Below are 72,089 nucleotides of genomic sequence, written 5' to 3'. Positions count from 1 at the left end.
TTTAAAATGTTTATAAATCGGCTGACTCGGTTTCATGCCTTGAGAAAGCATAGCGAAACGCGTGTCGCTGTGTGTTGGATGTGTTGTTGAAAAACCTCACAATGTTTACACAACGAAAAAGAAAATGTGCTAGAGCTAGATTAATGTCATATGAAAGGGGACTAGCAGACCCACCACATACCACGGGGGTATGTGTACCAAATATTGAGACTAGGGGGTATATTTACTAAAGTGCATGCATTTAGTGGAAGTGTTGCCCATGGCAACATGCCCGGCATGCCCGTGACACACCCATTTTTGCAAGTGACACTGCATGCCATATCGGCCTCTGGGCCTGATTCAGAGTTAGGAATAGAGTAAGAAAGAGCAAGTAACTGTGCACCTTGGTAAAACCATGCTGCACTGCAGCTTGGGAAGATTTAAAATATGCATAGAGATTTAGATTTGGGAGGGGCGTTTCCAAACTGACATATAAATGGCAGTGTAAAAATAAAACTGTCCAACATTTGTGGGCTACATGCAAAAGCAGCCAGTATTTACCCCGCATGCAACATTTTTTTTTATGTATTTGCACCCCTTGTATTGCAACATGGTTTTTCCAGGTGCAGTTACTTGCTATTTCTTACTCTATTCCCAATGTGAATCAGGCCCTCTGCGCAAACTGAGTGGTACACATGCGCCGTAGGGATTTTCTGGTGTTTTCACGCATGCACAGTAGCAAAATAAGTCACTCAACTGCGCAAACACCGGTACTGTGTCCATCTCTGAACCAGGCCCACATTGTTTTATTACAACTTCTGAAAGGACGAGTTCTCCAATCATATTACTACTGTAACTACACACCCTGTTGTCGAAGCTGGATTATTGGCTGAGACAAGATCAGTTTAAAATTGAATCGCAGCGACACCATCTTGCGACTGGCCGCAAGACGCCATTTTGCGAATGACCGCCTAAGCGCCATTTTAGATAAATTCACAATTTAGTACATGTGGCGATAATACTATTAGCATCATGCGATTGCATCTGTGACCATCGCCATAAGTTACGGCGATTCACCAAAAGCCCATTTCATGACTTTATGTAGTTTGGGTGCTCTGGATAAAGTGTATATTATTATAATTCCCCTAAAGGATATATTGCATTAGCTAAACAGAGCAAATGGCCACGTGATAACTAGCCTGTGTAGACAAGCTTCCTGGATAACGTCTGCTCTCACTCCAGGTTGCCCGGCTAGAATACACACCTTACATTAGCAGACTTCCTGAAATAAAATACATTCAAAGCCAAGAGTGTTATCTTAGGTTTGGGTCTTGTAGCTGGGCTAATTTGCATTCACACAAGAGTCTGGGAGAACAAAGGACTTTTTCTTTTGAGCCTGGGAAAGGTGGGGGCTGCTGAGAGAGGGGGGCGTGTGGAACTATAAGGCTCAGCATTCCACAATGCTAGGTGTTCACTTAGTAAATGAGATTTAAGTGCACCCTTTCTCATACACACATTAATACGCACAATTGTGCTGGTAACTAATCGCATATTAGCGAATGCATAAGATCCTGTATGAAACGCTGGTTGTTAGCTTCATGCGCATGCATCTGCCCCAAGTTAACTAGCGTCTTTATATCAAATCCTGCATACTCACACATTACATATCCACATAAAAGGTTTAATAAGCTTTAAGGAATAAGATTTAAGTTTGTTCAGTTAGTATAAATGCTGTGAAATAAAGATTTGGTAACTAAGGTTTTATACATGCTAAGTAAGCCGTGTTTGGTTTTGTACTGATGCGTACTCTTTCAACAGAATTCCGGTATTATCGGTGTGGAGATCGCATCATGCATTCTCAACTTATGGACCGCAGAGACTTCGAGCAACAAAATGTATATTATATGAACAACTGTTAGGATGTTGCATGGGGCGGGAGGGCAGAGACCCCCAGTTGTTGGAGGCTGGGTTGAGTCTATTTGAACCAGCCTGTTAAATGCTCTGTAACAGATGCTTCCCCCTTGGGAACCAATGGCATAAGCAACAAACTTCTCTATTGTTCTGTCTATTCCGGGGGGGTATAAATATGTGTGCTCCAACACAGGGTTTTTAGTCTTCTTGCTGAATGCTGACTGAGGGGTTTCTTGCTGATGCCTAACATCTGGACCAGAGAGCGCTGCGTATGTATACTGTACTTGGGTCTGTATAATTCCTTTGCGCCGAATTGTGTATGGATCAATAGCGTGTAACTGACTGTACTTTTACTTGAATAATACTTTGTGCTTTGGAACCACACGTTCAAAGTCTGGAGTCTTTATTTACTGTATGACCGCATACGCAAAATAGCGTCATCCTTAGAGGTTTATAGGTAGGATAGTAGAAGATATAGGCAGGGGTATATAGAGGTTCAAATATAGATTCCTTACTGTATTCTCAATGTATATGTATATTACCATTAATGTATTTAAGGAAATACATTGATTAATGGGAATTTATTACCCCAAATTCCTATAGAAGATCTAATGGTTGCAGATCTTTTGGGACTTTAACTACCACAACAGCTACTGATACTTTGTGATTTGCAATTTCATACAGGAAGAACAAGCCACAATAGTTGATATAATGTATGTTAATCATGGACATTTTTCACTTTAAAGGATTCACAGTTCACTTGCAGATACTCTCCATGGGAATGAATGGGGCTGTGCTGATTGGTCAGAGTGTGGGAATTGAGGCATGATTCTCCTAGTGTGATCATGCCATGGCAGCCTTGCTGGGGCCAGAAGTCCACCTGTAAAGAACAATATAATTATTATTATTATTATTATTATTATTATTAATAATAATAATGTTTAATTATTTCTGTAGCCACTGTACCAGGTGTATGGAGAAGAGCCCTGGGGAAAGATTTACTAAGCAGCAGATTGCAAGGGGCTTTGAAATGAAAGGAACTTGCCGCAGATTGACGGTGGGTTCTAAGGCTAAAATACATAATTTACTATAATTTGGTTTGACCTTTCAAACAGGACCTGCTATCAGTCTCCATTGGATTGAAAGCCTCTCTCCTGCCACAAAACTGTCTAAAAACTGATGCAAGCCTGCTGTGTTTTAAAACCCTGGCTTGTGTTATATCAAAAAAAAAAAATTACCAAAACGCTAAAATGAAATGGCATAGGGGTCCTCCCCTAATTGATGACCATCTGTAGGCCTTTAAGCATAGGCTGGTAGTGAAAAACGGGAAATAACTGGGGTGGAGTTGACATCAAGGGACCACGGGCACCTGTAGTCCACCTTCAATTAAAAACAGTGCACATACACACATACTGTACACACACAAAACAGTGCACATACACTAGAGATGTGCACAGACCTGTGTGTTTTGGTTCTAAGTTATCATCGTTTTTGGCAAAACCACCCTCAAGTGTTTTTGAATTTGGTTTTGGTCTTCTGGCTCCTGCTTTTTCAGCCTTATTGGTTCTATTTGTCAGTTTGTTTCCACTCTGAATCCAGTGCCTCACAACTAACTGTGTTAACCATTATTTAGAAACATTCCTCCAAATCTACATCTCCTTCTATAGGATAACTGGGTTGAGCATCTTCCGTGAGCCTAATTCGTCCCTAAACAACCACTTTCACTAGTCCTCATGCTCCACTCCAACTTATACAGCCTATGGTTTTCATTTGCGAGTTCCTTATTTGCCCTCTCTGCCAATGCCCATGGTCTCTACCGCTTAAACACATCTCTGAGATTTTACCAAGATTTGGCAAAGAAGATAAAAAAATTTTGTGAAAACTTGTAATCGGTGCAAATTTCAGGCAGTTAAGAAGCGGAGAACAATTCCAAATCAAAGACCTGGGGACAAGGAATGTCTCTCCACTCGGAACCTTTGGCTTAGTGTCCCACCTATAAAATTTTCTCCACCTTAAATCAGGCCATTTAGCATTCTACAAGGTAACAACCCAATCTCAAATAACACCTCCTTACTTACAAATTCCTAATTAGTTTCCTGTATCTTTTCTCAAAACCATGTACCATTAATTCTATACACAAAATCAAGGTGCTACAGAGATTCAAACCCAGCATGGTGAGGAGTTTGAAATTAAGCTTATTTTTGATTTGCGACATGTGCAAGAGAGACTCCAGTATCTAATTGTTTGGAAAGCCTAAGGTCCTGAGGAGAGACCCTGGATTAATGCTTCTAATGTTCATGCTCCTACTTTAGTAAAAAAAATTCCATCATTAATTTCCTGGGAAACTTCAAGAAGCAGTAATGTCATGTGTCAGATCACCAGTGTGGGTTACCAGGTCCGGTGCAACAGACTCACCTTTACAGTCTCCTGGCTGGGACACTTTTTAACTGCAGGGCGTTAGTGTCCCTAGTTGGTTCGGGCAAGTCATGACTCCCGAGTCCATTGGCCACCCGGAATCATTCACAAACTACTAAATCTTGGTCATGTGACCAGGCTTGCACTGATCCCAGTGACTCTGGGATTTAGGTGCCCTATTTACATTCCTCCTTTTATGGCAAACCATTGCCAGAACTTTGACTTTCCTTTGTTGATGGTCATCTTCTGGCTCCTAGTGTTTAAGCTTCATTGGTTCCAGTCCTCAGTTTATTTTTACTATTAGAAGTGAATGTTGATATACTATATATATCCTGATTGAGATATGAAATTAACCTGCTTTGAGCCTTGATGCAAGTTTGTTATCAGTATGCAAAATACCAAAGGGACAGGGTCCCATTTATTTATATCTATAATTTTACTATTTGTACATGAACAGAACCGGTTATGTGTAATTGAGAAAATTTGCATGAAGTAAGCACAATTCTTAAAGGGACAATGGGCCTGATTCAGACCCGGTCGCAAGCACTGAGCGCTTGCAACCGGGTCGATGGTGGCCCAGAGCGCATGTGCACGACGGAGCCGGCTTTGGTGGGCGGGCCGGGGGGGTGGCTGCCCAGACGGAAGCGTTCCCATGAGAACGCCTACCGTCTGGGGGCGGCCTCACTGACATCACAAGTTAGAGCTGAAAGCTCTCTGGGGCTTGCGGCCACGAGACCCTACCACAAGGGTCTCATCGCAAGCCCGATGGTCGCGATGGTCTTGACCATCGCGACCATCATCATGGCCGCTTGCATTAGCTGTGGGTGGCAACCCACAGCAATGCGAGCGGCCGGGAGGCCGCTCCATAAATAAAAAAAAGACGCCCTGATTCAGAGCGAGCGCTCTGTCAGAGCGTCCGGCTCTGAATCAGGGCCTCTGTCCCTATTACTACTAACTACACATCTTCTCTCTGGGATCGTCATCATCCTATTTTCAGTGCACTTAAGAATCATTCTTGTTTCAAACCAATATACACTATGTTGTTGTTTTTCTCTTTTATATTTACATGAACATCATCATCTTATTACTATCATTGAATACATATGGAGATTGATCCCATCCCATTTGATCCACATCAGCGGATTTGGACATAATGGGCCTGATTCAGAGTTGTACGCAAACCCAATGGTTGGCGCAGAACTCAGATTATTAGAGATCTGCACATGTGCAGGTCTCTTTCTGTAACTACCGTCACAGCGCTCCTTAACCGCAACATGATTGACATGCTGCAGCGGTTTAGAGGTGGGGAATGGTCAGCAATGGGCAACATTCCTGAAAGGGATGTGTTGCACCCTGTTCCTTGGAATGGCAAGGCCAGTGTGCGCGTCCTCTGATGCAGATTAACTGGCTTTGGCTATGCAGCTGCAATGGCCATTCTGAGTAGCCTTCGGAAGCAGCACTCAGATCCTCAGTGACATCAGGGGGCATCATTTGTTCTCAGACACCTTCTATGGTATTATCATATGTTGTAGCTTTGGACGCAAGAACAATGCTAATAGCGTACAACTGTGAATCAGGTCCATTATTGGGACAATCAGAGTAAAACCTATATCCTTGGAACTTCACTTAGCTCCTTTTTTTGTATTTGATTTGTATATTTGCATCTGTTTGAGATGCCCACCAGCGATTCTGTCACTGCACGTACAAAGACGCCGTATCTGTGCACCATCGGCTGGACCATTGGGCATTGTACCTGCCACGACTGACTATGGCCGCCAGTGTCACTGCAACTGCATTTTTAGATGCAGTCACTGACACTGACACAAGCAAAATTGTTAGCCACCCCCCATTACCACCCATCGAGATTGCATGGCTCTCCATGCAATTTTGATCTGTGCCTCTGTACGGTAACCATCATGGTGCATACGCAGTGCGGCCCAGAAGCATTCCCAGAGGGCAGCCATCAGACACTTGCGCCCGTTGGTTTCCCTCTGTCCACCTCTGAATCACCCCCTTAGTTTGATACTGTTTGGTGATCAATATTGGGAATGGTGAAAATATACAAATCTAACCATTCCTTCATAGGATTCCCTTACTTTAGTTTCGTATTGTCCCTCATCTTCTATTTCATGTTCTGAAAAAATGTTTTCCATGTGAGGATGTTTCTGAGGGCCTGATTCGGTGATGCTCGCAGTGCTGATATTTACGGAGTTGAATAATGATTTGCTAAGCATGCAAGAAAAGTCCAGAGGTAAGTCCCTTACAGTACACGCATGATCTTATGTGTCCTATGCAATTGCGTACGGTATCGCTTACACTTGAGAAGGGGATAGCGATCCCTGAGAGTATCGGGGTGGAGACTGGGAGGTGACAAAGTGGTCACAAAAAGGCACAGTTTCATGGGCGCATTATGGCAGTGTCACAGGCATGTCTGGGAATGCTGCTGTGCTCCTTATCGTAAATCCATTGTTTCAGAGGCCATGTTTAGTTGGATTTGTGGAGAGCAGCTAGAGTAGACCCTAGGCTAGCGTCAATGGTGCGACCGATGCTGCGTCGATGATGGAGTGTTTACAATCTATATCGCAAATGCACAGACCACACAGTCTGAAAGTGGGCGTCTCAGTGCTCTTACACTCAATTGCACCATGGAGCACAAAATGAAGGGTGAGATTACCATTTGCATATTCCCGCAACCGCTATTGTGAGAGTGGCTGGGATAGCGGCTGCATCACCAACCATCTCTGGATCAGGCGCTGAGTTAGTAGTCTCAGGGGTATATTTACTAAAGTACAGGTTTTTAGAAGTGGAGATGTTGCCCAATGGCACCCAATCAGATTCTACTTAACATTTATCTAGCACCTTCTAGAAGATAATCGCTACAATCTGATTGGTTGCTATGGGCAACATCTCCACTTCTACAAACCTGCACTTTAGTGAATCTACCCCTCAGTCTGAACTTGTATGTACATTTTTGTTAATATTCTTCTGATATAATTTGGTCATGAACTGTTGATATGTGAGTCTGCTGAATACTGGAGACAAAACGAGGCTACTGAATACTGGAGGCAAAACGAGGCTACTAAAAGAATTGCCCTTTTAAATTTCGGGCATAAGCGCTTAGTAAATAAACCCCCTAGTTTTTGCTTAATGAAGTTTGCTAAACTCATATACTCTGATATGATTAGGTTCATCAGGTTAAATTAACAAAGCTCTCCAGCTGTTATAGGAATGTTCCTTAGCTGGTAGGTGTTGGCTGTAGCTTCATGATTGTGGAAGTATAGAAGCCATTTTGTTTTCAAGTATGCCACGTATTCATTGAAAGTAAATGTACAGGACAGGAGATGGTTAATTCATTGCACAGCAAATCATATGTACATATATGGGAATGTTATTCAAATCTTAGGAAGTCTTGAGACTGCCAGCTCATCAGTTTCACTGCAGTTAATGAACAACAGATGTGTTACTTGGAGCTTATAAATATGAGTCTGTCTGTTAAATAAAGCAGAGAGGAGGAGATGCTTGTGGTTACATACACACTCGTGTCCAGTGTCTCTTTCCTTCACATGATCATATGTAGGTTATAGCAGACAAAGCCTTGAGGGTGACCAAGAAAGAACTCAATTCATTAGCTATAGCTAGTGATCAGATTCGACATGATATAAAATTTCACTGTGGTCAGAAGTACTGTATGATGAATTTACTATTACTAAATCTTTCACTTACACTAAAGAGTTAGACAGGCACCACTAAAATATTAGGAAAAGTGGCACCAAGATGCAGAACCCAAGAATATCCACTTCATAACAGGCAGCACTAAATCATCAACAATAATGAATAAACACTGGCATGTACTAAATAAAGATGGTACCCTAACAATCATTCTAGTAAATGTCCAAGCATAGTTTAGAGAAGGATTGCAGATTTAAAACAAGAACAACTGGTCAAGATCCATTTTAAAAAAAAATGCAAACAAAAAGATATATCAGATCTCAATATTGGTGCATCTGTTTGTGTGTACACGCGACCTGCCCACCACCCATACACTGGCTGCAGTGACCGCCGACACAGATTTCTCAACTGGGCGTGCAAATTTAAATGTCCACCCAATTCTGATGTCAGCCCAGACACATTGAACAGCTGATTGGTAAGCTATACACACTTCCACCACAACCAATCAAAATTTCAAAATAATAAACTTCCTCACCTGCAACACCAACAATGTACCTAGAACACCCATGTAATCAGCAATATATAGGATGAACAATTAAACTAAGGGCCCGGTTCAGACCCGTTTGCTAGGCTGCGTTCGCACGCTGCTGGACGATTTTCACTATCTGCGCATGCGTAAAAGATGCAGTGCGCGTGCATGAACAAGTCATTGTGATCGGGAAGCGCTCGCTGCGAGTACACAGACGGCCCGCAAGTTTGAGAGACAGAATGTGCCGTTTGTGGGTGGTGACAGGGGAAGGTCGAAGGAAACGGGGGTGTGGTGGTGCGAACGCAGGCGTACTTGAGCGTTAAAACAGCGTTTCTAGGGAGTGCATAATTAAGATGCAGCATCATAGTACACGTCACATGGCTGTTTAAAACACTGCAGCACTCGGAGTGCTTGCAGTAGGAGTAGGGTCAACCACAAGCGCTGCATATGGTTCCGATGGTACTCGATGTTACCGATTGTTGCATACACTTCCTGGAGATGACCTGTGTTATGAAGGGAAAGTGGGTGTCTTAAGACAGGTTGGTGGGCATCTAAAAACATACCGCGATCGCACGCCGAGACATAGTGGGCGTACTAATGTCTTGCCGTGCGATCGCGGGATTTGCATACTTGGGTAGCTGACGGCTGCTTGCGAATACAGCCTAGCGAACGGGTCTGAATCGGGCCCTAAGAACCAAAGTGGCCAAACATAGAACCACATCCTCTCCACCATTTCAAAGATCACCACTATTGCAAACCCACAAACTTGAGGATCATAGTAATAGAAAAAATACTACAAAATTGGAGTGTAGGAGATTTCAACAGCGGGTACATGGATACAAGATATCAAATAAAATTCTAAAATTAAATAAAAAATGTAAAAAAAAGAAAAAAAAAATCAAATGAAATGAGATTTGTATATTAAATGAAAACGCTAACACTAAGAGGGCTGAATGAGTTTGACCTCAATGGGTGGGATGTACTAAGCATCGCATCCGCGATGCAGTACATCTCGCCTCTCATCAGGTACATAACGCTGTTGACTACCGCGGTGACCCTGCCGGAGAGAGGGACTTCCGGTTTAACACCCAGAATTCCCTCTCTCATCCTTTTGCGTATGCGCAGAAGGGCATGGGCGACAGGGGGTGATGGGAGAGATCCGATTGGATCCCTCCCAGGGAGAGCATCCCGAAAAGAAGCCCGGGTGAAAGCACTGGAATGCATCACATTCTGGTGCTTAGTACATAAGGGTGATGCGGTAAAACCCCCCAAAAATGAATTTTTGGGGGGTTTACCGCATTTTTGCGTTTAGTACATCCCGCCCAATACCTGTTAGTTAACATATCATATATACCCCATTTTTCTATGCCAGGGTTCTTCAACCTGTGGCCCGCCAATCGGGGCACCCGTGGAGCTGTTCCCCATGGCCCACCGACCTGGGCACAGGTTGGGGGGGAGTATGGTGGCGGGGATGGTGGCGCTGAAGGGTTGGGGGGGAGAGATTGGTGATGAGGATGCAGGCCTGAAGGGGTTAACCAAAGTCTCTGCTGCCAGGAAGTGAGAGGATGTGCTGCCAGGAAGTGAGAGGATGTGCTGCCAGGAAGGAGGTGGGAGATGCTCTGATGTGGCCTCTGTGTCAGCAGTACATGGGTCTACACCAGTGCAGAGTGCAGCCATCTAGAAAGCTCCATTGTTTTCAATGACTATTACTGTCAATGCCTTTTACTGTCAATGACTTTTACTGAAAAGCAGGCTCAGTACAGCTGGAGCTGCTTGATCTCCAAAATAACTCATCTTTGTGAGAAAAACTCTTCAATGTGCCCTTGTTTACATTTAACAAAGACTACATTTCTCAGGGCGCATTCTCCAATCTCTGGTGGCACAATTTGAAGATGTGTGCTTTGTTAGGAAGCACATACTTATGTGAGCAATTCTTCTCCATGTCAAGTCCAAGACGAGAACTCAGATTACAGACCAACATCTTCAGAATACTCTGCGCATAGCGACTTCCAACATTGATGCCAACATCGACGAGCTGGCCAAACAAAAGCTATGCCAAGTTTCGTATTGACATGAACATATTATTGTAAAAAAGGTAAACAGACATTTTTCGGTTATTAATATAATAAAATTATCTTTTGAAGTCTTCATTATTATGAGACTGGAAAAGGTCTTAAAATTCTCTAAAATTTTGTCTAAATACAGCAGTATAGATTAGTGGCCCTCGGATTTCGTTGAATATTTTAATTTTGCCCACGCTGTCTTAAAGGTTGAAGACCCCTGTTATATGCTAAATGGGTCAAATACTATGCACAACTCCAAACACAATACAATACAAATGGAGTAAACCCCCAGATCACAACATTGTTTGGTTACAGACACACTTATCTAACATTACCACTATATGGCTACCTGATCACCACAATATGGCTATCTAATCTTACATTACCACTATATAGCTACCTGATCACCACTATATGGCTATCTGATCTTACATTAGCACTATATAGCTACCTGATCACCACTATATGGCTATCTGATCTTACATTACCACTATATAGCTACCTGATCACCACTATATAGCTATCTGATCTTACATTACCACTATATAGCTACCTGATCACCACTATATGGCTATCTGATCTTACAGTACATTACCACTATATAGCTACCTGATCACTACTATATGGCTATCTGATCTTAGATTACCACTATATAGCTACCTGATCACCACTTTATGGCTATCTGATCTTAGATTACCACTATATAGCTACCTGATCACCACTATATGGCTATCTGATCTTACATTACCACAATATGGCTACCTGATCACCACTATATGGCTATCTGATCTTACATTACCAATATATAGCTACCTGATCACCACTATATGCTACCTGATCTTACTTTACCACAATATGGCTACCTGATCACCACTATATGGCAACCTGATCTTACATTACCACTATATGGCTACTAGAGATGAGCGGGTTCAGATTTCAGAGATCCAAACCCACCCAAACTTAGGGGATCCGAGTCGGCTCAGGTTTTCCCCCCTGACTGGGATCTGAAAATGAGGCAAAACGTCATCATCCCGCTGTCGGATTCTCATGGGTTTTGGATTCTATAAAGGTCCCGCAATCGCTGCCATTCTTCATTCCGGCTGTGGAGAGTGAAGAGGGAGGGAGCTGTGCTGCTGTGCATAGGGCTGGCTACAGTTGTGTTGATTAATTTCTATAGGGGCTGGCTGTTGTCCGTATAGTGGCTGGCTGGCTATTGTTGTGACTGAGCTTGTCCTGTCCATCCATAGGGGCTGGCTGTCTGTTGTCCATATACAGGGGCTGGCTGGCTGTTGTCCTATCCTTAGGGGCTGGCTGGCTGTTGTCCATAGGGACTGGCTGTTCTGCTTTGTTGTCCAGGGGGTGCTCTGTAAATAAGGGGTGCTCTTCACCCCCAGTGTAATAAAAATAAATAAATTGTGTGCTTGTTAGCCACACCTGTCATCAACGTAGGTGCGCAGGGGTGCTGTGCTGCTGTCTGTCAAGGGGCTGCTGCCTCTTTCAGGGGTGCTCTTCACCCACCCCCAGTGCGAAAAGAAAAAAAAAAATTTGTGTGCGTGTTAGCCTGCCACGTACTACCAGTGTTCAAATAATAAAAAAAAATTTGTGTGTGCGTGTTAGCCTACCACACACTACCAGTGTTCAAATAAAAACATTTTTTTTTTGTGTGCATGTTAACCTGCCACACACTACCAGTGTTCAAATAATAACAATTTTGCGTGTGCGCGTGAGCCCTCCACACACTACCAGTGTTCAAAAATAAAAACAATTTTTTTGTGTGTGCGTGTCACCCACACTTATCAGCAACGTAGGTGCGCAGGGGCGCTGTGCTGACGATGACGACATCTAATATAATGTATTGTAAAGCCAGTTTGGTTGGGATCATTGCTACCAAAGTCCATTGCGCATTGGCAGCTTGTTTTGTGGGGGGTCCAAACAAACCAATAATTTCAGCCGAGAGTGGCAGTTCCTGTCGCTGAAGTGATTGGTTTGTTAAACTGTGAATGTCCTGTTTCATATATACAACATAAGGGTGGGTTGGAGGGCCCAAGGACAATTCCATCTTGCACCTTTTTCCTTTCCATTATGTGATGTTTGGGGCATTGCTGCCTGATATTTTTAATGTTATGGTTTATGACTGTCCAGAAATTGTAATGGCCACAGACAGCATCTCCTGCATGCCCCTTTCATTTTTTTTAAAAGCAAATTCTGAATCAACTGCTGCTTGTTGTGTCAACTCAGCGGCACAAGTCACACAACAGTGACATTCAACCAAGGGGTCTCAGCCCTCAAGGCTGCTACACAGCCCAAAGGCCGCATCCTGCTTCATGGCCCAAAGGCCACCTGTCGTCACTCCTCACCAGCCCTCAAGGCTGTAATGGCCGCAACTTGCCAAGAGTTCCAGCCCTCAAGGTTGTTGCAGGACTAGTTCCTTCTTAATCATAGGAAGAAACTAGTAGTGGAATCACTGTATTCCACTACTTCTCAGCCCGGAGGCTGCATCAACAATTAACTATCAACTATCAATTCTTCAGCCAGTGACTGCACCAGTATCAAGTATCAACTCTTTTTACTTCAGCCAGTGGCTGCGCCAACTACCAATTCTTCAGCCAGTGGCATCACCAATTATCAAGTATCAACTCTTCTTACTTCAGCCAGTGGCTGTGCCAACTATCAATTATCAATTCTTAATTCAGCCAGTGGCTGCACCAATTATCAAGTAAAAACTCTTCTTACTTCAGCCAGTGTCTGCACAAACTATCAATTCTTCAGCCAGTGGCTGCACCAATTATCAAGTATCAACTCTTCCTTCAGTCAGTGACTGTATCAATTATCAACTACAGTATCAATTTTTCAATCCTCAAGGGGTACCCCAACCATCATCTTTGCACAGTCCTCAACTCTATTTATCACTCAGTTTTGATCCAGCTATCCGGATGCAACCTTTTGGCCCTTAACTAGATGAAAAAATCAATGTAGGTTAATAATACTGTAGGAACAAAAACAGGCCCATTTTATGTGATTTTAGCTGTTTTTTATGATTTTTTAAGAAAACAATCCAGATACAAAACCAAAACAGAAAAACAAAACACGGAGGTGAGGTTTTGCAAAACCAATCCAGATCCAAAACCATGGGAGATCCAGATCCAAAACAAAAACACAGGGGTCGGTGCACATGGCTACCTGATCTTACATTACTACTACATGGTAACCTGATCACCACTATATGGCTACCTTATCTTACATTACCACTATATGGCAGAATGGGATTGAAATACTGGCGGTCTAACCCTAAGTCCAACCCGAGGGTGCCTAAACCTAACCCCCAGCCTCCCACATCCTAAACCTAACCCTCCCCAGGGGGGTGCCTAAGCCTAAGTCCCCCCGGGGTTACTAAGTGCTAAGGACGGCCAGACTTACCTCAATCGGTCCGGTGTCCTTCACCTTCCGGCATTGGGATTAAGATGGGTGTCGGTATTTCGATGCCTATCTTAAGTCCATTGCCGGGTTTCTGGTGTCTGGATATTTGGATCAGGGCCCTCCTCCATGAAAATGGAGCGTCCTCCTGGACGCTCGTATAGCTGTGGGTGACCACCCACAGCTATAGCGAGCGTCCATGATGATGGTCGCGATGGTCAAGACCATCGTGACCATCGGGCTTGTGACAGAGCCCCTGCGTTAGGGTCTTGCTGCCGCAAGCCCTGGAGTGATTTTGGCTCTATCAGAGCCAAAATCACTCCCACTGACATCACTAGTGATGTCAGTGGGGCCGGCTTCAGACGGTAGGCGTTCCCATGGGAACCCTTCCGTCTGGCCGCCACGTCCACCAACGGGGCGTGCTGTCAGTCACCAACGACAGCATGCCCCCTTTGGTGCGAGACCCGGAGCGACGGCTTGGCTGTCGCATTCCGGGTCTCGCGCATGCGCACGACGGAGCTCCCTCCGTCGTGCGCATGCGCAGTGGGGCAACATCGACCCGTTTGCGAGCGTCCTTTGCTCGCGAACGGGTCTGAATGACCCCCATAGACCGGTGGCATTTAATCCACCGGTCTATTAACTACATCCCCTATATGGCTGCCTGATGACAGCTATATACTGTACATTAATGTTTATTATCAATATGCTTAACATTGTCCACGTAAACATATAGGGCCTGATTCAGACCCACTCGCGAGCGGCTGTCCGCTCGCAAGTGGGTCGATGGTCTGCACTGAGCATGCGCACGACGGAGGGAGCTCCGTCGTGCGCATGCGCCAGACGCGACGAGCGAAGGACTTTCCTTTGCTCGTTGTGTCTGATCAAAGGGGGCGTGCTGTCGATGTTGATTGACAGCACGCCCCCTTTGGTGGGCGTGCCTCCCTGACGGGGCGTTCCCAAGGGAACGCCTACCGTCAGAAGCCGGCCCACTGACATCACTAGTGATGTCAGTGGGAGTGATTTTGGCTCTATCAGAAAACCTCAACCGCAGGCTCCGGCTCGCAGTGGCGATGGTCGCGATGGTCAAGACCATCGCGGCCATCAAACTGCACGCTCGTATAGGCTGTGGGTGGTGACCCACAGCTATACGAGCGTCCAGGAGGACGCTCCATAATTATGGAGGGAGGCCCTCATTCAGAGCGTGCGATCTGCTCAGAGCGTACGGCTCTGAATGAGGGCCATAGTCTGTACATGGTAAATTAAGGTTTATCTATACACACATCCATATACTGACCTTATATTATACTATAAACTAATCACTGTAAATTATGATTGTATATTATGTTGTATTATTTAGGGCCTGACTCAAAGATGGCTGCTAATGCAATCACAGCTGCGATTTCACACAGGACGCAGCTGCGAAAATATGCTAATAGCTCCAAAGCTTATCCGAGCAATCACGTTGCTTACTTGTGTAAATATGGTAACATTGACGCACATTGAGCGGCCATCTTGTCCTTGCGCAGGTCTGATCAGATGCAGACTCGGCATCTCTCCTGACATGCAGAGGGCTCTTGTGCTGTGTAGGATATTGCAAGAGCTAAGTTATGCACGTCCATGTAATGGCGTTTAAACGGTCAGACACACCTGCATTTTTCTGACCACCCACTGATACCTCCCCCAAATGCTGACTACCTGCCACTCATTTGTGAATAGATCCTCTGTGTATGCGGAATTGCAAGACAATCGCAGCGAGTGCGCAGTGCGGCTTGTCCGCATAGGCAATGGCAAACAATCGCTCAATCTGTATAAAAATTGCATTAGCATCCATCCCAGAATCAGGAGTCATTCGCACGGAGGAAATGTATGTGTACACACACATACCTTTCCTCCTGTCCAGCTTGGTTTGGTTTGTTTTTTTAACCCCCTGGATGCCTACTTGGAACAAAGAGGATCTGAACTACGCATAGGAGAGGTGAGTATGGATGTTTTATTATAGGTACCCCTATGGATTATCTACTAGACAAGTAGGCCCGTAATGCACCGCATGCTGGTACTTGTGTTTCTCCAATTACCAGCATGCGGGGGAGGCTTGCTGGGACGTGTAGTACCACAGCAAAAAACAATATTTAAACATCTATTTTACACTACACAATAACACTATCAACCTGGCACCCACCGCCCAGGGGTGCCAGGGACTCAGACGAGGCCTAGGGTACTCTGGAGAGGGGGACCCCTATCCCCAGGGATCCCCGGCCTGGGCTGACTAGCGGTCGGGGTAATGCTTTGGCCGGGGAAACTGGTGAAAGGTTTCCCCTGGCTGTGGCATTACCCCCCCGCTAGAAAGAGTCCGGTGCTGGTTATGGAGATACAGGGGACCCCTACTCGTTTTTGTCCCGTTTTTCCACAATCAGAGCCAGATCAGCAAAGCCCTATGCTGGTTCTTAATAACCAGGGGACCCCTACGCATTTTGTCCCCTGTATTTTTAGAACCAGGACAGGCTTTAAATCTGTTTGTACTTTATATGCTCTTGTGACAACCCTTATGTATTGATTTTTTGCCTTTCAGAAATTGTGTTCTTTGATATAAAATGCTGTAATAATTTACATATTGCACCCACTTACCGCTCTGTTCTGTGTACAGAACCCTCTATGTATATTGGCCATTGTCCCATTCCCATGCTTGTAAAAATGGAAAAATAAGAATACACCTACAAATTTGTCACATAATATGCATCTTATTTGCATCACTAATGTGACAAAAGTACAATGCAGGGGTACCCTGACTACTGGCGCTGGCATATCATGTATGGCTGTTTGCAACGAAGTCGCACCGCACGAGAAGCGTCCCTATAGTTTGTACAATGTTGCAGTTGTGTTTTCAGATGCACGCAAGGGGAAGTACATTAAAAATGTATTGGGCAGTCCTGGGAGGTGGCTATTCAGATGCACAGAGGTGATCCATCTCATGTGTGTGTTATGGAAGTGTTGCTGAAGTGTTTGTTTACACAGACACATAATCGCTCACATATGGGGCCATATTCATATAGATAATCTACATCTGTCATAGAGCTGGTGCAAGTTTCTATGGCATCTATAGACACTGACAGTGGGTGTCTCAGACCTTGCACATTCGGACGCACGGATGTACACCAGCGAAGGGCTTTGTATCAGCACTTGCATAAAGTCACAGATGTGTGACTGTCAAAAAACACAAACACGAATATGTATGTGGCTACAATGCATAGAAAATGCAAAATTCAGGAAATATGAAATGAAGGGTATAGCTACGCGTGGCGGAGATTCTAAGTCACGCCATGCATCACACGCCATATGGCACAAAAACTAAGGGCAAATGAGAACATTCGGAAGGCCGACAATGAAAAGATCAACAACCAGAAAGTCGACATGGAAGAAGGTAGACATGACAAAAGGTTGACAGTACAGAAGGTGGACAGGTACAAAAGGTCTACATTTTCAAAAGGTCAACAAGGAAATGGTCGACACATCTATTTTTTCTTTTTTTGTTAGGGCTAGACATTTACCGGAGGGTTAGGGTTAGGCTGCAGAAGGGATGGTTAGGTTTAGGTACTTACTGAATGGTTAGGTTTAGGCACCAAGGGGAGGGTTGGGTTTAGAGTGAAGATTAGGGTTAGAAAAACAAACAAAAAAAATGTGTAGACCATATCTATGTCGATCTTATGTATCAGTCGACCTTTTGTACCTGTCGACCTTCTGTACGGCCATCCTTTTGTCATGTCTACCTTCTTCTATGTCGATATTCTGGTGTCGACCGAATGATTGTCGACATTTTCAGTGTTGACCTTTTGCATCACACCCTATGAAGACACATCTGCAATGGAACTACTAGTATGGTTGACATAACCATCGGATTCAATAAAAAGAGTTTGAAACAAAGTAGTTGATGCCCATGACCATGTCATACTTGAACAAATTATACACAGGCTTAGTATGGAAAAACACACACAGCTTTATTTAAAAATATTTAATATGTCAGGAAAACTGGGGTGTGTTCTGTCCCCCATGTTACTCTCCAGTTTACCCCGTTGGTGTTGATTTCTTGTAACCCAAATGTTGAAGCTGCAATCAAGCGTGCACAATTTCTCTCAGGGTACAAGTCTGTGTACTGTTCTCCTAGACGTGCCAGTTTATAAAATGTTTGCACCTGGCTGTATCCCAATTCTAGGTAGAGAATACAAAGGAGTTAAACACATAAACATATAACCAAACAATGACCTAACCTTGTCTCTTTCACTTGTGAATTTCATGAGTTTGGGCCAATCCTAATTCTCTGCATGTCTTGCTAGCATGCTGTGCTTGGCTATTTAATTGGCCAGGCCATGCATCCCCTTTCTCCAGCTCTGCCCTTTGATCACTGTACAGCAGGTGGATCACTGGCCGGGAGCTCCACAGTGCCACTGTGAATTGTGAATGCTGCTTTAAATAGTTTTGCCAGCCCTTCACAGCTCTACATTGGCATGGCAAGAACCACTATTACCTCTAACCTTTTTAATATTACTGTCTGGGTCTGGTTACTTTTCTTCAACTTGACCATTAGCATGTGGCGTGCACTATGAAACCTGTGTGATGTCCCCATCACCCTGAACTTTTGAGAAAAATGTCATGCCTGCCAAGGTGGTGCTGACACTGGCTTTGGATGATCATGTTCTGTAGGATTTCTTCACCAGCTCGTTTCATGGACGTGCATAAATTAGCCACTGCGAGTGCATACGTAGCATGAGAGCTCTCTGCGTGCGAGGATACTTGCAGTGTCTGCAGCTGGTCAGACGTGTTGTAAGTGCCTTGTGACTGGCCATTGTATGTCGATGGTACCGATGTTTACGCAGAAGAGTGACATTGGACAGATATGAGAAAGCAGCAGGGGGCGGGCTTTATGTCGGCTGTGCGCTGGCTGGCATTAGCATATTTTAGCAACTGCGATCGGTAGGCGATTGCAGTTGCGATTGCATTTGCTGCTGAATCGGGTCCCATGTACTTACTTGCCTCTTGCTATATTTTTCATAAGATGTCTACCTGTGTGCATTGGTAATGAGCCCAGCTCACATTCAAGCTAGTCCCCCTTCCCAGCACTGTGAAATCTGTGTTGACAGGACATCTCTATCAGCTACCCTTTTTCTATACTTTTAAACACGGTATTCCCTTCGGAATCTGTTGAACTATCGACATATATCTGCGTTATACTATACACATTAGTTACAGTGGCATGCCCACCTTTCCTGGCGGTGTTCATCTTCTAGCTGGTGGCTGCTACAGAGTTGAGGGGCAGATGTGGATAGTTCCGGTTGGTTGTTTGCCGGTCCTTGGCTCCCATTTCCCAATCTCGCATTTTGGACTTGATCTGTGCGTTGAGCATGTGAACGTGGTACACTATTCCTCTACAAAGACATGTATTGGGATAGCAAAATGGCTACTGACAGCCATTTCTATTTATGGTTCTTATGTGTGTATCAGACATGAAGTGGTGTATCAGGCATGAAATGGTACAGGAATGTGGAAAGCAGACAGGCCATAAATCCACAAGGCGTTGTCTACTGCGATGTACGCTTGCATTAAATTTTAAGAAGGCCTTATCAGTAGTTAACCAATAAAGTAGTTTGAAGTAGGTTTATGCCCATATTAGTAAGAGCTAGATGGGTATGCAAGTAGGATACTATATAAATGAAGAACAAAGAAGCTTCCAGTGGCCTGCCGTAAGCCTGGACCAAGACTGCAATTGGTGGCCAGGATATTGTTCATTCCAGCTCTCCATTCTGAGAGACAAGGCTCCTGGATCATGTTACCATTTATATTCCGAAGCTAAGTAACTATTATTCTTCCATATCTTGTTATTTGTTGTAATAAATTATATCTTTTTTCAAGATACTGGTTTGTGTGGCTTAATTAACCTTCTGTATCCAAGAACCTTATCTCGTTCCGCCGGGAACATTAAAGTGGTGTCAGAAGTGGGATGCAGAGAGTTAATAGTCATAAATCTGCTTGGAATGTGCAGTCGATTGTTTTAGCATTGCTGTGCAAACGTAGTGTTGTGCAAATGCAGGGTTGTGCAAACCCATGTAAAAAATCCTCTGTCTCATAAGTGAATGAGGGAGGTGTGACCTGATCAGTCACAGAGTGTATACTGTACGTCACAGTATATCTGTATGTTGTCTGTTTACTGTCTTTGTGTTTGTGTTGTTGAAACAAACAAGAATAATGCATTTTAAGATTTTTAAGAAATTTGCAAATATGTTGAAAAATGAATTGGGAATTCAGCTGGCTTATTTCCAGAAAAAGCATAATGTTGGTTTTTCACTGCCTGGTATTGTTAAGAGTAAAAGTAGTGAAATTTTGCGTAGACCAATTTATCTTGAAAGAAGTGTAAAATCTGTTGAGAAGAATGCAGTGATAAGAAAGCCTCTCTCACAGACAGAGAGAGTAAGACTGAATTCACATTGTCCCAGAAATTCCATTGGGAGGTGGAGTGAATCCTCGAAAGTAAGAGCTGAGATGTCAGCTAGCGCAGAAATAAGTGCTGATTTATTACACACAGAAAGTGTAGAAATTAGTGAGTTTGAAATACAAAGAGAAGTGTGTGAAGTTACGCAGAAAGAACTTGAAACAGAAATTAAACAATGTATTCACACTACAGAAAATATATTTGATCAGAGCAGTGATTGTGTGATTAAAATTTCTGATGATTTGACAACATGTGAACAAAATGTTGAAATCCATGAATGCAAAGAATATGTCCAAAAATCAGAATCAAAATTGAATGCAGATGAGGTTTCTGATAACATGCCATTGGTTAGTGATACAGTTGAGGTGAATGATGGTATGTCTGACTTGCCCTTGACTGTCCCGTTTGCAATGCATTTTGAAATGATTGAAAAAGAGGATATGTCTGCATGGCCATTCGAAGGGGTGTCGCTGAGTGAAGGGGTGGTGATAATGCCTTTTGCCTTGCCCAATGAGACAAAATGCAAGGGGTGGAAGATAGAAGGGATTTCAGTAAATGTCCATGCCCCTGAGACTGAAGACTTCCCCCATGATAACATTAAATTTACATGGCATGATCAACGTGTCATTGTTGAATTTAATAATGCAAAAAGTGAACAAGATGTTTTCTGATGAAACATCCATTGCAAATGATGTTCATGGTTCACTTGCTCATTGTGAAGGAGGGGTTGGTGGGTACACACTGACCAACCACAAGGGGCATACATGCAGTACAGACACACTGACTAACCACAAGGGGCATACATGCAGTACAGACACACTGACTGTGGGTTTGTGTAGTGACAAAGGTGCAGATTTTGTGTTTGGTAATGAAATTCGCATCCCAGTGTATTTCCTTACAAAGCCTTACCAGCCAAAGGTTTTGAAGCAACTGAAAGACACACAGTTGCTAACGACAACGGCAGAAACTCTCATGCTAATTGAGGAGATCAAAGCACTACTTGCTGGCCGAGTGAAATTTAAACCAATGTTTGAACTGTCCATACTGGATTTCTTTATGATCGCAGCTCCACGGTGGTGGGAAGATTTCCAAGACAGAGAGAATTATTGGTTCATGTACTATGGTGCTACCTGCACCCACACAGGATTGTTGTGGATTTTTGCTGAAGCAAAGCAGCTATCTTTACAAGCTGACAGCAGACAGCCAGAAGAAGGGGCTAGCGAACTTGTTGCATTTATGACTGTTTTTCAAGTCACTGACAAGACTGGATGCCCTGTAAGTCTTCACACTGAGAAATGGACATTTGACACAAAGTCTATATGTGCTGCTGTCCAAAGCTGGAAGATCGATATGGGACATGCTGATACACACACCTACAGCTTCAATGGTGTGTGCACAAGTGATCTGAGCAGAGAACATGGTGTGCAATTCATCGTAAAGACAGCACTGAATATGCTAGGAGAACTGTTAAGCCATGACGGAGCTGAAGCTGCATTCGAGCAAGCTCAAATCAAAGGGATTCCTTATATCCAAACCATAGTCAGAGACTTTGCAAAAACCTGTTACATTTGCCAACAGCTGGACATGTGGCCTACCTTGCTTGCTACTGATAAAGGCCTCATATACTGTGAAATAATGACTGTACAAGTCTGGCAATTTGAATTCATCGTTTGCCACCAAGAAGATGGAGAACGAGTGTTGTACTGAACAGCTACAAAACACTGTCATTCAGGAGTGAAGTTGTCTTAAGCAGAGCGATACAAGATAAGAGAATTTCCTGAAGATGTGACACAGACTGATTTGTTGATATTATGGGATGTCCAAGAAGATTCAAGCAGACAAAGACACCCATTTTACAGAAACAACATGGAGTATATTGGGTTTTCTATGCTTCATACCATTCACAAAACTGACATCAGTATGATTGAATGAGTGAATGTGTTGCTTAGGAAACAGAAATGTTCACATATATATACAATGTTGGGGTTTTTAGAGCAGGATGTATATGTATACATATGTATTTTGATAACCGGAGGGTGGTAAAAGGTTGAACTTTTAAAAGTAAGATATCTGGTGCACAGACACAAACACTTATGATAAGGTTGTTAAGAAATGTTTAGTAGGAAGAGAATAGAGACAGGTGTAAGAGATAATTGCAGCAGGATAAGTAAATGCTTATTTTATTTTGTTGTTATGGTTTATCTCACACTGTTTATTTGTTTAAGCCAACAGGTTGCTAGTTGGATCGTCGCTGGAGGTGAGAGAACAGCGCTGGCGTGCCTGAGATGACGATGGCCAGAAAGTGATTTCTTATACAGGAGAGAGAGTCCAGGACGACAACAGAGTTATAAGATCTGACAGCACAGCCATTACATACATCTATGTGTATTGTGCAAGACTGAACTTGAGCCTTATATTGGTTGGATCCACATTCACCAATATTCTCAAGACTTTTTCAAGATTTCATTGAACTGAACTGAACTTTGCTTTACTTTACTGATATTAATTATCTTATAAGTAGCTGATATATTTGATATAATCATATGTATTATTCACTGTTTTATTAGAATATTCACATATAAAAGGGGATTGTTTATGTTTGAGTGCATGGTGGGTAGGACGATATTTCAAATATGGGATTTAGGAGCTCAATTGGTTGATGTTGCCAGGGAATGGCGGGCTCTGTTAAACATTACACTTAATTGTAGTGATACCCCAGACATGATGCAATTAACACTTGATCCTGATAAGAGCAGAGATCTTTTGGCCATTGCATACACTGTGGTGGCTAAAATTCCATATATTCTTCCAGATGATGTGAATTACCTTTGTGGGAGAAAGGCCTACAAATGGTTGCCTTATTGGGGATTTGGTAATTGTACATTGGGACGTTTGATACCCAACACAATCTTTACAGATGGGAATCAAGTTATACCAAGCAGATTCCACATCATTTGTTAACCAAGAGAGCAGTGCGGCCTTTAAAACAGTATTATGAGGAAAGTTGGTTACAGTGGTTCAACCCTGTTCAGGAATAGGGGGTTGGTTCACTGGTTTACTGCATATGCTTATTTATGAAATAATGATTATAATATGTATGTATCTTGGGGTCAAGGTATTATTTCTTGGTGCAGGGAAATGTTGTAACATGCTGGATTCTGTTAAATTGATGCCGATTAGGAGGAAAGATTCCTATGAGAACATGATATACATGTCTTCCACACCATAAGCCCAAGGGTGGATTGTATTGGGATAGCAAAATGGCTACTGACAGCCATTTCTATTTATGGTTCTTATGTGTGTATCAGACATGAAGTGGTGTATCAGGCATGAAATAGTACAGGAATGTGGAAAGCAGACAGGCCATAAATCCACAAGGCGTTGTCTACTGCGATGTACGCTTGTGTTAAATTTTAAGAAGTCCTTATCAGTAGTTAACCAATAAAGTAGTTTGAAGTAGGTTTATGCCCATATTAGTAAGAGTTAGATGGGTATGCAAGTAGGATACTATATAAACGAAGAACAAAGAAGCTTCCAGTGGCCTGCCGTAAGCCTGGACCAAGACTGCATTTGGTGGCCAGGATATTGTTCATTCCAGCGCTCCATTCTGAGAGACGAGGCTCCTGGATCATGTTACCATTTATATTCCGAAGCTAAGTAACTATTATTCTTCCATATCTTGTTATTTGTTGTAATAAATTATATCTTTTTTCAAGATACTGGTTTGTGTGGCTTAATTAACCTTCTGTATCCAAGAACCTTATCTCGTTCCACTGGGAACAAGACAGCACAAAAATATGTACAATTTTAACAACTTTATATCCTTTGTTGAACAAAATCTCAATCCTCACAACAAAATAAAAATAAAATTCATCATATGCAAAGATTGGCACATTATTATCAGCATTTATTTATAAGGGCAGCACAGACGGTGTAATGGTTAGCATTACTGCCTCACAGCACTGAGGTCGTGGGTTCAATTCCCACCACGGCCCTAACTGTGTGGCGTTTGTATATTCTCCCTGTACTTGCGTGGGTTTCCCTCGGGTACTCCAGTTTCCTCCCACACCCCAAAAATATAATGGTAGGTTAATTGACTCCCAACAAAAAAAAAATAACCCTAGTGTGTAAGTGCGTGTACATGTGGTAGGGATCATAAATTGGAAGCTCCACTGGGGCATGGACTGATGAGAATGGTAAAATATTCTCTGTAAAATGCTGCGGAATATGTGCTCGCTATACAAATAACTGGTAATAATAATAATAATAATAATAATAAGGTAACGCATGGAGTAGCAGTACAAAGAGGACATGCATAATTACACAAACTTACAGAAGACAATTACAAGGATATCAATGGAGCTGAAGGAAAAGTGGTAAACAAGGGGTAAGAGAGGGTAGAGAGATTACACAAGAGGAATGAGAACTTACATTCTGAAGAGAAGGGATTGGAGCAAGGGGGTGATTTGAAGAGGGGAAGAAGAGTGAGAAGGAATAACGTAGATTTCTGGTATGCCCTTGTGAATGACATTTGAGGGAACATTAAAGCACTGTGGGGATGGGATGAATAAAGCATGTTATTTTGCATATAAAAGCATCCGGCCACTGATCACAAGCAGCATTTATTAACACCTTATGCTTGGACAATTGCGGCTAAAATCACAAAGGACAGCTCTCCCGATAAGAGGTGTAGTTTGTGAAGTAAGGACCAGAAAGGCTGCTGCGACCTTCTACTCTCTGGCCTTCTTCTATCCCAACTCTCCACTCTTACATCTATCCTCAATGTTCTAGCTTGTCTTACCTTCCTATCCCATTGCAATGATTCAATCCCTCTACATGAACTCCTTCACTCGCTCCCCTTCCCCTACAGAATCCATTTTAATCTTCTCACCCTTATATTCAAAGCACTTCATCAATCCACACCTTGGTCTCTCTCGGTCTCTCTGATCTCCATCTGACTGTCTCTATCATGACAGTGAGTCTGCTGATTCTGATCAGTCTCCTGCGGGTGGTATGACCACCCATAGGCTAATTAGCTTCCCAGCGTTCACCAAGAATTGCCGCAAGGATGCGCTTCACTTCCTGGAGTCTGCAAATCATGGTCCTCTAGTTTAGCACAAGGTGACCGAAGAGGGACACTGGTGAGGCTGAGAATATGAAGAGATAAATTCACTAGGTATATCTGTAACCTGCAGAGGTAGTGAGGTGAGAGATGCCACTGAATTACTGTATCGCAATAAAGTATGCGAACATACTAAAAACAAGATATTATCTGAGTCCATTAAATATATTTAATGCAGTAATGATAGACTAATATCTAAACTTGAGATTAATAATTATAGGATAATTAGCTGACTTGCTAAAAATGTATGAACATTACCATTATTCAGACTAATATTGAAGGTCAGGAAATCTGCATGTGCAAAATAAATAACACATGCTAATGAGCACTTATGTGAATTATTTATATTGATAAATACTTATACTTTTAATTAATTGAATGCACATTTTTGACACACAGGGGTATTCAATATGGGAGCGATAACATCGTTTTTGCGTTAATATCGGAGGTATGACATCATTATCGCAGGTTTTACTTTTACACCGTATTGAATTTCAAAGACTTATCGCATTTTTGAAAAGTCTGATAAAAAACGGGGATAACTTTTCACCATTGAATAGGTGTCGAAAAAAAGTGCAGAATTGGGGTTTAGGGGTGCAGGCTTAAAAAAAATATCCTGCACCCCTGGGAATGACATTTAAAAAAGAACTGTGTCAAAAAAAGTTTTTTAAAAAAATAGGGACACCCCAAAAAATGAATTTAAAAATTGGGGTAAAAAAAATATGGAAAAAATTGTATAACAATATGGAAATAGGTTCAGGGCTATTCTGCATGTATGCGGCAGATGTTTTCTAGAATAGATTTATAGCGGCAGGTGCACTAATGCAGAATTTTTAAGAATTTACTTTAGGGACTTAAAAATATGTTAGTACCCATTTTCATGTACCCCAAATTTGATGGGACCACTTAAAAAAATGTAAAAAATAACCTAAGTGCTCTTCTGCAACTTCTTCAATGTCGGAAAAAAAACACCTGCTGCGGCTATTTAAATCCCCGACTTTCATTTAAAGGCTAAAACGGGGGTACCCATAGTGATCCCCCATGTTTTTACAACTTTAGGGGGGTCTTACAATTTTTTTAAGGAAAAATTCGTAACTTGACGCAAATCCAACTTCGGAGGTTCCCGTTTTCGTTAATTTTATATTGAATACGGGGATAAGCGGGAGCGCGCCCGATACTTTAACGCAGGTAAAAACTCCGATATGAAACATTAACTTAGACAGTGAAGTTAACGTTTCATATTGAATACCCCTCACAGACTTCTAAATTATTGAAGGAGAGGAGAGAACTAATCCTGAAAACGGCTAACCAGTAGCTGATACTTTGCACTGCTATGTATTAGCACACTGTAGAATTGTAACTATATAGCATAATAATTGCTATTTAGAGATATTGCAACAATATAACTAGTTATCTTTGCCTAAATCCAGGATACTCCATTTTAATCCAATGGATCTCTCCTTGGATTAACAAGTGACAAGCAAGCACTCAAACTATTTTGTTGTGCATATACTGAATTAGCAGAATAATTTGTCCTAGTGACGAGGGTCACCTTTTTTGTGCTCAATTTTTTAAATATATTTAATAGACACAGATAATGTATATGTTGTTTAATATACATTTTGTTCTCACGGTATAAGAAATAAAGTGCATACCAATTTTAGCAGTCTAAATAAGAAAACAGAGATTATTTATGTTAGTCAATTGACTGGTAATTACACTGTAACCAATATAAATTAAATACCAGATGGAATAAGGACAGTGTAACTACAGCAAAATTCCAAAAGTATTCCTGCAGTATTTTGAAACAGTTGCTTTAATGTAATGGGAAATGGATATTTTCTGATTTATGAAAAATTACTGCAATTTATAAATTAAAATCTCTGTTTCATCTAAATACACAAACTTTGACACATATTATCATTAAAATTTAAAACAATGAAACTATTTCACCATAATGTTGGAACTACTTTGTTTTATTTGGAATTAATAAAAATTAAATTTTATGAACTTATATATTATTATGATTTGTGCACCATACAACTATCTTTTCTCCTTATATTAGATGTATAACCAATAGTGGGTAGCACCCCTCCAATTAGTAATAAAGAAGCTATAAACAGTAATTTTTAGAGGGTATATCACAAGACTAGTGCGGTTGCTTTTTTTTGTTTCAATCCATAGGAGCCGGAGCCAATCAGCAGCCACTCTACAGTTAAAGGGCCGCTGATTGGCTGCCAGCTCTTGACAGTTCACACTGAGCAGTCAGGGGCTGGTTAGCGGTGTATGTGGTCACGGTATGCATTCGGGAAGCCGGTGGACTTAATCCCGACAGCTGGCTTCACGACTGTCATATCCCGGCAATGGTCTAAAGACAGGCGTCGATATGCAGACGCCTGCCATTAGACATACGCCGGGAGCCCGACATTCTGATCAAAGGGATGCCGGGCACCAAGCTCTGATAGCCGCGGGGGGGGGGGGCGGGAGAGGGTTAGGGTTCCCGGGGGGGACTTAGGTTTAGGCTAGGGGAAGGGGGGGTTAGGGTTAGGCACCCCCGGGGGGAAGTTAGGGTTAGGCACCCCCCGGGGGACTTAGGTTTAGGCAGCGGGGAAGGGGGGGTTAGGTTTACGACCTTAGCGGGGGGATTAGGGTTAGGTATTGGCTGGGGAGGATAGGGTTAGGCACCCCTAAGGGAGGGTTAGGGATAGGGGGTAGAATTAGGTTAACTAATACTTACCTGAGGACGATCGGGATTTCCATTGCTGCAGGGATTCCATGCGTCCGGCGGTAAATCATACCGATTCCTGTGGTCACACACATACACCGCTAATGTAAGTATCTGGTCCGGGTTGCGTTTTTTATTTTTTGCCAAAACCCAGGGATGCTACAGAGGCCGGAGCCAGGAAGGAGGTGAGTATTGTTTTTTTTTCAGGTACTCCCAGTGGATTCTACGAGACAAGTGGACGTGAACATCTGGCAGCAGGTAAGTGAGGTAGGTAGGTATGTAATAAAGTTGTACTTTAGATGGTGTGTGTACTGTGTTTTTTAATCTATTTATTTTACATTGGGGGTACAGGTGCCGGCTGCCTGCTGGCACTTGTAGTTCCACAAGTGCCAAAGGGCAGGCATGCTGGCACCTGTAGTTCCACAGAAAAATAGCATAGTTTTGAACTACTTCCACCATTACTACCCCCATACCCACAGCCCAGGGGTGTGGAGAAGACCCCCGGGCATCAGCCTAAGCCTGGGGTTTCAGGAGAGGGGGGACCCCACCTCCCCTGAGATCCCCGGCTTGGGGTGCGAATGCTTTGGCATGGAGACCCGTTGATGGGGTCTCCTGTCTGTGGCATTACACCCCGGTCAGTTTGGGTCCAGTGCTGGTTTTAAATATAGGGGGCCCCTTACGCATTTTTCCCCCTTATATTTAAAACCAGGACTAGTTTCTAAACAGGTGCTGGTTCCTAAATTACGGTGTAACCCAACTCATTTTTCCCCCCGTACATTTAGGAGCCAGGAGTGGCTTAGCAGTCGTGGACTGGTAATGTCTTTTGGGGGACATCCTACGTCATTTTTTTTTACATTTAACCCTTTCTTTACAGGTACAACACACAAGCAGCCTTCACATAACTCACTGATATGTGTAGGCTGCTTGTTCGGCAGAGAGAAGACACTGCAATCTTGGGTGAGTAATCTCATCTAAACGTGCTACTCAGGGGAGATATCTTGATCTGCTTCACCATCAGCTATCTCACTCTCAGCTAAACTCACTTCTTAGTAAATTTGTGAGTTTCAGGAACCTCAAATCACCCGAATTTCGGCAATGCCAATCGAGTTTAAAAAAAAAAAAAACTCGATCAGATTTGAATCTTAGTAAATTTACCCCAAAGTGCTTTACATTTGCCTTTACAGCACAAAATACAAAACAAGCTTAACAAAGGACATTAGTGAAATACTTGGGTGAACAGGTAAGTCTAGAGTCTATCTTTAGAAGATTCTAGAGTGGGGGCTTCTCTAACTGTGTGGGGAAACGAGTTCCATAGAGTTGGAGCCACAAAGCTGAAAGCTCAACCCCCAAATGTATTCTGGAAATTCTAGGTACTGCTAATATTCCTTCATCTACAGATCACAGTAATCGAGTGGGAAAGTAAGGGATCAGAAGCTGCTTCAAGTACCTTGGGCCCTGGTCACATAGGAGTTTGAAAGTCAGTAAGTCAATCTTGAAAACAATCCGCCATCTTACAGGCAGCCAGTGAAGGGAGTAGAAAATGGGTGTTATGTGGCTGGAATGGGGCTGGTTTGTTAATAGCCTGGCAGCTGTGTTTTGTACCATCTGCAAGTGGTGTAATTATTTTGCTGAGAGACCCAGTTAGAGGCAATTGTAGTAGTCTAGGCATGATGATATAAATGCATGTGTGACTCTAGGCAGATCTTCTGAGGGAATTAAGTGCTTGATTCTGGCTATGTTCCTCAGATGAAAGAATGAGGATATGATTGTGGCTGATACCTGATGTCTAAGTCTCAACTCACTCTCCAGGACAACACCAAGATTCCGCACATGTTCAGTGTTCTGTAGTTCTGAACTTAGGGCTTGATTCAAATTTGGACGCAGAAGTGCACCCTGCAGCGTCTATTGGCGGTCTCCCATCTGCGACCTTATGTAAATGTTGCTACAAGCTCCTTCCCTTGTGTACAACCGAGTGCATCCGGATGTGCAAGAACTGAGACGCCCACTGTCAGCATCTGTACACACAGAAATACCGATTGGTACATCCTTATACGCCACCATCAGTCTCACCATGGAAACTTAGACCAGCCCTATGGCAGGTGCAGTTTCTCCATCTGACTATGCCAAATGCAGCTGCTATCATTGGCATGCCTGTGACACTCCCAAAATAGGCCCACTGAATGAGTGCAATTCTAGCCACTGCCCAGTCACCGCCCTGTATGTCTTTATCGCAGCAGCGCCTTTGTGCATGTTCTCTGTGTAACGCATGCGCCATGAGAGTTATTAGGAACTTTCGGGCTTGCGCAGTTGCAAAAAAAAAATCACTCAGCTACATGAACATGGGCAGTGCGTGCGGCTCTGAATCAGGCCATACTGCGCAGCTGTAGGCTATCTAGGCCCAACAAATGAGATTTATCAGGAAATACACAGACACACATCTCAGTATTCCAGGTCAACTCTCTCTATCACTTACTGGTTGTCTCCAGTGTTCCATGGCTGTCTGCACAAGTGCAATCTTTGTGATCCCCTGAGGCCAGACACCATTCTTTACTAGGTACTTTTTAATGGAGGCACAATTAACCTTTCTACGCATCAACAGCTCTTCTGCACTCTCGCTGTGACTTAGTATGTCATTAATGAGTCCTGGATGTTAAATAATAAAATAAAATACAATGTAATGTTATTATGGGTATAATTCTCTATGATTTATATATACATACCGATATAACAATCATTTTATTTACAGATTTTCTTTAAGTATACGCCTTTTCTTCTAAAACCTCTAGACTAAAAATATAAGTACAGGAGAGGGGAAGAAGAGGATGGATAAGTGATACATTATTAAAATGTACCAACGAGCAAAAACAAGAGGCGTGGCAGTGGAAATACAGTAACTTAAAGAATGCAATACATTTCAAAAAATAGCAGCATGTTTTTGAGTAACCTGCAATTCTGCATTACATAAGATTGTCACCTGTTTATATTTTGAGTTTTTACACAGCTAAGTAGAAAAACATTAGCAGTGGCTAATACAGAAAGTGATTCCTTTTTGGGGCACTCCTTTACATTCGTGTGTATAAAGAATAGAGTTGTGTTTAAAACATATCTTTTATTTCGCTCGATTTAAAATAACGGGGTACCCAGACGCAGATAAACGGTGAATCGTCCCTGAAAAAAACACAATATAACTTATAATAAGCGGTCATGATATAAACAATAACAAATTTGTCTAGCAGCGACAAGAAATATTTACAGTAAACTCCTGAGTTCAAAGGCAATGGAGACAATGGCCCTCATTCAGAGCCGTACGCTCTGAGCAGAGCGCACGCTCTGAATGAGGGCCGGCCTCCATGAAAATGGAGCGTCCTCCTGGACGCTCGTATAGCTGTGGGTCACCACCCACAGGCTATACGAGCGTGCAGTTTGATGGCCGCGATGGTCGTGACCATCGCGACCATCGAAACTGCGAGCCGGAGCCTGCAGTTGAGGTTTTCAACCGCAAGCTCCGGAGTGATTTTGGCTCTATCAGAGCCAAAATCACTCCCACTGACATCACTAGTGATGTCAGTGGGCCGGCTTCTGACGGGAGGCGTTCCCGTGGGAACGCCCCCGTCAGGGAGGCACGCCCCCGGCACGCCTACCAAAGGGGGCGTGCTGTCAATCAACATCGACAGCACGCCCCCTTTGATCAGACACAACGAGCGAAGGACTTTCCTTCGCTCGTCGCGTCTGGCGCATGCTCAGTCCAGAACATCGACCCACTTGCAAGCGGACAGCCGCTCGCGAGTGGGTCTGAATCAGGCCCAATATTGACTGTGCTTCCTACTGTTTATCCAAAATAATATACAGCTTTACAACAGCTCCTAAACAAGTTTATAATGAGTCAGCATTGTAGTAGATATTTATCATAGCTGTAAAATACAGTATGTTGCTAACAGTCACGGATCTTTAGTACATATAATTCTTTTGTTCACTCTGTGTCAGTATTTAATAACAAATATCAAGCATACAGTTCATATCAAAAACAAAATTGCATCAGCACCATTGTTCAATGTCGACCACTTGGATTTATGGCAGACAATGGCGGATTTTAACATAATGAATGTAAATCCTTTTTGTTCGCTCTGTGTCTGTAATTGCTAATTTTATCAAAGACACAGTTGATATAACAAAAATGACATCACTGACTGAGCATACAGTATGTGTTGTATGTCAAGCATTTAAATATATTGTAAACAGTGACGATTTTAATATATATATATAAAACCTTTACCAGGGCCGCAACTAGGGGGGGCTGGAGGTGCACGTGCACCGGGTGAGCCGCTGCACCCGGTGCCAGTGACCTCCAGCCTGGCGCTGCAGAGAGGCTCCAAGCCGGACGTCCGCTGGTAATATTTATTACCAGCGGGCGCCCGGCTCCTTCTCTGCAGCAACGCGGTGTAGCCGGAGCCAGAAGCTGGAGCTCTCTCCCGAACTCCAGCTTCCGGCTCTCCCCATGGGCACTATGGGAGAGACGTAATGAGACGTAATGACATCTCCCCCATAGTTCCGAGGAGCAGCCGGCGGACCGGACGCGACGCTGGAAGCAGGAGCAGGGTTCAAGGTAAGTATTTTTTTTAATAAGCTGCACTACAGGGGCATTATTATGGGGGCATGGGCATTACCACAGGGGCATTACTATGGGGGCATGGGTAATAAGGGGCATTACTAATGGGGCATGAGCACTACAGGTGCATTACTATTGGGGCATGGGCACTACAGAGGCATTACCACAGGGGCATTACTGTGGGGGCATGAGCACTACAGGAGCATTACAGTATGAGTACTACAGGGATATTACTATGGGGGCATGGGCACTACAGAGGCATTACTATGAGAGCATGGGCACTACAGAGGCATTACTATGAAAGCATTGGCACTACAGAGGCATTACCACAAGGGCATTAATATGGGAGCATGGGTACTGCAGGGGCATTACTGTATGGCGGGCACTATAGGGGCATTACTATGCGGGTATTAACATATGGGCATTACTATGGGGGCATTACAATATGGGCACTACTACAGGGGTATTACTATATGGACACTACTACAGGGGCATTGCTATGGGGGCATTACTATGGGGGTATTATCATATGGGCACTACTCATACTTGCCTACTTTTGAAAAAGCATTTCAGGGAGATTGTGAAAGCAGCACCTATAAGCGTGGCGGTAAAGTGGGCGTGTACTGCTACATCTGAGGGGTGTGTCATAAAAATTGATTTACAACCACATGTAAAAATGAGCCCCAAAGCAGTTAGTAAGATCTACTTGTTGATGAAAACACACTGATACTTCTCAGAAAATACATGTAACCATAGGAATCATTGTGCCTTATAACCAATGCAGGGAAATTATACTAATGATCCCATTTGAATGAATATATCTCTGTTTTTTCTTTTATATAACAGTGTCATAATGGGGGTAAGGTGAAATGAGGGAGACTGGTAGACTCTTCAGGGAGACAGGGAGATTGCTGCTATTTCAGGGAGTCTCCCTGATAATGAGGGAGAGTTGGCAAGTATGGCACTACTACAGGGGCATTACCTCAGGGGGCATTACTATAGGGGCACTGCTGCAGGGGGAATTACCAGGGGGGCGCCAAATTACTGTCTTGCCCCTGGTGACAAAAATCCTAGTTTCGACCCTGCCTTTACCCGCTTTGTGTCAACACTTTAGCTACACAATTCATATCTTAAACAAAATTGCATCTGAGCCAGTGTAAAATATCAAGCAATTAGATGCAAAGGGGCCCATTTATTAATCATCGCATTTGAAATGCGATCTGGGCATATTACCGCCCATGATCGCATTGCAAGATGCGATCATAGCGCTGGAGTGTATCATACGGCACATGCAGGGACAGGGGCACGGAAAAGAGCCCTTCCCTGCGATGTGCCTGGAGTGCTGTCGGGGCTACTGCGCATGCACGGCCGCCATTGCTAAATGAGGGTTCCTAAGGAACCTTGTCTCCGTAAGTTTTGCGATGTGTAGTTCATTGGCCACAATGGGCTAATGCCATCTTCAGATGGCTTTAGCTGCGGGTGCCAATATCCAGAATGCACATTCCAGATGTTGGTAAATCTGGCGTCATCCTATGGGATGCAGCTATGGGGGATGCGGCTGCCTTTCGGGGAATATGCCGCAAATATTTAATGATAAATGGCACCAAAGTGTTGCAATTCAAATAGAGAGGTCCAAAAAATGGGCATGATTTTCTAAATTAAGAATAGCCAGTGCGAGACCCCATATCGATGCGGGATCGGTATATTTAAATTAAATAAGTAATAGAATTGTGAAAATAATATCGATGTTTTGTGGGATAGGCATTATTTTCACGCATGTGCAGTTTGAAAAAGGAAAAAGTCCCACATACTGTAGGCAGCCGCAGAGCAGTTAAAGCATGCGCATTTGCAAACAGGAACAGCGAAGAGCAAGGCGAGGCGACAGTTGCCCACATCGTGATGCCAGGATCGGTCATGTCCATACATTATACTCCTGAATATCAATCCAAAAATTTACCTGTTTCGGACATAGAGATCAATATTTCTAAAAGATCGATATCCCAAATACTCTAAATATAATGGAACCATTTGATCAATATACTAGCTAAACATATGAAAGAGATAGATAGATAGATAGATAGATAGATAGATAGATAGATAGATAGATAGATAGATAGATAGATAGATAGATAGATATGACAGAGATAGATAGATAGATAGATAGATAGATAGATAGATAGATAGATAGATAGATATGTGATAGATAGATGACAAATATTCTCTAAATACCGGGTATAGATGATAGATAAATTATCAATTAGTGGTGTATCAATAATGGGTGCAGAATGTGCGGACCCATCGGGCCCCTGAATTAAGGGGGCCACGCTGCCCATCCTACACCCAGCACATGCGCAGTAGAGAAGCTAAGACTAAAAATTTGCCATAATCTTTTGAACAGCCGTTGGCGCCATATCTCCGGAGGGTGGGGGCCCAAAAAAAGAAATGCATACCCAGGCCCCCTCATTTCTTAAAATACCCCTGCATAGACTCTCCCTCTCCATACCTGCCTCTATCTCAGTACATGCAATTATAATAATGGATATGTTGTTACTGTACATTAGCCTACCCTCCAACATGACCCATTCCATTAGGTACAAAATGCTCTGCTCCTGGATTTCCCATCTAATCTATGATTGCTGTCACCTGTGTTGAACTAAGTAATTGATAAGACAGGTATTTCAGCACAGGTGGCTGCAATCATACATTAAGAGGGAAGTCCAGGAGGAGAGCATTTTGTACCTAATGGAATGGGTCATGTTGGAGGGTCTGCAGTGTATGCAGAAGTGCTTTGAGTTCAGCCTCTCACCTTCTCTTTGCCTCCTCATGTTTTCCTGCCTGGTGACAGTCATAGCCCATTGCTGTAATTCTCTATCGTCCAAGATCTTCAGCACTTTGCTGCAGCCTCTCATTTCCCGGGCACTGAAGACCATGTTGCCCCCTATACTGTGTAGGCGCGGGTCCTCCTTGTCTCAGTGATATGAGGAGCAGAGAGAGAAACGAAACTGAGAAACTGGCGCTATAATAACGATTCAAAATACAAATCAGGACGCGTATCAGCAAATTCTCCCACGCTCCCACCTTCCCCCGTGCTGTCCTCTGTGCTGCTCCCCGTGCTGTGTCCTCTGTGCTGTCCTCTGTGCTGCTCCCCGTGCTGTCCCCTGGGGACGTACTAAAAGGAATGACAAGCTGGTCTTAAGAAAAAGAATGCCAAATGACTATAATGGGAGCAGACTAAACTTTTATGAATATTTTAAAGAATCTTAAACCTATGAACTATGGCCCTCATTCAGAGCCGTACGCTCTGAGCAGAGCGCACGCTCTGAATGAGGGCCGGGCTCCATGAAAATGGAGCGTCCTCCTGGACGCTCGTATAGCTGTGGGTCACCACCCACAGGCTATACGAGCGTGCATTGTGAAGGCCGCGATGGTCGTGACCATCGCGACCATCGAAATTGCGAGCCGGAGCCTGCGGTTGAGGTTTTCAACCGCAAGCTCCGGAGTGATTTTGGCTCTATCAGAGCCAAAATCACTCCCACTGACATCACTAGTGATGTCAGTGGGCCGGCTTTTGACGGGAGGCACGCCCCCGGCACGCCCACCAAAGGGGGCGTGCTGTCAATCAACATTGACAGCACGCCCCCATTGATCGGACACAACGAGCGAAGGACTTTCCTTCGCTCGTCGCGTCTGGCGCATGCGCACGACGGAGCTCCCTCCGTCGTGCGCATGCTCAGTCCATAACACCGACCCACTTGCGAGCGGACAGCCGCTCGTGAGTGGGTCTGAATCAGGCCCTATATCTTCTGTACACTTCTTGCTAAGATGATTTCACATATTTTACATGTGAAATGACATGGAATGACGCACGTTAACTATGGAATGACAGCTGTTTTATTCGCCATCCCCAGGCACGTCTGTCATTAAAACAGTGCATATGTCCCATATAAATAAATACACCGATTTTTATATGAACCCCTCAATGCACACACTTTTCCCTTTCTACATACATCCGCCTATACCTGTACCCTACTATACATGTCACGTAATGCGGAATGACGCACGTTTACTATGGAATGACAGCTGTTCCGGTTGCCATCCCCAGGCAAATCTGTCATTAAAACAATGCATATGTAACATATAAATACACCGATTTTTATATGATCCCCTCAGCGCACACACTTTTCCCTTTCCACATACATCCGCCTATACCTGTACCCTACTATACATGTCACGTAATGCGGAAAGACGCACGTTTACTACGGAATGACTTCTGTTCCGGTTAACATCCCCAGGCAAATCTGTCATTAAAACAGTGCATATGTCCCATATAAAGACTCCGATTTTATATGATCCCCTCAGCGCACAAACTTTTCCTTTTCTACATACATCCGCCTATAAGTGTACCCTACTATACATGTCACATAATAAGGAATGATGCACGTTTACTATGGAATGACAGCTGTTCCAGTTGCCATCCCCAGGCAAATCTGTCATTAAAACAGTGCATATGTCCCATATAAAGACTCCGATTTTATATGATCCCCTCAGCGCACAAACTTTTCCCTTTCTACATACATCCGCCTATACCTGTACCCTACTATACATGTCACGTAATGTGGAATGACGCACGTTTACTACAGAATGACAGCTGTTCCGGTTAACATCCCCAGGCAAATCTGTCAATAAAACAGTGCATATGTCCCATATAAATTAGGGGTGTGCACCGGCCACTTTTCGTGTTTTGTGTTTTGGTTTTGGATCTGGATCTTTCTTCGTGTTTTGGATCTGGATTGGTTTTGCCAAAACCACCCTTCCGTGTTTTGGGTTCTGGGTTTTGTGTTTTGGATCTGTATTTTTTTGAAAAAAAGCATAAAAACAGCTAAAATCACAGAATTTGTAGGTTTTCTGCTCCTATGCTATTATTAACCTCAATAACCTTAATTTCCACTCATTTCCAGTCTATTCTGAATACCTCACACCTCACAATAGTGTTTTTATGTCCAAAAGGTTGCACCGAGGTAGCTGGATGACTATGCTAAGCGACAAGAGTGGGCGGCACAAACACGTGACCCATCTAGGCGTGACACTGCAGTGGCAGACAGGATGGCATTGAAAAACTAGGCCCCAAACTGTACATAATGCAAAGAAAAAAAAGAGGTGCAAGATGGAATTGTCCTTGGGCCCTCCCACCCACCCTTATGTTGTATAAACAGGACATGCACACTTTAACAAACCAATCATTTCAGCGCCAGGGTCTGCCACACAACTGTGGCTGAAATGATTGGTTCGTTTGGGCCCCCACAAAACAAGCTGGCAATTTATCTGTCCCTGCACAAACTGGCTCTACGGAGGCAAGATGTCATCCTCATCCTCCTCATCCACCGATTCCTCACCCTCTTCAGTGTGTACATCCTCATCCTCACAGAGTATTAATTCGTCCCTGCTGGAACCACAGGTCCCTCTGTACGTTCTGGAGGCTGGTCTCCCTGGAAGAGTTGATAATTCATTTTATGAACATCATCTTCTCCACATTTTGTGGAAGCAACCTCCTACGCCTTTCGCTGACAAGGTTCCCGGGTGCACTAAACACTCTTTCGGAGTACACACTGGAGGGGGGGCAACTCAGGTAAAATAGAGCCAGTTTGTACAGGGACCTCCAAATTGCTTCTTTTTCCTGCCAGTACAGGTACGGACTGTCTGACATGCCTACTTGGATGCTGTCACCGATGTAATCCTTTAACAGATAGACGCACACGCTTGTCGCTGCTGCTTTGAGGATTCAAGTGCGGCTACAGCCCACACAATTCACAAAGACAGAAAAAAAAAAAGAATATTTTTATTGTTTGTGGAGCACACTTTGAGGGTTACACCACCCTTTAATAGACAGACGCACGCTTGTCGCTGCTGCTTTGAGGATGCAAGTGCGGCTACAGCCCACACATTTCACAAAGACCGAAAAAAAAAGAACAATATTTTAATTGTTTGTGTAGCACACTTTGAGGGTGTCACCACCCTTTAACAGACAGACGCACGCTTGTTGCTGCTGCTTTAAGGATGCAGGTGCGGCTACAGCCCACACAATTCACAAAGACAGAAAAAAGAAGAATATTTTTATTGTTTGTGTAGCACACTTTGAGGGTGTCACCACCCTTTAACAGACAGACGCACGCTTGTCGCTGCTGCTTTGAGGATGCAAGTGCGGCTACATCGCACACAAGTCACAAACACATTAAAAAAATAGTTTTTTATTTTTTGGAGCACTTTGAGAGTTACACCACCCTTTAACAGACAGACGCACGCTTGTCACTGCTGCTTTAAGGATGCAGGTGCGGCTACAGCCAACACATTTCACAAAGACCGAAAAAAAAGAACAATATTTTAATTGTTTGTGTAGAACACTTTGAGGTGTCACCACCCTTTAACAGACAGACGCACGCTTGTCGCTGCTGCTTTAAGGATGCAGGTGCGGCTACAGCCCACACAATTCACATAGACAGAAAAAAGAAGAAGAATATTTTTATTGTTTGTGTAGTACACTTTGAGGGTGTCACCACCCTTTAACAGACAGACGCACGCTTGTCACTGCTGCTTTAAGGATGCAGGTGCGGCTACAGCCCACACAATTCACATAGACAGAAAAAAGAAGATTAATATTTTTATTGTTTGTGTAGCACACTTTGAGGGTGTCACCACCCTTTAACAGACAGACGCACGCTTGTCGCTGCTGCTTTGAGGATGCAGGTGGAATCTAGATGGGATTTGGAACCGAGGACACACTACCTCCATCAATTGTCTAAATCCCACTGCACTAATGTCGGATACCGGACGCACGTCTAACACCAACATAGCAGTCAAGGCCTCAGTTATACGTTTTGCTTCAGGATGACTGCTGTCGTACTTCATCCTCATCGCTAGGGACTGTTGGAGGGTCAATTGTTTAGTAAAAGTAGTGATGTTCCTACTTCCTCTCTGGGATGATGAACAACTCCCAGCAGCAGCAACAGCACTAGGAGGAAGTGGTTCTTGATCTTTCCCTATTTTATTTTTATCGGAGAAAGTTTGGTCCTCCATTTATGTTATATTGATATATATACGTGCGGCTAAAGCGCACACAAACACAGAAAATATTTTTTTATTTTTGCTGGAGAGTAGTGCACTTTGTGGGTTACACCACCCTTTAAGAAATGAGCCAGCCGGCTCTTTACTTATGGGACACAGGCGCACGCTTGGCGCTGCTCCTTTGTTGATGCACGTGCAGCCACAGTGCACACAAGTCACAAACACAGAAAATATATATTTTTTTGGTTTGGAGTGTACTTTGGGGGTTACAGAACCCTTTAACGGTCAAGCCAGCCGGCCCTTTACTTATGACACAGGCGCACGCTTGGCACTACTTTGTTGATGCACGTGCGGCTACTGCGCACACAATTCACAAACACAGAAAATAATTTTTTTTTGGTTTGGACTGGAGTGTACTTTCGGGGGTTACAGCACCCTTAACGGTCAAGCCAGCCGGCCCTTTACTTATGACACAGGCGCACGCTTGGCACTACTTTGTTGATGCACGTGCGGCTACTGCGCACACAATTCACAAACACAGAAAATAATTTTTTTTTGGTTTGGACTGGAGTGTACTTTCGGGGGTTACAGCACCCTTTAACGGACAAGCCAGCCGGCCCTTTACTTATGACACAGGCGCACGCTTGGCACTACTTTGTTGATGCACGTGCGGCTACTGCGCACACAATTCACAAACACAGAAAATAATTTTTTTTTGGTTTGGACTGGAGTGTACTTTCGGGGGTTACAGCACCCTTTAACGGTCAAGCCAGCCGGCCCTTTACTTATGACACAGGCGCACGCTTGGCACTACTTTGTTGATGCACGTGCGGCAACTGCGCACACAATTCACAAACACAGAAAATAATTATTTTTTTTGGTTTGGACTGGAGTGTACTTTGGGGGTTACAGCACCCTTTAACGGTCAAGCCAGCCGGCCCTTTACTTATGACACAGGCGCACGCTTGGCACTACTTTGTTGATGCACGTGCGGCTACTGCGCACACAATTCACAAACACAGAAAATAATTTTTTTTTGGTTTGGACTGGAGTGTACTTTCGGGGGTTACAGCACCCTTTAACGGTCAAGCCAGCCGGCCCTTTACTTATGACACAGGCGCACGCTTGGCACTACTTTGTTGATGCACGTGCGGCTACTGCGCACACAATTCACAAACACAGAAAATAATTTTTTTTTGGTTTGGACTGGAGTGTACTTTCGGGGGTTACAGCACCCTTTAACGGTCAAGCCAGCCGGCCCTTTACTTATGACACAGGCGCACGCTTGGCACTACTTTGTTGATGCACGTGCGGCTACTGCGCACACAATTCACAAACACAGAAAATAATTTTTTTTTGGTTTGGACTGGAGTGTACTTTCGGGGGTTACAGCACCCTTTAACGGTCAAGCCAGCCGGCCCTTTACTTATGACACAGGCGCACGCTTGGCACTACTTTGTTGATGCACGTGCGGCTACTGCGCACACAATTCACAAACACAGAAAATAATTTTTTTTTTGGTTTGGACTGGAGTGTACTTTGGGGGTTACAGCACCCTTTAACGGTCAAGCCAGCCGGCCCTTTACTTATGACACAGGCGCACGCTTGGCACTACTTTGTTGATGCACGTGCGGCTACTGCGCACACAATTCACAAACACAGAAAATAATTTTTTTTTGGTTTGGACTGGAGTGTACTTTCGGGGGTTACAGCACCCTTTAATGGTCAAGCAAGCCGGCCCTTTACTTATGACACAGGCGCACGCTTGGCACTACTTTGTTGATGCACGTGCGGCTACTGCGCACACAATTCACAAACACAGAAAATAATTTTTTTTTGGTTTGGACTGGAGTGTACTTTCGGGGGTTACAGCACCCTTTAACGGTCAAGCCAGCCGGCCCTTTACTTATGACACAGGCGCACGCTTGGCACTACTTTGTTGATGCACGTGCGGCTACTGCGCACACAATTCACAAACACAGAAAATAATTTTTTTTTTGGTTTGGACTGGAGTGTACTTTGGGGGTTACAGCACCCTTTAACGGTCAAGCCAGCCGGCCCTTTACTTATGACACAGGCGCACGCTTGGCACTACTTTGTTGATGCACGTGCGGCTACTGCGCACACAATTCACAAACACAGAAAATAATTTTTTTTTTGGTTTGGACTGGAGTGTACTTTCGGGGGTTACAGCACCCTTAACGGTCAAGCCAGCCGGCCCTTTACTTATGACACAGGTGCACGCTTGGCACTACTTTGTTGATGCACGTGCGGCTACTGCGCACACAATTCACAAACACAGAAAATAATTTTTTTTTTGGTTTGGACTGGAGTGTACTTTCGGGGGTTACAGCACCCTTAACGGTCAAGCCAGCCGGCCCTTTACTTATGACACAGGCGCACGCTTGGCACTACTTTGTTGATGCACGTGCGGCTACTGCGCACACAATTCACAAACACAGAAAATAATTTTTTTTTGGTTTGGACTGGAGTGTACTTTCGGGGGTTACAGCACCCTTTAACGGTCAAGCCAGCCGGCCCTTTACTTATGACACAGGCGCACGCTTGGCACTACTTTGTTGATGCACGTGCGGCTACTGCGCACACAATTCACAAACACAGAAAATATATTATTTTTTTAGCACTTGGGGGGAGCACCCCTGATGGACAGAGCACCCCCTGGACAACACTACAGCACTCCTTTAGGACTGGGACACTGCACAGGACTTTGGAGTGGACACAGCCCCTATGGAGAACTGACTGCACAACACAGTCCAGCCAGCCCCTATGGACTTTGAAGTAGTGGACACAGCCCCTATTAACAACAGCAGCACAGCACAACACAGCCAGCCCCTATGGACTTTGAAGTAGTGGACAACAGCAGCACTACACTACACTACACTACACAGCCCTAACTCCCACCCTCCCTCTTCACTGTCCACAGCCGAGTGAGAAAATGGCGCCGACGCGGGTACCTTATATAGGATCCAAAACCCGCGAGACTCGGAAGGCGGGATGATGACGTTTTGCCTCGATTTCAGATCCGAGTCAGGCGGGAAAAGTCGAGCCTGACTCGGATCGGACTCGGATCGGGGGGGCTCGGGGGGGTTCGGATTTCAGAAATCCGAACCCGCTCACCCCTAATATAAATACAACAATTATTATATGAACCCCTCAGCGCACACACTTTTCCCTTTCTACATACATCTGCCTATACCTGTGCCCTACTATACATGTCACGTAAGGCAGAATGACGCATGTTTACTACGGAATGACAGCTGTTCCGGTTGCCATCCCCAGGCAAATCTATCATTAAAACAGTGCATATGTCCCATATAAATACACCGATTCTTATATGATCCCCTAAGCGCACAAACTTTTCCCTTTATACATACATCCGCCTATATCTGTACCCTACGATACATGTCACATAATGTGGAATGACGCACGTTTACTACAGAATGACAGCTGTTTCGGTTGCCATCCCCAGGCAAATCTGTCATTAAAACAGTGCATATGTCCCATATAAAGACTCCGATTTTATATGATCCCCTCAGCGCACAAGCTTTTCCCTTTGTACATACATCCGCCTATACCTGTACCCTACTATACATGTCACGTAATGCGGAATGACGCACGTTTACTACAGAATGACAGCTGTTCCGGTTAACATCCCCAGGCAAATCTGTCATTAAAACAGTGCATATGTCCCATATAAAGACTTGATTTTTATATGATCCCCTCAGCGCACACACTTTCCCTTTCTACATACATCCGCCTATACCTGTACCCTACTATACATGTCACGTAATGCGGAAAGACGCACGTTTACTACGGAATGATAGCTGTTCCAGTTGCCATCCCCAGGCAAATCTGTCATTAAAACAGTGCATATGTCCCATATAAAGACTCCGATTTTATATGATCCCCTCAGCGCACAAACTTTTCCTTTTCTACATACATCCGCCTATAAGTGTACCCTACTATACATGTCACATAATAAGGAATGATGCATGTTTACTATGGAATGACAGCTGTTCCAGTTGCCATCCCCAGGCAAATCTGTCATTAAAACAGTGCATATGTCCCATATAAAGACTCCGATTTTATATGATCCCCTCAGCGCACAAACTTTTCCCTTTCTACATACATCCGCCTATACCTGTACCCTACTATACATGTCACGTAATGTGGAATGACGCACGTTTACTACAGAATGACAGCTGTTCCGGTTAACATCCCCAGGCAAATCTGTCAATAAAACAGTGCATATGTCCCATATAAATACAACGATTATTATATGAACCCCTCAGCGCACACACTTTTCCCTTTCTACATACATCCGACTATACCTGTACCCTACTATACATGTCACATAATAAGGAATGACACACGTTTACTACGGAATGATAGCTGTTCCAGTTGCCATCCCCAGGCAAATCTGTCATTAAAACAGTGCATATGTCCCATATAAAGACTCCGATTTTTATATGATCCCCTCAGCGCACACACTTTTCCCTTTCTACATACATCTGCCTATACCTGTACCCTACTATATATGTCACGTAAGGCGGAATGACGCATGTTTACTACGGAATGACAGCTGTTCTGGTTGCCATCCCCAGGCAAATCTGTCATTAAAACAGTGCATATGTCCCATATAAAGACTCAGATTTTATATGATCCCCTCAGCGCACAAGCTTTTCCCTTTGTACCTACATCCGCCTATACCTGTACCCTACTATACATGTCACGTAATGCGGAATGACGCACGTTTACTACAGAATGACAGCTGTTCCGGTTAACATCCCCAGGCAAATCTGTCATTAAAACAGTGCATATGTCCCATATAAAGACTCCGATTTTTATATGATCCCCTCAGCGCACACACTTTTCCCTTTCTACATACATCTGCCTATACCTGTACCCTACTATACATGTCACGTAAGGCGGAATGACGCATGTTTACTACGGAAAGACAGCTGTTCCGGTTGCCATCCCCAGGCAAATCTGTCATTAAAACAGTGCATATGTCCCATATAAATACACCGATTCTTATATGATCCCCTCAGCGCACAAACTTTTCCCTTTATACATACATCCGCCTATATCTGTACCCTACGATACATGTCACATAATGTGGAATGACGCCCGTTTACTACAGAATGACAGCTGTTTCGGTTGCCATCCCCAGGCAAATCTGTCATTAAAACAGTGCATATGTCCCATATAAATACACCGATTTTTATATGAACCCCTCAGCGCACAAACTTTTCCCTTTCTACATACATCCGCCTATACCTGTACCCTACTATACATGTCACATAATAAGGAATGACGCACGTTTACTACAGAATGACAGCTGTTCCGGTTAACATCCCCAGACAAATCTGTCATTAAAACAGTGCATATATTCCATATAAATTAGGGGTGTGCACCGGCCACTTTTCGTGTTTTGTGTTTTGGTTTTGGATCTGGATCTTTCTTCGTGTTTTGGATCTGGATTGGTTTTGCCAAAACCACCCTTCCGTGTTTTGGGTTCTGGGTTTTGTGTTTTGGATCTGTATTTTTTTTAAAAAAAGCATAAAAACAGCTAAAATCACAGAATTTGTAGGTTTTTCTGCTCCTATGCTATTATTAACCTCAATAACCTTAATTTCCACTCATTTCCAGTCTATTCTGAACACCTCACACCTCACAATAGTGTTTTTATGTCCAAAACGTTGCACCGAGGTAGCTGGATGACTATGCTAAGCGACACGAGTGGGCGGCACAAACACGTGACCCATCTAGGCGTGAAACTGCAGTGGCAGACAGGATGGCAGTTTGAAAAACTAGGCCCCAAACTGTACATAATGCAAAGAAAAAAAAGAGGTGCAAGATGGAATTGTCCTTGGGCCCTCCCACCCACCCTTATGTTGTATAAACAGGACATGCACACTTTAACAAACCAATCATTTCAGCGCCAGGGTCTGCCACACAACTGTGGCTGAAATGATTGGTTCGTTTGGGCCCCCACAAAACAAGCTGGCAATTAATGTGTCCCTGCACAAACTGGCTCTATGGAGGCAAGATGTCATCCTCATCCTCCTCATCCACCGATTCCTCACCCTCTTCAGTGTGTACATCCTCATCCTCACAAAGTATTAACTCGTCCCCACTTGAATCCACCACCACAGGTCCCTCTGTACCTTCTGGAGGCTGGTCTCCCTGGAAGAGCTGATAATTCATTTTGATGAACATCATCTTCTCCACATTCTGTGGAAGCAACCTCCTACGCCTTTCGCTGACAAGGTTCCCGGCTGCACTAAACACTCTTTCGGAGTACACACTGGAGGGGGGGCAACTCAGGTAAAATAGAGCCAGTTTGTACAGGGGCCTCCAAATTGCCTCTTTTTCCTGCCAGTACAGGTATGGACTGTCTGCCATGCCTACTTGGATGCTGTCACCGATGTAATCCTCCACCATTCTGTCAATGGTGACAGTATCATATGCAGTGACAGTAGACATGTCAGAAATTGTGGCCAGGTCCTTCAGTCCGGACCAGATGTCCAAACTTGGTCCTGCCTGCCCTGCATCACCGCCAGCGGGTTGCTTAGGATACCTAAGTTTTTTCCTGGCAGCCCCAGTTGCAGGAGAAAATGAAGAAGGAGCCGTTGACGTGTCACGTTCCGCTTCAGCTGACAGTGTGTTCACCAGCAGGTCTTTGCACCTCTGCAGGCTTGTGTCGGCCGGAAAGAGAGACACCACATAGGCTTTAAACCTAGGATCGAGCACGGTGGCCAAAACGTAGTGGTCTGATTTCAACAGATTGACCACCCTGGAATCCTGGCAAAGCGAATGAAGGGCTTCATCCACAAGTCCCACATGCCGAGCGGAATCGCTCCGTCTTAGCTCCTCCTTCACTTTCTCCAGCTGCTTCTGCAAAAGCCTGATGAGGGGAATGACCTGACTCAAGCTGGCAGTGTCTGAACTGACTTCACGTGTGGCAAGTTCGAAGGGCTGGAGAACCTTGCACAACACGGAAATCATTCTCCACTGCGCTTGAGTCAGGTGCATACCCCCTCCTTTGCCTATGTCATAGGTGGATGTATAGGCTTGTATGGCCTTTTGCTGCTCCTCCATCCTCTGAAGCATATAGAGGGTTGAGTTCCACCGCGTCACAACCTCTTGCTTCAGGTGATGGCGGGGCAGGTTCAAGAGTGTTTGCTGGCGCTCCAGTCTTCGGCACGCAGTCGCTGAATGGCGAAAGTGGCCAGAAATTTTTCGGGCCACCCAAAGCGTCTCCTGCACGCCCCTGTCGCTTTTCAGAAAATTCTGCACCACCAAGTTTATTGTGTGAGCAAAACATGGGACGTGCTGGAATTTGCCCAGATGTAATGCCCGCACAATATTGGTGGCGTTGTCAGATATCACAAATCCCCAGGAGAGTCTAAGTGGGGTAAGCCACTGGGCGATGATTTCCCTCAGTTTCTCTAAGAGGTTGTCGGCGGTGTGCCTCTTACTGAAACCGGTGATACACAGCGTAGCCTGCCTTGTAACGAGCTGGCATTTCTGAGATGCTGCTACTGGTGACGCTGCTGCTGTTGCTGCGTAAGGTGATACATCTACCCAGTGGGCTGTCACAGTCATATAGTCCTTAGTCTGCCCTGTTCCACTTGTCCACATGTCCGTGGTTAAGTGGACATTGTGTACAACGGCATTTTTCAGGACACTGAGGACACTTTTTCTGACGTTTCTGTACAGTCTCGGTATCGCCTGCCTAGTGAAGTGGAATCTAGACGGGATTTGGAACCGGGGACACACTACCTCCATCAATTGTCTAAATCCCACTGCACTAATGGCGGATACCGGACGCACGTCTAACACCAACATAGCAGTCAAGGCCTCAGTTATACGTTTTGCTTCAGGATGACTGCTGTCGTACTTCATCCTCCTCGCTAAGGACTGTTGGAGGGTCAATTGTTTAGTAAAAGTAGTGGTGTTCCTACTTCCTCTCTGGGATGATGAACGACTCCCAGTAGCAGCAACAGCAGCAGCGGCAGCAGTAGGCGTAGCAATGCAGGATCCTCCGGAGGAATCCCGGATAGGAGAGTCAGTCATGCCAGTGACATGGCCTGCAGGACTACATCCGATCCTAACTAAGGAGGAAATTGACGAGGAGGGAGTTGACGGTGTGGTTTGCAGGCGCTTGGATACAACAGGACAACGGGATTTAGGTGTCCCTGGACTGCTTACGGTCTTAGCCAAAGTTTCTGAACTTGACAGTAACTTTTTATGAACGCGCTGCAGGTGCCGTATAAGGGAGGATGTTCCTAGGTGGTTGACGTCCCTACCCCTACTTATTTCACCTTTACATATGGTACATATGGCAAGACAGTTGTTGTCCGGATTTGGATAGAAATATTGCCAGACCAAAGAGGTGGAATGTTTGGTCTTCTGCCCAGGCATGACCGTGATGGGCTTTTTCATCCCACGGACAACAACTGTCTCCCCCGGAGCCTGATTTAAACAAACCACATCACCATCAGAATCCTCCTCGCCAACTTCCTCCTTAGCGCCAGCTACACCAGTATCCTCATCCTGTTGTGCTTCAACAGTGACATCTTCAATTTGCATATCAGCAAGTGGACTGTGGGTGCTCCTTTCAGCACTTGCAGGGGGCGTGCAAATGGTGGAAAGAGCCACCTCTTCCCGTCCAGTGCTGGGAAGGTCAGGCATCGCAACCACCACCACACTTGGACTCTCCTTGGGGATTTGTGATATCTTCTTAGAAAGCACAGTTCTTCGCTGTGCTTTTGCCAGCTTAACTCTTTTGATTTTTTTAGTGGGAGGAGGGCTTCCATCGTCATGTGAAGCTGAACCACTAGTCATGAACATACTAGGGATCGACCTTAGCCGTTCCTTGCCACTCCGTGTCGTAAATGGCATATTGGCAAGTTTACGTTTCTCTTCAGCTGATTTAAATGTCTTTTTCAAGGTCATTTTCCTGAACTTTGCCATTTGGGATTGTATGTGCCCTCTACTATGACATTGGGCATCGGCCTTGGCAGACGACGTTGATGGCATGTTATCGTCTATGTCATGACTAGTGGCAGCAGCTTCAGCACTAGGAGGAAGTGGTTCTTGATCTTTCTCTATTTTATTTTTATCGGAGAAAGTTTGGTCCTCCATTTATGTTATATCGATTTGATATATACGTGCGGCTAAACACAGAAAATAATTTTTTTTTGGGTTTGGACTGGAGTGTACTTTGTGGGTTACAGCACCCTTTAACGGTCAAGCCAGCCGGCCCTTTACTTATGACACAGGCGCACGCTTGGCACTACTTTGTTGATGCACGTGCGGCTACTGCGCACACAATTCACAAACACAGAAAATAATTTTTTTTTGGTTTGGACTGGAGTGTACTTTCGGGGGTTACAGCACCCTTTAACGGTCAAGCCAGCCGGCCCTTTACTTATGACACAGGCGCACGCTTGGCACTACTTTGTTGATGCACGTGCGGCTACTGCGCACACAATTCACAAACACAGAAAATAATTTTTTTTTGGTTTGGACTGGAGTGTACTTTCGGGGGTTACAGCACCCTTTAACGGTCAAGCCAGCCGGCCCTTTACTTATGACACAGGCGCACGCTTGGCACTACTTTGTTGATGCACGTGCGGCTACTGCGCACACAATTCACAAACACAGAAAATAATTTTTTTTTTGGTTTGGACTGGAGTGTACTTTGGGGGTTACAGCACCCTTTAACGGTCAAGCCAGCCGGCCCTTTACTTATGACACAGGCGCACGCTTGGCACTACTTTGTTGATGCACGTGCGGCTACTGCGCACACAATTCACAAACACAGAAAATAATTTTTTATTTGGTTTGGACTGGAGTGTACTTTCGGGGGTTACAGCACCCTTAACGGTCAAGCCAGCCGGCCCTTTACTTATGACACAGGTGCACGCATGGCACTACTTTGTTGATGCACGTGCGGCTACTGCGCACACAATTCACAAACACAGAAAATAATTTTTTTTTTGGTTTGGACTGGAGTGTACTTTCGGGGGTTACAGCACCCTTAACGGTCAAGCCAGCCGGCCCTTTACTTATGACACAGGCGCACGCTTGGCACTACTTTGTTGATGCACGTGCGGCTACTGCGCACACAATTCACAAACACAGAAAATAATTTTTTTTTTGGTTTGGACTGGAGTGTACTTTCGGGGGTTACAGCACCCTTAACGGTCAAGCCAGCCGGCCCTTTACTTATGACACAGGTGCACGCTTGGCACTACTTTGTTGATGCACGTGCGGCTACTGCGCACACAATTCACAAACACAGAAAATAATTTTTTTTTTGGTTTGGACTGGAGTGTACTTTCGGGGGTTACAGCACCCTTAACGGTCAAGCCAGCCGGCCCTTTACTTATGACACAGGCGCACGCTTGGCACTACTTTGTTGATGCACGTGCGGCTACTGCGCACACAATTCACAAACACAGAAAATAATTTTTTTTTGGTTTGGACTGGAGTGTACTTTCGGGGGTTACAGCACCCTTAACGGTCAAGCCAGCCGGCCCTTTACTTATGACACAGGCGCACGCTTGGCACTACTTTGTTGATGCACGTGCGGCTACTGCGCACACAATTCACAAACACAGAAAATAATTTTTTTTTTGGTTTGGACTGGAGTGTACTTTCGGGGGTTACAGCACCCTTAACGGTCAAGCCAGCCGGCCCTTTACTTATGACACAGGCGCACGCTTGGCACTACTTTGTTGATGCACGTGCGGCTACTGCGCACACAATTCACAAACACAGAAAATAATTTTTTTTTGGTTTGGACTGGAGTGTACTTTCGGGGGTTACAGCACCCTTTAACGGTCAAGCCAGCCGGCCCTTTACTTATGACACAGGCGCACGCTTGGCACTACTTTGTTGATGCACGTGCGGCTACTGCGCACACAATTCACAAACACAGAAAATAATTTTTTTTTTGGTTTGGACTGGAGTGTACTTTCGGGGGTTACAGCACCCTTAACGGTCAAGCCAGCCGGCCCTTTACTTATGACACAGGCGCACGCTTGGCACTACTGTGTTGATGCACGTGCGGCTACTGCGCACACAATTCACAAACACAGAAAATAATTTTTTTTTTGGTTTGGACTGGAGTGTACTTTCGGGGGTTACAGCACCCTTAACGGTCAAGCCAGCCGGCCCTTTACTTATGACACAGGCGCACGCTTGGCACTACTTTGTTGATGCACGTGCGGCTACTGCGCACACAATTCACAAACACAGAAAATAATTTTTTTTTTGGTTTGGACTGGAGTGTACTTTCGGGGGTTACAGCACCCTTAACGGTCAAGCCAGCCGGCCCTTTACTTATGACACAGGCGCACGCTTGGCACTACTTTGTTGATGCACGTGCGGCTACTGCGCACACAATTCACAAACACAGAAAATAATTTTTTTTTGGTTTGGACTGGAGTGTACTTTCGGGGGTTACAGCACCCTTTAACGGTCAAGCCAGCCGGCCCTTTACTTATGACACAGGCGCACGCTTGGCACTACTTTGTTGATGCACGTGCGGCTACTGCGCACACAATTCACAAACACAGAAAATATATTATATTTTTAGCACTTGGGGGGAGCACCCCTGATGGACAGAGCACCCCCTGGACAACACTACAGCACCTCTTTAGGACTGGGACACTGCACAGGACTTTGGAGTGGACACAGCCCCTATGGAGAACTGACTGCACAACACAGTCCAGCCAGCCCCTATGGACTTTGAAGTAGTGGACACAGCCCCTATTAACAACAGCAGCACAGCACAACACAGCCAGCCCCTATGGACTTTGAAGTAGTGGACAACAGCAGCACTACACTACACTACACTACACAGCCCTAACTCCCACCCTCCCTCTTCACTGTCCACAGCCGAGTGAGAAAATGGCGCCGACGTGGGTACCTTATATAGGATCCAAAACCCGCGAGACTCGGAAGGCGGGAAGATGACGTTTTGCCTCGATTTCAGAATCCGAGTCAGGCGGGAAAAGTCGAGCCTGACTCGGATCGGACTCGGATCGGGGGGGCTCGGGGGGGTTCGGATTTCAGAAATCCGAACCCGCTCACCCCTAATATAAATACACCGATTTTTATATGAACCCCTCAGCGCATAAACTGTTCCCTTTCTACATACATACATCCGACTATACCTGTACCCTACTATATATGTCACATAATAAGGAATGACGCACGTCTACTACGGAATGACAGCTGTTCCAGTCGCCATCCCCATGCAAATCTGTCATTAAAACAGTGCATATGTCCCATATAAAGACTCCGATTTTTATATGAACCCCTCAGCGCACACACTTTTCCCTTTCTACACACATCTGCCTATACCTGTACCCTACTATACATGTCACATAATAAGGAATGACGCATATTTACTACGGAATGACAGCTATTCCAGTCGCCATCCCCAGGCAAATTTGACATTAAAACAGTGCATATGTCCCATATAAAGACTCCGATTTTTATATGATCCCCTCAGCACACAAACTTTTCCCTTTCTACATACATCTGCCTATACCTGTACCCTAGTATACATGTCACGTAAGGCGGAATGATGCACGTTTACTACGGAATGACAGCTGTTCCGATTGCCATCCCCAGGCAAATCTTTCATTAAAACAGTGCATATGTCCCATATAAATACACCGATTTTTATATGATCCCCTAAGCGCACAAACTTTTCCCTTTCTACATACATCCGCCTAAACCTGTACCCTACGATACATGTCACATAATGTGGAATGACGCACGTTTACTACGGAATGACAGCTGTTCCGGTTGCCATCCCAGGCAAATCTGTCATTAAAACAGTGCATATGTCCATATAAAGACTCTGATTATTATATGATCCCTTCAGCGCACAAACTTTTCCTTCTCTACATACATCCGCCTATAAGTGTACCCTACTATACATGTCACATAATAAGGAATGATGCACGTTTACTACGGAATGACAGCTGTTCCAGTCGCCATCCCCAGGCAAATCTGTCATTAAAACAGTGCATATGTCCCATATAAAGACTCCGATTTTTATATGATCCCCTCAACACACACACTTTTCCCTTTCTACATACATCCGCCTATACCTGTACCCTACTATACATGTCACGTAAGGCGGAATGACGCACGTTTACTTCGGAATGACAGCTGTTCCGGTAAACATCCCCAGGCAAATCTGTCAATAAAACAGTGCATATGTCCCATATAAAGACTCCGATTGTTATATGATCCCCTCAGCGCACAAACTTTTCCCTTTGTACATACATCCGCCTATACCTGTACCCTACTATACATGTCACGTAATGCAGAATGACGCACGTTTACTACAGAATGACAGCTGTTCCGGTTAACATACCCAGGCAAATCTGTCATTAAAACAGTGCATATATTCCATATAAAGACTGATTTTATATGATCCCCTCAGCGCACAAACTTTTCCCTTTGTACATACATCCGCCTATACCTGTACCCTACTATACATGTCACGTAATGCGGAATGATGCATGTTTACTACGGAATGACAGCTGTTCCGGTTAACATCCCCAGGCAAATCTGTCATTAAAACAGTGCATATGTCCATATAAATACACCGATTCTTATATGATCCCCTAAGTGCACACAATTTTACCTGTACCCGTTGCAGAATGTGGAAAGACAGCTGTTTTATTCCCCGGAGGCCGGCCACACTGGATGTTAGTTATTTTGCGGCTGCCGATCTCATTACCGACATCCGAATCCCGACAAGGGATTTAAGATAGGAGTCAAAATACCGACGCCTATCTATTTTAATCCCGATGCCGAAACAGAGAAGGGCGCTGGATCGAACAAGGAAAGTGTGGGCGACCTTAGCATTAGCCGCGCACAGGGAGGGGGGAGGGTTAGCTTTAGGGAGCGTAGTGGGGTTTGGGTTCCTTTTTTGGGGGGAGGTTAGGGTTAGGCACCCCTAGTGGGGAGGGTTAGGCACCCCCAGCAGGAGGTATTGGTCAGGCACCTTCCTTGGGAGGGTTAGGTTTAGGGTGCGGCAAAGTAGGGTTAGGCACCCCTGGGGGAGGTTAGGGACTAGGGGGGAGGTTAGGGTTATGCACCACTAAGGGAGGGTTAGGGGGGGAGAAGATTAGGGATAGAGGGCCTGATTCAGAGCCGGACGCTATTTGCGGACGCTCGTTCGGAAAAAGGGCTGGCTATTTAAATTAAGCGCTCGCTCTTTGCGGTCTTTTGACGCCTCTATGTCTGAACGAGCGAACTAAACATGCGCTCGCTATTTTAAAAAACGCCCCCTGGCCGCTCGCATCCTACGTCATCTCCGCTATTTATTTGATTAATCGAGTACATCGAAAGGCGTATGAACTGCTCGCAGTGCTTGTGGTTGGATTTTCCTACCGCAATCATGCGAGCAGTTCAGGCTAAAAGACAACCAAGTGACGTGGTCGATGACGCTGCTTTGTTAATTATGCACACCCTTAAAACGCCCGTTTTGACCGTTTGGCACGCCTGCGTTCGGATCTCCACTCCCCGGTTTCAAGCACCTTCCCCTGTTACCACCCACAAACGCCTCATTCTGTCACTCAAATTAGCAGGCATTCGCTATTTTGCGAGCATACGATTTCCGACCGCACTGTCTGGTTCATGCATGCGCATTACAACCCATACGCATGCGCAGATGTGCGAACATCGCTCGGAACGAATGAGCGGCCGCTTATGAGCGGCTCTGAATCAGGCCCAGAGTACTTACCTGCCCTTTCGGGATCTTCTCCCTTCCAGCTGCCGGCGTCGGGATATGAACCGGCTATTTAGCCATCGGGACTTCATACCTAATCCAGCCATACGTGGTTAATGGAGGCCGCAGCAATGAAGAGGTTAACCCGGTGCCGCGGCACCATATTTAAAATGTATAGGCGCTAGGCCCCCATTGTAAATGTGTTACGGGCGCCGGGTGTGTAAAAATTATGAAATTTGTTTCATCTGTGTGGTGTGGTAAGGAGCTGCTGAGGGCTGCACGCTGGGGTACAGAAGAATTGCTCCCGGTGCCCCAGCTCCAGAGGACTAGATGCAGGGAGCCGCTGAGGGCTTCATGCTGGGGACCTAGCGCTCCAATCGTTACAGGAAGCCGTTGAAGCCAGGACCACTGTCCCGGTTTGCAGGGCTGAATGGCCACACACTGTGAGACCGGGAATACCGGCTCTGGATGCAGAAGCCAGAAGGGACTGTGCCCTGACCGCTGGGAGTCAACTCCCGGCACTCCAAAGTGGATTAACCAAACGCAGGGGATCGGGAGAGCCAACTCCCGATTCCCCCATGCAGAGAAAGGTGGCCATGTGGAGCCTAGCCCGGGGAAGGTGGGGAGGGGGTGTGGTGGTGGTGGTGACCACGATCGCGCGTAGGGGGACAGGGCTAGCCGGCTCCCTGTGCGGTACATGGTAAGGGTGTGGAGAGTGTGGCTGCACGCTGGGGAACAGGGAGAGCCAGCTCCCCGCACCCGCAGCACTGTGGCCAGGTAATTAGAAGAGCCCCAGCAGTCCTGAATTGCAGTGCTAAGGGTTCCCAGCTCTGAGCACAGTATAAAAGTAAATAAAAAAGTGTATTCTCGTATAAAATATAAATGTATGTAATAAAGGTACTGTATTTGCACCATGCTGCAGCTCCCGGACTGCAGCATGTGGAAGCCTGGACCAGGGCTATATATGTTAATATAATTTGTTTGTATGTTTCTTCCACAGCCACAGAGGACTCTGGAAACTCAGGAGCTCATTCAGACCCGCCCGCTAGATGTGTTCACTCGCACAATGCATATGCAAATTTGGGAAGGCAGGCAATCGCACAGCGAGGCATTAGCACGCCCACTATGTCTTGGCGTGCGATCACTCTGTGTATGCAGATGCCCACTAGTCTGTCTTAAGACGCCCACTTGCGCACGTCATCTCCAGAAAGTGTATACAACCATCGGTACATCAGGTACCATAGGATACGATCGCAGCGCTTGTGACTGACCATACCCTACCGCAAGCACTGCGAGCACTTCAGTGTAAAAACCAACCAGGTGACGTGTACAATGACGCTGTCTCTAAATTATGCACGCCTCTGAAACGGCGTTGAGACGCTCAGGCTTGCCTGCGTTCACACCTTCACTCCCCCATTCTAGTGGCCTGCCCCTGTCACCACCCACAAACGACTTCTCCTGTTACTCACTCTGCTGTTGTCTATGCGCAACGAGCGAACATTTCCCGAGCTTTCGCACTGGTATGCGCACAGCGATGCATATGCATGCGCAGAATAGAACATCGGCCAGCTACGAGTGAATACTTCTTAGCATCCGGGTCTGAATCCGGTCCTCAGTACTGTGGGGTATAGACGGAGTGTAGAGAGGACCCGGCACTTTAAGACATACATGCCTACCCTCCCGGTTTTCGCGGGAGGCTCCCGATTTTTTGGGTAACCCCCCACACCCCCGGAAGGGTAGGCATTTCTCCCACATTCTGCCCACTTCCTAGTGAAGTGGGCAGAATGAGGAGAATACCCGTGGTGATCGCGGGTCTCCGAGAAGAGGGCGGGGCTTAAGATGTGATTCTGCATGAATCACAGCATTTGGCCCTGCCCCCTATGTAAATTTTACCCAATCGCGGCAGTTTTGTCGCGAGGGGGCGGGGCTTAATGACGCAAAATCGTCCCCATCGGCCCCCTGCTGCTTCTCTTACCTGGGCTTCTCCCGGGAAGAGATTTTTAAAGGTAGGTAAGTATGCTTTAAGAATTGAATAAGAGTGACTGGCTCCTCCACCTCTATGCCCCCCTCATCCCCAGTCAAGAATTGTGCCTCCAGGGAGCTGCTTCCCTGGCCGTCAGCTTAGGCTGTTGATACAGTTACTTTTCATATTTTTTTTCCTTTATTGCAACTCATTGAGGACACAGGCAGACAGTTAGCCCCTGTCTGTCTGCTCTGTTGGAGCCAGCCCGAGGGACCCGCCGCCGCTGCCTGCAGCGTGCGTCTGAGTCCCAGGCCTTAGCACATCAGTGCTGTGGGGACCCGCCGCAGCTGCTCGCGGCTGGGTCCGTGTCTCCCCTGACTGCTGCACAGTCCGGTGGCACAGCTGATGCGTATATGGCCAGTCTTCCCGGTCACAACAAGCAGCAGGGGAAACCTGGCAGTGCAGTTTTCTCACATCTTGGTGCTGTGTATTGCGGGTGGCCATTTTCGGCCAAATGTCAATCAGAATGGTGGTGGAGCTTCCAGTACACTTCAGAGGCGGGTTAGACAGGGAAAGCGTGCTTCTCCCTTTCTCCTGTGCTCAGTTCCCACGTAGCACGCCAGGTCAGCATCTCCTGCCCGCTGATTCCTGGGCACAGCAACAGCTCTGCAGATTACCATCTTCATCCTCAAGCTTCTGGTACATTGAGTGTGCTGTTGGGGGGAGATTTGGTGGATCTGGGGAGCCATTAATTAGGGGAGGGGGTTGTGTGACACTCCTCTCTCTATTGCTGTGTTTGGCTGCTCTATTTCTGTTTTCTCCTCACTGTCACTGTGTGCCTGTGCATTGGTTGGTTGCTGTTAGTGGTGCAATATGACAGGCAGGGGAGCAACATCAAAAGCGTAACAAAAATGGTATGCCTATAAGAAGTGTAATGCTAAGTTTACTCAGGCTCACTCGGAGGTGGCTCTGTTGTGCGATTCTTGTGATGGTGGGACCCTGCCCCTGGTGGTCCTGCCCCAATAAGGGACCTTTCACCTCCTTTGGTTGCGTCACTAACAGGTGTTATGTCTCATCTCTCTGCTGAGCTAGCAGAATCTCACAGAGAAAGGGAGGCCTCTAGAACGCAGAGTTGTAATCCAGGACCCTCATCGGTCTTGCGGACAGAACCAGCCTGCGTGCAAACCCTAACTTGGACTATGGAAACTTGGGCTCAGGTAATGGAGGTCTCCTCCCAGAGTAGGGGGGTTCCACCACAGACGCTATCTAGAAAGAGAGCTTTACCGGCACTTTTGCAATCAGATGAATCTGATGAGGACTGTGTTTCTCAGGAGTAGGAGAATTTCTACAGGACTCCGATGAGGATCTGTTCATGGAAGAGGGTCCGCAGGAGTTGGAAGGCTCTCAGGGGTTGGATGCTCTTATTCTTGCAGTGCGGCAAGTGCTTAAGGTAACGGACGAGGAGTCTTCAACTCAGTCGTTGCCATTACACAGTAAGCATCTCTTACTTTTTGTTTCACATGAGCTAGATGACCAGCTAGCGGCAACTTGGAAAAATCCGGACAAGAAGTTCCAGATCTCTAAGCGTTTTCTCTCCTCCTACCCTTTCCCCACAGACAGCAGGGCTAGGTGGGAGTCTCCCTCGCCTGTTGATTCATCGGTATCCAGGCTATCTGTCAGGGCTCTGCCGGGGATCAGCGCGGCCTTACCTCCTCGCCGGCTTCCTTTGATCTCCCGGGCGGTCGGGCAGCTGGCGCGGCAGCTGAGAGGACGCTGAGCATTCTCCCCGTGCGTAGGGGACTGCGGGCGGTCCGGTATCTGGAATCGGGGTTCCCGGCATGGGCGCCGCCATGTCAGTCGGCCCATGTGACTGTACTTCCGGCCTGGGATAGGTGAGCATCAGCTGATTGCTGTGCACCTATCAAAGGGTTCTCTGGGGTATATAGCCTGCTTCCACCTTTCTGCAAACTGCCTGAACAACGGTTGTCTCCTAGTCCCTAGTTGAGTTCCGGTCCAGGTTCCTGGCATTCTATTTCCTCTACAGTGTGTTCCATCTCTGCCTGTGTGCCAAGACGTTACTGTGATCCCTGTGCAACAGTGAGTTACCATCTGCCTGTGTGCTAAACGTGTCTCTAGTGAACCTTGTGCAACAGTGAATTGCCATCTGCCTATGTGCTAAACGTGTCTCTAGTGAACTTCATGCAACAGTGTATTACCATCTGCCTGTGTGCTAAACAAGTCTCTAGTGAACCAGGTGCAACAGTTAATAACCATCTGCCTGTGTGCTAAACAAGCCTCTAGTGAACTTCATACAACAGTGAATTACCATATCTGCCTGTGTGCTAAACGTGTCACTAGTGAACTTTGTGCTACAGTATTGCCAGACTTCTTTACGTTGTTTGTGGATCACTCCACAGTGCCTTAAATCTTAGGCATCTCTTATTAGGGCCACGGTTATTTGTGTCTCCAATTCCCAACTGAGCTCGGGTACCTGGTCAAAGGACCGCGACCTGCTCACAGGGTGCAGCTAAGCCCAAATCCCGATTGGAGGGGTCACTGGCGAACACCATCCTGTGGGTTAGACTCCGCACCATTGCCCAGGTCTCGTCAACACTCGAGAGCTGTGGATGAGGAGAACATATATCCAGGCCCCTCGCCTTCGTTTCCTCCCGCAACCCGGACCCAGAGTTTCCACTTCCCCAGCGCCAAGCGTGACACTATCTAAGAATACTACACTTCCGGTGCCAGGAGCCATTTTCATGAAGGAGGCCTCTGATCGTAAGTCAGAGACTACTCTGAAGTCCATTTATAGTATTGCAGTGGTTCTTCTCCATCCTGCCTTGGTGGGGTCTTGGGTCAGTAAGGCAAAGAAAAAGTGGGCGGAAGAGTTAGTCAGGGGCTTGCGAGCTTTGACACTAAGGACCTGATTCAGACCTGCTCACTAGCAAGCGATCGCTCGTTGCTAGCGATGTTTGCAAATATGCGCCTGCTTATAGTTCCCAGTGCGCGTGCGCAAACTAGTACGAGCTATCGGGATGCGCTCGCTCGCCCTGCAAAGACAGCCCAGTGGAATGAGTGACAGGAGTGGCCATTTGTAGGTGTTAACAGGGGCAGGACAGTAGTAACAGGGGAGTGGAGTTGCGGACGCAGGCGTGCCTGAATGTTTCAACACCGTTTCTGAGGAGTGCATAATGAACAGCCAGCGTCATAGGACACGTCACTTGTTAGAAATATACACTGAAGTGCTCGCAGTGCTTGCGGCAGGGTATGGTATGGTCATCCTCAAGCACTGCGATCGCATCTGATTGTGATAGATGTACCAATGGTTTCATGCACTTCCTGGAGATGACGTACGCAAGTGGCCGTCTTTAGACAGGTTGGTGGGCCTCTACAAACAAAAAGTGATCGCTCGTCAAAACAAAGTAGGAGTGCTTATGACTTGCCCTGTGAGCGCCTGCCTTGACATCACTTAGCCGAATTTCCATATGCTCAGAGCGAGCGATCGCATCTAGCGAAGGGTCTGAATCAGGTCCCCAGTTCTAAGGGAACAGCGGGTGGCTGTTATTGGCAGAAGGCCTCATCTATTGGGTTCTAGGGGTTTACACAGAGTATCCTAGGAAACCATAACACCAGGGTCAAACTCACCCTGGTCCCCCCAAACCATTAAGCCCAGAGGTGCTCGCAAAAAGAGATCGCTCGCCCTGAATGAGGGCGGACGCTTTTTTTTTTTTTAACTTTGCCTCCTGGCCACTCGTTAAGCTGTGGGTGACCACCTACAGCTTTAGCGAGCGGCCAGATCATGGTCGCGATTATCGCGACCATCGGGCTTGCGACGAGACCCTTGTGGTCGGGTCTTGTCTGCCGCAAGCCCCAGTGAGCTTCCTGCTCTAATAGAGCAGGAAGCTCACTACTGACATCACGAGTGATGTCAGTAGGGCCACCCACACACGGCAGGTGTTCCTTCAGGGACGTCTCCATTTGTCCAGCCACCCTCCTCCCTGCCTACAAAACGGGGCGAGCTGTCGAACAACATCGACAGCCGCCCCGTTTGTAGCGAGCCCCGGAGTGAATTTCTCACTCGCTACAGGGCTTGCTCACTGCGCGTGCCACGAGTGCGCAGTGCCCCACCATCGACCAGCTTGCACATTTAAGATACTATAAATCAATTATATACACTTAAAATACATACTCCAGTGTTCTCCCCAGGCTGTTTTCTGCGGGCACATTGCCTGGCAGAAACAGCCTACCGCCCGGCACTTTCCCCCGCCGACCCCTGGTGTGGAACGCTGGCCTCTGAAGTGACCGGAGGCTAAAGAAGCCTCCGATCGCTTCAGAGGCAAGCGTTCCCAGTGATGCACTGCGTGGGTGACGTAATGACGTCACCCGCGACGTGAGAAACCTGCCCTGCGCGCCTGCTGGATCTAGTTAGATCTAGTCAGTGTGAGGCAACAGGAGTGGGAGAGGGAGCGGCAAGCTGCCAGCAAGTAAAGGTAAGTTCCGGGCTGGGGCTGGGGCCAGTATAAGGGACACTATTTAAACCTGGGGGCACTGCATAAGGGGCCAGCCTGGGGGCACTGCATAAGGAACACTATTTAAACCTGGGGCACTGCATAAGGGGTCATCCTGGGGACACTATTTAAGCCTGGGGGCACTACATAAGGGACCAGTCTGGGGGCACTACATAGGGGCACTACTTCAGCCAGGGGTCACTGCATAAGGGCAAAGCTAAACTACAGGGGCCACTGTATTAAGGGCACAAATACAGGGGGCACTGCATAATGGGCACTTTGACTGAGAGCCAGTGGGGGAGCAGCCTGAGACCTGTCGGGCTGGATTGGTAAGGGATATACCCCTTTTCCCGGCGCTCGCATAATTGCAAAGGCCCCCACCCAGCTACTTTTGGATGCCAACCAAAAAAAAAAAAATTTCTGGGGAAAACACTGTACTCTACGCCTGGTGCCCGGCACCAAGCTTTTATACACAGCAGCACTGCAGCTCAGTACCTGCTTCCTTGGCTCAGTGCTGCACATACATTTTTAAACATTTTATTCTGTACCCATGTGTTTTTATCTACTGTGTCCAGTGCTCAGCGTTGGGCTTGCTATGCCAGTGCTGGCGGCACTGGGAGCTACTCTCTCAGGCACTGATTCAGAGCCGGACGCTCTGACAGAGAGCTCGCTCTGAATCAGGGCCGTCCTTCTTAATTTTAGAGCGGCCTCCAGGCCGCTCATATAGCCGTGGGTGATCACCCACAGCTATAGCGAGCGGCCAGGAAGATGGTCGCGATGGTCAAGACCATCGCGACCATCGGGCTTGCGACGAGGCCCTTGTGGTAGGGTCTCATTGCCACAAGCCCTGGAGTACTTTTGGCTCTATCAGAACCGAAAGCACTCCCACTGACATCACTTGTGATGTCAGTTGGGACAACCCCAGAACGCCTCCATCTGGCCAGCCACGGCCTCGGAACGTCCACCAAAGGGGGCGTGCTGTCACTCACCATCGACAGCACGCCCCCTTTGTAGCGAGACCCATAGCGACGGCTTGCCCATCGCTATCCGGGTCTCGCGCATGCGCACGACGGAGCCGCCTCCGTCGTGCGCATACGCACTGGGCTACCATCGACCCGCTTGCGAGCGCTCAGCGCTCGCGAGCGGGTCTAAATTAGGCCCTCAGTCCCCAGCACTCTGCCAGACAAGCAGTGCCTGGCACTCTGTGCCAAGCACCGCCTGCTGCCATCTACCCTTTTGCCTCTCTGGGGTATCAGGAGCCGGCAATCCTGACACCCAGTGTGTGCCTCTGTGCTAGAGGTACAGAGAACTGGCTCACCCTGTTCCCCAGTGGGCGGCTACTCTACCCAGCAGTCCAGGACAAGCATCCCAGCTGCAGCCTCTCCCTGCCGCCCTGTAGAGCTGGAGCGCCTTCCCAGCAGTCAGCCCACATACTGTCCTGCAGCCCTGGGACTATGGGTCTGATTCAGAGGAGCTCACTACATGCCATCGCTCACAAGATGTGTATGCAAATTGCATAGGCAGTGCTCCCACACAGCAATGCATTAGTACGCCCAGTATTTCTTAGAGAGCGATCACATAGTGTATGCAGACACCCACCAGCCTGTTTTAAGACGCCCACTTGTGCACGTCATGTCCAGGAAGTGCATGCAACCATCGGTACATCGTGTAACATCGGATGCTATGACAGCGCTTGAGGTTGACCATACCCTGCCATAAGCACTGCGAGCACTTCAGTGTAAAACAAGCCAGGTGACGTGTACTATGATGCTGTCTTTTAATTATGCACACCTATAAAACGCCATTGAGATGTTCAGGCACGCCTGCGTTTGCACCTCCACTCCCCCGTTTTTAATGGCCAGCCCCTGTTACCACCTACAAATGGCTTCCCCTGTCACTCACTCTGCTGGGCTGTCTATGTGCAGCAAGCGAATGCATTGTGAACTTTCGCTAAGGTATGCACACAATGCATACACACTGCATACCATCGATAGCAGCGAGAGTATGCATCTTAGCGAGCAGGTCTGAATCAGGCCCTATGTCCCGGCTGCAGTGGCTGATTGCACACCGCCCCCCCACAGTGCAGCGCATCAGGGGTGGACCAGCAGCCTTGCTATGTAGCTGGGATGCCGGGAGCTAAGCTCCAGGTCCCCAGCATGGAGCACTAAGCGGCTCCTAACACCCGTCCCCCGGTGCAGTGCAATGAGGGGTTAACACCATTGCTGCGTACTTCGGAGGGGGGCCAGGCCACAGCAAACAATACAGCTACAAATACACTTTAACACACCCGGTGCCTAGCATTTAAAATGGCCACCTAGTGCCTAATGTTCTATTTAAAAATAGCGCTGCAGCATGAGGGGTTAGCCCTTTCAGTTCCGCAGCCACCATTAGCCATGTGTAGCCAGCCTCCGGCCACAGAACATATGCACTGGTTTAATGACAGATTTGCATTAGGATGGCAAATAAAACAGCTGTCATTCCGTAGTAAATGTGCGTCATTCCTTATTATGTGACATATATAGTAGGGTACACTGATAGGCGGACGCATATAGAAAGGGAAAAGTGTGTGCGCTTAGGGGATCATATAAAAATCTGAGTCTTTATATGGGACATATGCACTGTTTTAATGACAGATTTGCATGGGGATGGCAACCGGAACAGCTGTTATTCCATAGTAAACGTGCATCATTCCTTATTATGTGACATGTATAGTAGGGTACACTTATAGGTGGATGTATGTAGAAAAGGAAAAGTTTGTGCGCTGAAGGGATCATATAATAATCAGAGTCTTTATATGGACATATGCACTGTTTTAATGACAGATTTGCCTGCGGATGGCAACCGGAACAGCTGTCATTCCGTAGTAAATGTGCGTCCTTCCTTATTATGTGACATGTATAGTAGGGTACACTTATAGGTGGATGTATGTAGAAAAGGAAAAGTTTGTGCCCTGAAGGGATCATTTAAAAATCGGAGTCTTTATATTAGGGATGTGCAGGCTCGGATAGGTTCGAGTTTGCACGTGGAGTTCGGATTTTTCCCTCCAAAAAAACGGAACTCAGAACGAGGCAAAACGTCATCTTACATGGACGAACATCATCATTCCTGGACAAAAGACCAGGAATGATGATGTTCGTCCATGTAAGATGACATTTAGCCTCGTTCTGAGTTCCGTTTTTTTTGAGGGAAAAATCCGAACTCCACGTGCAAACTCGAACCTATCCGAGCCTGCACATCCCTACTTTATATGGGACATATGCACTGTTTTAATGACAGATTTGCCTGGAGACAGTAACCGGAACAGCTGTCATTCCGTAGTAAACGTGCGTCATTCCTTATTATGTGACATGTATAGTAGGGTACACTTATAGGTGGATGTATGTAGAAAAGGAAAAGTTTGTGCGCTGAAGGGATCATATAATAATCGGAGTCTTTATTTGGACATATGCACTGTTTTAATGACAGATTTGCCTGGGGATGGCAACCGGAACAGCTATCATTCCGTAGTAAATGTGCGTCATTCCTTATTATGTGACATGTATAATATAGTACACTTATAGGTGGATGTATGTAGAAAAGGAAAAGTTTGTGCGCTGAAGGGATCATATAAAAATCTGAGTCTTTATATGGGACATATGCACTGTTTTAATGACAGATTTGCCTGGGGACAGTAACTGGAACAGCTGTCATTCCATAGTAAACGTGCATCATTCCTCATTATGTGACATGTATAGTAGGGTACACTTATAGGTGGATGTATGTAGAAAAGGAAAAGTTTGTGCGCTGAAGGGATCATATAATAATCGGAGTCTTTATATGGACATATGCACTGTTGTAATGACAGATTTGCCTGGGGACAGTAACTGCAACAGCTGTCATTCCGTAGTAAACGTGGTCATTCCTCATTATGTGACATGTATAGTACCGTACACTTATAGGCGGATGTATGTAGAAAAGGAAAAGTTTGTGCGCTGAAGGGATCATATAATAATCGGAGTCTTTATATGGACATATGCACTGTTTTAATGACAGATTTGCCTGGCGATGGCAACCGGAACAGCTGTCATTCCGTAGTAAACGTGTGTCATTCCTTATTATGTGACATGTATAGTATACTACACTTATAGGTGGATGTATGTAGAAAAGGAAAAGTTTGTGCGCTGAAGGGATCATATAATAATCGGAGTCTTTATATGGACATATGCACTGTGCTTAATGACAGATTTGTCTGGGGACAGTAACCGGAACAGCTGTCATTCCGTAGTAAACGTGCGTCATTCACTGTCATTCCTTATGTAAAATATATAAAAACATCTGAGCTAGAAGTGTGCTAAAGATATAGTGCATAGGTATAAGATTTTGTGTAATATATACAAAAGACTAGTCTGCTCCCATTATAGTCAATTGGCATTCCATTTATGCAGACCTGCTTGTCATTCCTTTTAGTACGTCCCTGTCCCCTGTGCTGCTCCCCGTGCTGTCCTCTCTGCTGCTCCCCGTGCTGTCCTCTCTGCTGCTCCCCGGCCTGTCCTCTGTGCTGCTCCCCGGGCTGTCCTCTGTGCTGCTCCCCGGGCTGTCCCCTGTGCTGCTCCCCGTGCTGTCCTCTGTGCTGCTCCCCGTGCTGTCCTCTGTGCTGCTCCCCGTGCTATCCTCTGTGCTGCTCCCCGGGCTGTCCTCTGTGCTGCTCCCCGTGCTGTCCTCTGTGCTGCTCCCCGTGCTGTCCCCTGTGCTGCTCCCCGTGCTGTCCCCTGTGCTGCTCCCCGTGCTGTGTCCTCTGTGCTGCTCCCCGTGCTGTTCTCTGTGCTGCTCCCCGTGCTGTCCCCTGTGCTGCTCCCCGTGCTGTGTCCTCTGTGCTGCTCCCCGTGCTGTCCCCTGTGCTGCTCCCCGTGCTGTCCTCTGTGCTGCTCCCCATGCTGTCCCCTGTGCTGCTCCCCGTGCTGTCCCCTGTGCTGCTCCCCGTGCTGCTCCCTGTGCTGTCCCCTGTGCTGCTCCCCGTGCTGTGTCCCCTGTGCTGCTCCCCGTGCTGTCCCCTGTGCTGCTCCCCGTGCAGTCCTCTGTGCTGCTCCCCGTGCTGTCCCCTGCGCTGCTCCCCGTGCTGTGTCCCCTGTGCTGCTCCCCGTGCTGTCCTCTTTGCTGCTCCCCGTGCTGTCCCCTGTGCTGCTCCCCATGCTGTGTCCTCTGTGCTGCTCCCCGTGCTGTCCCCTGTGCTGCTCCCCGTGCTGTCCTCTGTGCTGCTCCCCGTGCTGTCCCCTGTGCTGCTCCCCGTGCTGTGTCCTCTGTGCTGATCCCCATGCTGTCCCCTGTGCTGCTCCCCGTGCTGTCCCCTGTGCTGCTCCGCGTGCTGTCCCCTGTGCTGCTCCCCGTGCTGTGTCCTCTGTGCTGCTCCCCGTGCTGTGTCCTCTGTGCTGCTCCCCGTGCTGTCCCCTGTGCTGCTCCCCGTGCTGCTCCCCGTGCTGTCCCCTGTGCTGCTCCCCGTGCTGTCCTCTGTGCTGCTCCCCGTGCTGTCCCCCGTGCTGTCCTCTGTGCTGCTCCCCGTGCTGTCCCCTGTGCTGCTCCCCGTGCTGTCCCCTGTGCTGCTCCCCGTGCTGTGTCCTTTGTGCTGCTCCCCATGCTGTCCCCTGTTCTGCTCCCCGTGCTGTCCTCTGTGCTGCTCCCTGTGCTGTCCTCTGTGCTGCTCCCTGTGCTGTCCCCTGTGCTGCTCCCCATGCTGTCCCCTGTGCTGCTCCCAGTGCTGTGTCCTCTGTGCTGCTCCCCGTGCTGTCCTCTGTGCTGCTCCCCGTGCTGTCCCCTGTGCTGCTCCCCGTGCTGTGTCCTCTGTGCTGCTCCCTGTGCTGTCCCCTGTGCTGCTCCCCGTGCTGTCCCCTGTGCTGCTCCCCGTGCTGTCCTCTGTGCTGCTCCCCGTCCTGTCCCCCGTGCTGTCCTCTGTGCTGCTCCCCGTGCTGTCCCCTGTGCTGCTCCCCGTGCTGTCCCCTGTGCTGCTCCCCGTGCTGTGTCCTTTGTGCTGCTCCCCGTGCTGTGTCCTCTGTGCTGCTCCCCGTGCTGTCCTCTGTGCTGCTCCCCGTGCTGTCCCCTGTGCTGCTCCTCGTGCTGTGTCCTCTGTGCTGCTCTCCGTGCTGTCCCCTGTGCTGTGTCCTCTGTGCTGCTCCCCGTGCTGTCCCCCGTGCTGTCCCCTGTTCTGCTCCCCGTGCTGTCCTCTGTGCTGCTCCATCTATATCATGTGTGTGAGTGTGGGGGTTAGTTGGGTATGGGATGCCAACAGTCGGGATCCTGGCTGTCAGAATCCAGACACCGGCATCCCAACAGGGCTAGCATACCAACACTTATTATTCGGTATGCTAACCCCCTCCCTACCTTAACCCCTACCCTAACCTCCCCCCCTGAACCTAACCTCCCGCACCCTAAACCTAGCTCTCCTCTCTTAGTACCTAACCCTAGCCGGCTATGCGGCTTGCCCGACCTGTGAAAAACCATACACATTGGCTCCCACAAAAATATACACACTACATTGGCCTCCTCAGGAATTAAACACACTACATTGGCCTCCTCAGGAATAAAACACACTACATTGGCCTCCTCAGGAATAAAACACACTACATTGGTCTCCTCAGGAATAAAACACACTACATCAGCCTACTCAGGAATAAAACACACTACATCAGCCTCCTCAGGAATTAAACACACTACATTGGCCTCCTCAGAAATAAAACACACTACATTGGCCTCCTCAGGAATAAAACACACTACATTGGCCTCCTCAGGAATGAAACACACTACATTGGCCTCCTCAGAAATAAAACACACTACATTGGCCTCCTCAGGAATAAAACACATTACATTGGCCTCCTCTGGAATAAAACACACTACATTGGCCTCCTCAGGAATAAAACACACTACATTGGCCTCCTCAGGAATAAAACACACTACATTGGCCTCCTCAGAAAAAAAACACACTACATTGGCCTCCTCAGGAATAAAACAGACTACATTGGCCTCCTCAGGAATAAAACACTAGAGCAGTGATTGTGCTGAGGGAAACAAATTGTGGGTCCCATTCACATATTATGGGGGGTGAGGGCAGGCAACAGTTGGGACAGTGCTGGTGGCAGGTAGCAAGCAGTTGGGGTACATGGGTTAAGAGCAAGCAGTAGTTGGGGTAGAGCTGGGGGTAAAGACGGAGAAGTTGGGGTAGAGCTGGGGCTACAGGGGAGGTAGGGCAGACAGAGCTGGGATTAGGGAGTGGCAAGTGCAGACAGCAGTTGCAACAGTGCTGGGGCAATGAGGGAGCTAGGGTCAGATAGTGCTGGGTGGTAGGAAGGAGGAAAGGGTGGATAGCAGCTGGGGCAGTACTGGGGGAAAGGAAGAGGTTAGGGGCAGGCAGTACTAATGGTAGGGAGGAGGCAAGGGTATATAGCTGTGGTAGAAGGGGGAGGTTAGGGACAGGCAGTGCTGGGGGTAAGGTGGGGGAAAGGGTAAATGGGAAATACACACAGCTACACAGTCGGGGCTAATGAAGGAAGGCACACAGTTACACAGGGAGGAAAAACACAGTTACATAGTCAGGAATGGGGGGGGGGTGCACAGCTGGCCAGTAATACCAGGGAAATGAAAACGTGACTAAGGGCCTGATTCAGAGGCGCTCGTTATTTGCAAGCGCTCGCTCTGAATCAGGGCAGATTTAAAAAAAAAAAAAAAAAATCCGCCTCCAGGCCGCTCGCATAGCTGTGGGTGACCACCCACAGTTTTTGAGAGCAGCCTGGCGATGGTCGCGATTACCGTGAATATCGGGCTTGCGACGAGACCCTTGTGGTAGGATCTCGGTTCCCACAAGCCCGAGTGAACTTCCTGCTCTAATAGAGCAGGAAGTTCGCTACTGACATCACGAATGTCAGTAGGGCCGGGAACGCCTTCGGGAACGCCTCCGTTTGTCCAGCCACTCCCCATCCCCGCCTACAAAACGGGGCGGCTGTCGATCAACATCGACAGCCGCCCCGTTTTGTAGCGAGCCCTGGAGCGAGTGAAGTTCTCACTCCGGGGCTCGCGCATTGACCCGCTTGCGAGCGCTATCCGCCCACGAGCGGGTCTGAATCAGGCCCTAATCCCGGGGCACAGGGAGAGTGACCAAAGTCTGATTGAGCGGGGAGCGGCAGCTGCAGAAGGCGGACACAGGGATTCTGGGAGCAGTAGTTCACGCATCCATCTCCAGCCAGCTGGTCTATGCCCAGCAGGGGACGAGACGCTGCCGGCAGCAATAGGTTGATGAGAATCTGCTGGCGGCGATTGGTTAAGAAGATGCCGGCAGCAATGATGATTGGCTGCTGCGCTACTGCAAACAGCGCGTCCTGCAAGACCCGCTTAGTTTTAAAAACTGGGTCCCCAACTTCCTGTAGCGTGCCGCGGAACACTTGACAATAGTGTGCCACGGCACAGTGGTTAAAAAACGCTGGTATAGAATAATACTACAGCATAATACAAGTATATAGCAAGCGTCACTTACAAGGATACCTTGGTAGTAATGAAAGAAGGATAACGCAATGCAAGTCAAATTTGTACAGGATAATTACAGGTGTATCAAATAAGCCCTAGAAAGGTTGGAAACAAGGGGGAAGAGAAAGGAGAAAAGAAATAAGAGGAAGGAGAATGTCACAAACCAGGGACTTAGCCGCTCATACCGTCTGGCGGTGCATCTATGAGGTGGGCGCTTCTGCCCTGATACTGTACCTGTAAATCGGTTCCATCCATTCTGCAGTGTTTTTGCTCCTGCCAGTATCCATAAACCCTTCAGCCTGTGTTCAGTGCCGCTGTCTCCTCCAGTTCTAGGGCCTGATTCAATAAAGGTCGCTATTGAGATCGCAGCTCCGTAATCGCAAATAGGTCTGCTGCGAAAATATGCAAATTAATGTGATCGCAATGCCGTTGCACTGCCAGCATAGAGACGCCCACTGCCTCCCACTACCGCTATCTCACATCCATAATACCTTGGAGTCCTGCGTATACATCGGTAACATCGAGCACCATCGGCCAATCAAGCAGAATTACAGCAGCCCTGACCTTACTTAGAAATTGCTAACCTTGTTGCACACAGTAAGTACTTAAGCTGTGTATGCAATCACAATGGCTAATTTATGCATGCTCATGCAACAGCGTTCAAACATACAGGCACGCCTGTATTTCGACAACCCCTCCCCTCCCCCATCAGCACTCCCAAATGCTCACTGCCTGTTTTTTACTGTGGAGTGGCAGACCCTGGGTGCTACGGACTGGGTACTGGATCTGCAAACCTCTCTGGGGGTGGCGGCTTCAGGTACCCAGCTCTGGTAGTCGGGTTGTACCACTTTAAGTGGATTGTAGCCAGGCTATTGGTTATCTGAGTTGTCCCCTGTGCAGTTCCTGAGTTCCCAAGTATTGGTTACAGCTCCGCAGTGCTGAGGGTCAGTACTAGGGTTGAGTTCCTCTCAAGTAGTTCCAGGGACTGCCTGGGGGTTTGCAGTAGTATGCGCCAACCTCTCTGATGTACTTGGGTAATATTCCGGTATGTAGTTAGGAAGCCGACGGTCGAAATGCAGACCGCCGGCTTCCTGTCTGCCATATCCCGACAAGGGACTAATGATAGGCATCGAAATCCCAACACCTATCATTATCCCTACGTCGGGATCCCGACGCCCGGCATACTGAACGAAGGTAAGCCGGGCGCCGGGTGCGGATAGTGGCGGGGGGGTGAGGATTAGGTTAGGGGCTCCTGGGGGGGACTTAGGGTTAGGCACCCCTCACGGGAAGGTTAGTGTCAGGTTAGGGAAAGGGGGGTTAGGGTTAGGCACCCACGGAGGGAGGTTAGGGTTAGCCCCCCCCCGGGAGGGTTAGGTTTAGGGTGTGGGAAGGGGGGGTTAGGGATAGGCAACATGGGGGGAGGTTAGGGTTAGGCACCCCTAAAAGAGGGTTGGGGGGGAGAGGGTTAGGGATAGTACAAATACTTACGCTGTCGGGATCTTCTAGTGCCGGTCTTCCGGCGTCAGGATTTGAACCGCTGGATTTAGGTCCGGCAGTAACTCATACCGATTTCATTATTCCATGTCAGTGTTTATCTCTGATCCATGAGTAAGCATCTGATACGCTCACCTCGCTTCCTAGTCTCCATGTCAGTCCACGGGTCCTGACTCAGATTACACCATCAAGCCTGTGACAGAAAGCTTTGCGCATTGGAGCTTACATTCTAAAGCAAAAAGCATGGAATGAAGGTACTAGGGGGTTACAAGAAAAGGTGAGACTATGGATGGGCGGTGGATAGGGATCATGCAGCAGTCCAGTAGCCGTTTGTAAATAAATAATTTTTGGTTTAGCATTTGGAGCATTGAAACCTGACAACGTAAAGGGACAGTGGACCACAGATAGAATACAGTGTGGGAGAAGTCCAGGAGGCAGGGATGAGAACATTATCAGGAGGAAGGAGAGGCAGCAGTCACAGAACCATGAGGGGAATGGGAGTGAGATGAGGTTGAAAATGTAAGAGCGAAAGAAGAAGTCAATCGATTTGTACAGTAGGTGACTATCAGGAGTTCAATGTGCTACGAATGATCATGGAAGTCAGCCTACATGACCATGACACTCCCAAGAGACAGATCTGTTCCATTGGTGTGTGATTCGTATGGTCACCACCCAGTTTCCTGTATACCAAAACCTCTTAACAAAAAACACATGTAAGCCAATGACTGTAGGCAGCTTTAGTTCCTCCTACTCTTTCTGAAATATAAGACTGGAAGTTGCTCAGTTACTGTACACACTTTGGCAAACATATGATAAGCAACCAGCCACATCAAGGTGCCTCTTCTCAGGTGGTCCTACACTACATAATAATAGCCC

At 46.4% G+C, this 72,089-nt stretch overlaps 1 protein-coding gene across 1 annotated transcript; it reads right to left on the bottom strand.

Moving 5' to 3' along the window:
* Positions 1 to 18,149: 18,149 nt before the first annotated feature.
* Positions 18,150 to 35,841, bottom strand: LOC148511596 (uncharacterized protein C3orf38-like). Its single transcript, XM_088442035.1, has 4 exons — positions 35,718 to 35,841; positions 30,779 to 30,948; positions 19,234 to 19,397; positions 18,150 to 18,183 (listed from the first exon to the last, which is right to left on the bottom strand). Exons 1-4 carry the CDS (start codon positions 35,839 to 35,841, stop codon positions 18,150 to 18,152), a joined length of 492 nt encoding a protein of 163 aa, XP_088298161.1.
* Positions 35,842 to 72,089: the final 36,248 nt, after the last annotated feature.

The sequence above is a fragment of the Taudactylus pleione genome, unplaced genomic scaffold (assembly GCF_031769625.1).
Source record: "Taudactylus pleione unplaced genomic scaffold, aTauple2 ptg000303l, whole genome shotgun sequence".
Classification (NCBI taxonomy): Eukaryota; Metazoa; Chordata; class Amphibia; order Anura; family Myobatrachidae; genus Taudactylus; species Taudactylus pleione.
This window is presented reverse-complemented; position numbering and strand designations above follow the sequence as displayed.

Coding starts and splice junctions, on each gene's coding strand:
- LOC148511596 (XM_088442035.1), bottom strand. CDS start 35,841: ATGGTCTTCAGTGCCCGGGAAATGAGAGGCTGCAGCAAAGTGCTGAAG. Junction 30,949..35,717: donor CATGAGGAGGCAAAGAGAAG/GTGAGAGGCTGA, acceptor TTTAACATCCAG/GACTCATTAATGACATACTA. Junction 19,398..30,778: donor TGGAACACTGGAGACAACCA/GTAAGTGATAGA, acceptor ATGTCTTTGTAG/AGGAATAGTGTACCACGTTC.